At 30.1% G+C, this 72,089-nt stretch overlaps 1 protein-coding gene and 2 long non-coding RNA genes across 3 annotated transcripts in view; all 3 read right to left on the bottom strand.

Moving 5' to 3' along the window:
* LOC146998446 (uncharacterized) overlaps window positions 1-2,585 on the bottom strand; it is a 4,667-nt gene extending 2,082 nt beyond the window's left edge. The window contains exon 1 of the long non-coding RNA XR_015039303.1: window positions 2,443-2,585. This is a non-coding gene — a long non-coding RNA (uncharacterized LOC146998446). The remainder of the gene's footprint in view (window positions 1-2,442) is intronic.
* Window positions 2,586-17,057: 14,472 nt separating this feature from the next.
* On the bottom strand, window positions 17,058-35,413 carry LOC118201828 (uncharacterized). Its single transcript, XM_085809937.1, has 2 exons — window positions 35,049-35,413; window positions 17,058-17,699 (listed from the first exon to the last, which is right to left on the bottom strand). Exons 1-2 carry the CDS (start codon window positions 35,411-35,413, stop codon window positions 17,222-17,224), a joined length of 843 nt encoding a protein of 280 aa, XP_085666063.1. The 3' UTR covers window positions 17,058-17,221.
* Window positions 35,414-42,912: 7,499 nt separating this feature from the next.
* LOC118201827 (uncharacterized) lies at window positions 42,913-67,570 on the bottom strand. The gene is made up of 4 exons (XR_015039429.1): window positions 67,465-67,570; window positions 51,778-51,829; window positions 49,127-49,244; window positions 42,913-43,283 (listed from the first exon to the last, which is right to left on the bottom strand). It is a non-coding gene; the product is annotated as an uncharacterized LOC118201827 (long non-coding RNA).
* Between the last annotated feature and the right edge of the window lie 4,519 nt (window positions 67,571-72,089).

Below are 72,089 nucleotides of genomic sequence, written 5' to 3'. Positions count from 1 at the left end.
CAAAGCATGATTCTCAGTGATAATTAATATCAATGTTTGTATCACCAGAATGCTTGACATAGTCACTTAAAGAGGTATAGTTGCTAAGGAAGGTTTTTCTATACTTCAAACAATGGTTTACATATTTTAAAAAGTATATTTTTCTGACACTGTTATTTAAAAAGTGTATAACTCCTTCTACTCTTAAGCATAAAAATTTGAAATTTTTATGCTTAAGAGTCATTCATTTAGTTGTAACTTACAGGAAGATATCTTAAATGCCTAAAATGTTTTAATTTATGAAAAACAGCAGTTAGAGTATATTGAAGGGTGCTCCCTGTATTATCAAGGGAGCGCAAGTTTGTGCAATTCTCTGATGTTTTCTTAAGTGAAAATAAGTCGATGTGTACATGGATAAAGTCAAGGGAGTGCGCGATGCCAAGTTTGTACAATTCACAGATTTTTTTTAAGTGAAAATAGGTCGATGTGTACATGGATACAGAGTATGTGCAATCTCTTGTTTTCGTGTAGCGGCGGTTTTTGGCACACAAATCGTCGCTACACAAGCCAAAATAACATGGTCAAAGAATTGCACAAACTCGGTATCCATGTACTGCCAAAAATCGCCAAATTTTGCCAAGGGGCACCCATAAATATGCTTTTACCAAAACAAGCTTTAAGGCATACTGTCAATTACATTTTAAATTCCAGTGATTTTTCATCACTAGTTCAAATACTCTAAGCATATGTTTGCATAAGTTACATAACTTTTGCATCAGCAAAATTTATAACTTAGCAAATATGAACTAGGAAAAAAAATATTTGAGCTTACCTTGACCCTTGGATTTACTAAATCTATGACACTTTTAACGCCAAAGAAATTCGATGACCGAAAATACGCGATGATTTATTTAATCTGGTTTTAAAATGGGTCATTTTAAGTTTGGCTATATCAACAACATATTACTCAGTATTGTTGGATAGTGAATTTGTAATTCTTTTTCATTCTTGAAATATATACACATGACAGAATTGGAATAAAAATTTTAGGTTTTTCAGATGAACTCATAGATTGAACTAATTTGTTGAATTTTATCAAGTAGTTCTTAAAAATACAACTAACGATTAATTAAAACCAACTGCAATTCAAATGGATACTCTTTGTCAAAAAGGAGCAGAACTTATTTTAAACATTCAGCAATAAAGAGTTTTCTGAATATATTTTTTAGCGTAACGGCAGTTTCAAACATAATAAAGAGAACAACATTCATTCTAATGAGGATAATTTTGAAAATAATTCACATTAAAATATATCTCAAAGAGATTTTTAAATGAAAAGATGACACAAAAGAATTATTCTCAAAAAATACATGTTATCTCAGATATAGAAGAAATTTGGCATTGAGCTGAGTATTGAAATTAATATATGCAACTGACGTATCATTACTAATATTTCCATGATTTGATATTGAATGCTATAACTATTAAATATTAGCAAATGCATTTTATAATGAACTTTGCACCAAAATTTATAGTAAATTTATATGTAAATTTACATTGTAAGTACTAGAATGACTGTTGTACCATTTTATTAATATTTGACTTTTCAACAAGCATAAAGGAAAAAATAGAATTTTTTTTCTTTAATGTTCCTAGTATGTTACATCATAGTTAAAAATATGTCAAAGTCACGGCATTTCGATTGCCTTTTGTAAATGTTGGTTATAATGTAACTTAATAGATGCTTTATAAGTTGGTAAAGACTGTCCTGGATTAAAACTATCTTTAACACAAAAAATAATATACATTGAATACTTTTACAAATATGTAATTGCTATCCGACTATATAATCTTTTAAGGCGAACTTATCGCATGTATTAATGAAATGATATTCCATTTTTAATGTATGTAAAGTTATTTTGTCGAATTGTTTAAATATATTACATTTATTTTCTTTTTCGTTGAGATTAATAATAACATACATAGTGTAATAATGCTCTGAAAAATATTCTAAAGCAGTTCACGCTGAGATTAATGATAACATGTATGGAATAATAATGTTACATCTGTCAACAAAATGAAAAATATGAATATTCTAACGCGATATGTTTTAAAAGATACATAAATATTTAACATGAGAAATTATTAGACTATAGATAGAACATTAATATTAAGCTTATTTGTTTTTAAACTAACATATTAACAAATTTTTTTCTGTTTATAAATATGAGCAGTTTAACTGCAGACACCTGCAGATGTAACGAATAAAAGTTGTTATTTTACTAAATGGAACACAAGCTCTGTGATTTGAACTCTTAACAATAATTCAACACAGGTTTATTTAGGAGCATTAGAATTATAAGCTAAACATTTAAAGAATTTAATTATAGATAGTGTAAAGAACATAACAAATACATTACATAAAATTAGTAAAATACACGTCAAACACTATTTCGAACTTACCTCGACCATAGCAAGAATAATGGCTAACATGGCGACTATCGTTGAACTCTCCCGCTAAGACGCTGTTTTTCCACCTTCTTCCTGATTGGTTCTTCTCTCTCGGCCGTTTTAAGCCACGTGATCACACGCTACGGACAAAATCCAAGCAAAACTTCTTGAAAACTTCCTGTAGAGTTTACAGTTTCGTTTGGTTCTGTGTTCGTTACAGGTATTTCCTTCGTAATTGTTCGCATTTCTGTAACTATACAAGACTTTTGTCTGTAAACTTCGAGGTTTTTTTTTACAGTGTGACAACTTTCGGCCAGATCCCGGTTTTCGAGATGAAGACCCTCTTATAATATATTTTTTAACAATTCTGGAAATTGTTGATTGATTTACGGAGTATTTTTTTGCTAACTCCATTTGGCTCATTCCAGACTCGTGGAAAGCTACAATTTGAGCCTTGTCTTCAATTGATAATTGCTTTGACATGGATGCACTGAATCATAGAATTTTTTTATGTTTTTTGGCGGGAAAAGGCAATTTTTTTCAATATGCATTTTTTTTGTCCACTTTGATTTTTATAAACCGTTCAATATACTACCTAATTTCTTTATACCTTAAAGTAAATATATTTTTAAATATAAAATGAGAAAAAAAACCAATTTATTTTTTAACCTTTTAAAATTAATAAATATTATCTTGCTAAATGCCATTTTTTTTTATTATGCGTTTTTTTTTGTCCACTAGTGTATGTAAAAGGAAAAGCACTTACTTTAGGAAGATAATAATATAATTTAATAATTTCCACTTAATTTTCAATTTTTAATTCACCTTATTCAGTAGACAAATACTAAAATTATATCAATTTTACTTTTGTCCTGCAATCTATATTAAGGTACGCATCAGTGACCCCTTTATGTTCCTATCTTTTATCAGGATAGTTAAAATAATACAATTTACGTTTAGATAAATGAATATGCCGTGGCGACGCGGTGAGTATACGTAGGTGGTCTTATATTAACTCCAGTACAGCTCTGACAGTTCAAATGCGACTGAAACAAAAGTACGATCGGTAGGGTGTTACTCCTATTTCGCGCTGCCCTTCTCTATCTATCGTTTTTCAGCACATTTGGAAGAAATAAAAATCAGTTTAATATTTTAAGAAGTGTTTTAATTTAAAAATAAGTAAAAACTAATAAAATGAAAAATAAATTTTTACTATATCGCAAATAAAAAATTTCCGCCTCAAAAGGCTTGCGCCCTGGGGCTATAGCCCATTTAGCCCTGTGGTTAGGGCGGCACTGAATATATTTTTACAGTACATTTAAAATAACAAATGCAGATGTTTTCTAAAAAGCGGGACATTTTTAAAAATCGGCGGGACTCAGGAGTCCTCCAAAAAACGGGACTGTCCCGCCAAAATCGGGACGTGTGGTCATTTTAGTATAGGACTGCTATAACATGTAACTGTGCACCTCTCTTTTTGGTTGTAATCGGTCGCACCAAACGTATGTAAATATACCCACTCGGTGAGTTTTTTTTTTTTTGTTGTTCTTATATGTTGGCAAATTGTGCATCGTTTGCTTTAAAAATGATAGCATATTGTTATTTTCCGGTTAAAGTTTTTATGGCTTTAGTTAATCTGCATGCAATAGTTGTACAATTTTCAACAATTTAAATATTGTTATAAATGCAGGTTAGCCTATTTTTTGTTTATCATAGCAGCCATAGTTGTTTACATTTGAAACTTAAAAGAATAGTGAATTAAGTCAGTTTCAGCACCTTTAATATTTTTTTTTGTGTGGAGTGGGACCAAAAGAAAACTTTCAGTTTTTTGTTCGGAATAATTTGCCTTGTTGCCTTCTGGACGAATTGCTTGTTTTTGCGCAGAAACTTAAATTTTAATTGTAAAAAAAAAAAAAAAAAAAAAAAAAAGTGTTTAACTGTATTTGGCGTTTTTCTTATTTTTAATATTTTACAATTTTTAATGAAGATATTTTGAGGTTTTATGCATCTCGAAGTGAGAACTGAATTAATTGAATGAGAAATCTATATCTAATGAAATTCGATGAAATAAATTTAAATGAAATGCAGCAAAAAATGTGTGTAAGTTAATATTTCGTACAAGGAAGTCATGTCGTGTCATATCAGATTTTTAAAAATTTTTTAACGAACACAAGGTTGTTTCTCTCTTTTTTTTAATGATGACAAGTGTGTTCCTCTGCTTTTTTTTAATTGAACACTAGTGTATTTCTCCCCTTTTTTGTAATCTCATGCTTTTAGTAAAACATATTCATACTTTATCAGCAAAATGCAGCTGAGATAGATGCGGCATAAGTGCTCAGATGTTAAAAACCATTTACAGTATATTAGAAGAAAAATTGCATTTCGTTGCAAAAATTCAAACCCGTGAATAAGTTAAATTTAAAATCGTCCAATAAATCTAGCTATGTATGAGAATAAAAGTGAGAATAACTGACCGTCTAACTCAGCTAGATGTATCAGACGAACTGAAGATAGATGGTTGTAATGAAAGGTTTCTGCCAAAAAAATGTTCTTAATAAAGTTAGGGAAAAAAAAAAAAAAAAAAAACATGAAAGCAGTATTTTTAGTGCGGGTAGTAATCACCATCCAAATCTAATTTTTTGCCAAAGTTTTGGAAGTTTTTTAAAGCTTTCGGCCCCAGAAACTTGGTGACCGCAAGACCAAAACAGATCAACCTCACTTCGGATGTCCTGTGCAGAATGGAAGACAGCACCAGCAAGATGTAGCTGCAGGTGTGAAAATAGGTAGAAGTCCAAAGGAGTGATGTCAGGGCTATATGGTGGTCGCGGCAAAAGATTCCCTTTCGAGTCCAGCCAGTGAATGCAGACGAATATGGTCTTGCTTTATCTTGATAGAGCATTACCTTTTTGAGCTCAGTTCGACGTTTTTCCTTGATACGTCAACCTGGACTAGCATCTCGATGTACACCTTACTGTCTAGGACTTTACCTTTTTCCATATACTCTTTGTGGATAATACCACGGCAGTTAGCAGATCTTTTTGTTAGTCAAATTGCGCTTCGCAACGGTGCCGATGGGCTCATCGGGGGCAGATCAACCCCTTTTTAAGTCTGTGTTGCTGAAGTAAATCCATTTTTCGCCACAAGTGATAACACGGTCCAGAATTGGGTCCATGCACTGATAGAGCAGATTATTGAAGGCCCGAACACCTCCATCCTCACCTGCTTCAGGTCAGCTCATGCTGCACCCAGCGACTGAACTTGTGCGTAAAGTTTATGCCAATGCATAGCTAGACTAATAGATGTCGCACTAACGTCTAACGTTTTAGCAAGCTCTCGAGTGGTTGCATACTAATCTTTCACAAGTTCTCCCAAGTGGACCTCATCAACATCAGTAGACGGGTCAGAGCACTCTGCTTATTGAATGTCATAGTCTTTAACTTTCGGTACCTAACCTTCACGGTGTCATATGATACAACAGTTACTAAACTAAAGCTGTTTACATGATTTGGCGACATTCTGTAGCTCAAATGCCAAAAATCGTTTGACAAGATATGATTAAACACTCTAACGCGAACTGTTTGTCCAGACGATATTTGCGGCGGCGGGAAACTTTTGTTAAAACAAGATAACAGTTCAGTTTCTGGTACTATTCGGTTTCGAGAGCCGTAAAAAATCGCCAAACTATTGTTGATGCCAATGCTACCAAAAATAATTGCGGCAAGAAAGGAAGTATAATACTAAATAACTATCTAAGATTGATGTTTTAATTTAATGAAAGGTTAATTTCATATAATACATTTTTATTATTATAATTTATATGAAAAGGCTAAACATGACTGAATGGAAGCATAAGAGTAAATAACTATTTCAGATCATTATTATAATTTATATAAAAATTGCTAAACATAACTGAATGGATGCCTGCATCGCTATTTCGCTACCGACTTATTGCCTAAAGCATAATTTCATCTCGTTGTTTGGCGGCCGAGCGGTAAAGTCGCTGAACACTGGTAGTTCGGTCCGAGGTTCGAATCCCGCGAACGGGCTGGCTGCATGGGCGTTTTCCCCATGTGTTACGTATATACGTTTCCCTTAGAAAGTCCTCCATGAAGGCATCCAGCCCTCGAGGCTTTGTCATAATCACACACACATCTCGTTGGTTGTTCAAACGTAATTTTCTATAATGAATGATGCCTTTTCTTTGAAAATATCCTCGGTAAAGTGCAGAATCGCTCACTTACTTGTTCGCCGCTTTTTACAAGGGTAAAAACAATTGGATTTTTGTCAATTTTCTTTTACTTTTTAAGTGAAAATAGGTCGATGTTTACATAGATAATGTCAAGGGTGAGCGCAGTGCCATTTTTGTGCAATTCTAGAATTTCTCTTAAAGTGAAAATAGGTCGATGTGCACATGGATGCAGAGTATGTGCAGTTCTTAAAAACGCGTCAAGCAGTGGATGATTCTGCACTTTACCCAAAATTTTATTGCCGACTTTTCGTCATGGGCAATTGTTAAATCCATAGGATATCAAAAAAGGATTTAAAAATTAAACTAGTATTTCAATGGCGTCTTAAGAAATATAGAACTATATATAAACTTACACAATCTGAAATCAGCATGCACGTTAAATTTGGCGCGCTGTTAAATGGGCGCGTTTGCGCATACATTTTCGCTGCAATTTTTTTACGGCCCTGAAAACATAATAGTACCCAGTTTCTATATAAAATATGGCTTGAAAGTATTGTGGAAAGAAAGGGCATTCTTTTTCGTGCCAGTCATTTTTTTTTTTTTTTTGATTCTCCCATCTTTAGTGTATGCACATCATTTGGCACTTTGGCAACAGGCAAGCATTTTACTTGGTTCTGATTTTGCGGTGTTACTTATAAACGTGAAACACGGTTCTTCATTTCTACTTTTCAAAAATAAAATATTCCCGGACCAAAAAAGGACCGCATATTTTTAAACTAAAAGTTATGAGATTTGCAAAGTAATGCTGTGTATGAAAGCAGAATAAGGATCTCGGGGAACTAATTGAAAGTTTTGAGTTGGATACTAATAATTAAGAAATAAGGTTAATATGTATAAGGAATAAGTAAAACAAAAATATCATTTTTATGATCGAATTTTCTGTAAATCATTTTCAAGTCACCGCAAACTTTAGTTAGAGTATATTTAAAAATTCTCAAAATACCTGATGCATGAAAATTAGATTTATAATACAGTCCGCTTTCTCGTGTTTTCCTCCTGTTATAGCTCTTTTGGTTTACATCAAATGTGTCGTCGATTTTTATGAAACTATTAAATTTAGAATAAATTTGAAGACCTTAATATTAAAAATATTTATTTCAATTTATTTTCTAACAAAAATACACATACAAATCTGTTGCAATATGTGCATATCCACTACAATAATTAGAGACAAAAGAAAGAGCATTTTTATTTTGATACAGCAATACAAATGTAACTTTCTCAGTTTACAGAGATATAATCTGGCACATCTTAACATTAAATACTTACAAAATGTAAGATTTACACTTTGGGGAAAATCATATTCAAAATCAATAACTTTTCTTGGAAGATATCAATGCAGAATGATTTCGAACTATGTGTAGCCTCATATTAGTCTTTTGAACAAAACCTTTACCACAAATTGGACATTTAAATGGCTTCTCACCAGAATGAAGCAATTTATGATTTATTAACACCTGTTTTTGCGTAAATCTCTCACCACACTCATCACAGGCATAAGGACGCTCCCCTGTATGACTTCTCAAGTGGGTTCGCAACCCACCTCTCTGGTTAAAGGTTTTCAGACACAATGGGCAATTGTTGGATCCACTTACTGAATGAGTCATCAGATGATCTCCTAAACAGCGAACACTTTGAAAACTTACATGACATAATATACATACATATTCCTTGGCTGAGTTTATAGGAGTCTCTTCTATAACAGCAAAACATGTTTTCTGGAAAACTAAGGAAAATTACGTTTAAAACCAACATAAAATTACTTACACAACATGCAAAACTTTTAAAAATCAATCTGAAAGAATACATTTATCAACACCTATAAACATGAAATGTAAAAGATAGTAAATATTACAGAGAGAAAAATGAAATATCAAATTAAAACCTTCAGCATTTCTTCCGAAGATTTTAACCACATACTTTTCATTTACTTCTAACCAGTGAATAAATCATACATTATTTGGATAAAGAAATTAAGAGGAAAGAAGTTTTATACGAAATGAACAAATCATCTGCTGAAGGAAAATGAATATAAAGACAAAACATAATATCAAGAATTAATCTCTTTGCAGACAGGTGAAAAATATAGAATAGAATTTGAAATTTGAATAAGAGCATACTGTTATATAAAAAAAAATTCGACTCTCTTTTCTCTTCTATCAAAATAAAACAATACTATATGATTTAAATGGAAGTTTCTCGAAATTCAAAGAATCATTTTCTGCCGCTCCTAAACATTTTAGAATTACACATTTTCTCCTTCACTAGAAAATTAAGAAAAAAAAAAAAAAAAAAAAAACCTCAGGCTGTACATATTTTTTCTACGCCATTTTTTTTGGGGGGGGGGGTCTTAATACTTAGGTCAGGAAAGGATTTAGTACAGAAACTGTTACTGTTGAGATTTTGCAGATATACTAGTTGAAATACAATTGTACAGTGTTACCATTCTTAAGTAATAACATAAATACAAGGAAACATGTTTAATTTAAATGACGTTCCTCAATTTAAAATTTATCAGAATAATTTACTGCTAAATTCTTTTTTTTTTTAATTATTTAACTCAAAAATAAATTTTCTTTCAAACCTTAGTAAAATGCAAAATAAGAATACAAACACGGAAGAAAAAAAATTTTATTGAAAAATCTGACACATATAAAAGACAAATTCTTTGTGTTTCTTGATATGATTTTATAACCTTGCATAAAATCAAACTCATTTTCCCTTCATGTCCAGCACTTTGAGAAATCCTTCTTTTATTTGTTAAAAGAAATTTATTGTAAGCAAGATATGCTTTTTCTACATATTAAATATTGTAATTAAGTACAAATCAGTATAAAAATGCAAGAAAAATAAATGCACAGAAATACTTTGTTTATTCACTAATGTACTTAGTTGATTTAAACAAAAGTTAACAAATTGGACATATCGAATATTTCAAAAAGTTAAATATTTAGAATATGACATTACATTATATATTCTACTTGTATATGTGAGCTAATGCTAAACAAATACATACACAGAATGCACTGACATGTTTAGTGACATTTACTTTCAAGAAATAAGAAGTGTATATAATGACAAATACCTTAAGGTACCTTTAAAATGTCAAAATATTGGAAGAATATAAACACATTTTAAAGCTGAATTTCCTTATAATTAACTGAATAAGCATAAAAATTTGTATACTTCTTTTCGGTGCCCTTGATAGTATATTTGCTACTTTTATTTTATTTTCCAAATACCAAAAGGTTTAAATAAAATACATTTTTCATCATTCACACATTTTTTAATATGCAGATTTTAAAAATTTTTAGGAGAAAGGCATAATAGTTGCCCATTTTAAAATAATTTTATTTTTATATAATTGGAAAATAATCCCTTCGGGTTTATTTATCTTAACTGAAAAATGAAATTACATCTAAATCATGTAATCCTGCTTAAAATCAATAAATATATACAAACATATGCTAATAAGTTTATTTTTCCTTCATTTGTAACCACATATTTGTGTAACATTGCATACAGAAACATTTGCCAATTTGACGAAAGAGCCATGTGTAATCAAGGTGATGTGATCATGTGAACGTGCCACATCATCATAATAGCTTATTAGGAATTGGAAAACAGGCTTTATTATACCAGATGGAAAACTCTAATGCTAGTTTATTGCAACACTTTATCATTAAAAAATTGCCATTTTTAGTTTTCAGCTCTTGTTGTGAGTGACTGTTTGCTAAATTTACATATTGATAAGTGAAACATTATTGTATACAATCACTACTTGTATCAGTGCAAATGGCAATTTGATATAAAAGATGGAAACTTAATACTTATTCAATATTTCAGTTCATGGTAAATTAGATGAAGTGATCAAATCTAATAATAAAATTATTTTACTATATTCCAGAATGAAATTTCTAAATCTTAAATTAAAAACTAAAGCACATACATGCGTGCACACACTAGGAGTAAAAAAAAAGATATACAAGATTAAAAAAAAAAGATATACAAGCATACAAGATTTATGTAATTTACTATTACATATTAAAGACAAAGTATTTATATAACATATTGGAAGATGAATCAGAAATTTCTAAAAATTCCCTATGAGCAGCAGCTCAATAACGATTAATATGGTTAAATAAGTCATCATTATGAAACAGTCGAAGGGGCACAACTCAGACAAACAGCCGAATGTTAATATATAAAGGAAAATCAAGGAAGTAACTAAACCAATTCAGTAAGCTGTTTTTGTAAACAGTCATATCTGATAATAAGCCAAAAGTCTGTAGTGACACCATAACGAGAGAATAGAAGCAGATAACAGTTGGTTCTAAATTCTTTCCATGGCACAATAAGATACAAAATCACCTTTGAACAAATTTAAAGGTGATATAATTAATAGTATTCATAAAATTTTAAAATATCGTGTATAAGATATATCAGGTATATATAATACACCCTTTAAAAAAGCATGTTTTTCTTTTTTTGTCATGCATTATTAGTTTAATTAACATCAATACCTATATTGATAAATTTAGTTATATTTCAACAGCTCACATGTACAATATTGTTGCTGCATAATTTTGATATAATTCCTCCAAAAGTTTGCATCAAACAAAGCAAATTTTATATGACCTTTACAATTAATTAATACATTTTCAAGTAAATATCCCCACCAAGATTTGTTTTCCTTGAATTTATTTAATTAACCTTTTGCAGTGATTTTGATCAGATTTTAAAATAAAATATTTCAAATTTAAATCACTAAAAACAATCTTTCTGATCCTTGAGCTATTATTATGTTGTATCACTCCCATGAACAAGAAATTCATATTTTACTTAAGCGTTTTTACATGATAAATAATAACACATGAAATCTTCAAATTGTCGTATTCATACGATAAAAACTAAATGCTTTCTTTTATACAAACAGATAATTTTTTAACAAACGTTTTTAAAATGTCTTAAACTCTTGTTTCATTTGTTTAATTTTGAATTTAATAATTTTTTTTTTTCAAAAAAGGTGTTATTTTTATGACCATACTTCTAAAATCAAACATAACAAAATATGTATTAAAAAAGTATAAATCATTAGTTTTATTTTCTGCAGAACATTATATGTAATATCTAATTTTAATAATATTTTTAAATACTAAATTCTAAGAAAACTTACCTCATATTTTTCTGTCTTTATAATTACGTGCAGAATAAACAAGAGACTTTGCTGAATAAACAGCAGCTTCAGAATTGAAAACCAAAACGTCCACATTTTAGCAGCTTTATCAGTTCACAAAGATTGAAAGTTAAATACAGTTATTACAGATTCCACTGGATTCTAAATTTCATTAATTTGATGAAACACTGTCAAAATTATTTGTGAAGTATTTTATATTTTACATTCTGACAAATTTCAGAATAGGAAACATTTTGCATAACATTTAATAATATTAAAAATGTTACAATGTTTTAAATATTGGTGTGAAGAACAATATTAATTAAAAAAAATTAAAATGAAGAGGTGCAATCACTCTTCTCCCATTCTCACTGTTAATATTATTCACAATTAATTCATAGAATGGTTAAAGATACAGAAAATTAAAATTTTAAAAAAGAAGTAAAAGACTTCAACCCTTGATGAAGAGATGGCATAATTCTGACAGTAAAATAACAGAAGATAGTGTAATTTTCAAATATAGAAGGAAAAAAAAAAAAAAAAAAAAAAAAGGAAAAGAGGGTTCAGGCAGGTATCTAAAGCATTTAAAGAGGGCATCATGGCAAAAGCAGTTTAAATTTCTGATTTTACATATGATAATAGGGGATGAGAATTAATTATCCAAACATATTCATACTCAACTAAGGACCATACCTCTTTTTCCAATTTTATAATTGAATACTTGTTTGTCAAGCATTAATTGGGAATGATCAAATGAATTGACCATTTAGACATTTCTTAACAAGAACATTGTCCAGGATGCACTGCAAGGAGTTGATCAAAATTAGCCCTCAAGAAAGGAAGGATAGACAATTTCAAATATCTATTTTTTTTTATGGTAACTAGCACCACCATACCCAACAGATAGGGAGAGATCATGATGTTAATATAATAATAAATTTTGATGAGATTGATGACCAGAGATAACGTTTTCAAGTCAACTATCTATTCTAAAACATTTACTTTAATTATACATAAAATAAATATTTTAATTGAATATTAAATTACATTTTTAGTACAATGAACAAAACATATAGGTAATATAAGTAATGCAAATAACTGTTGATTGTCCAACATTATAGTTTGCAGTTAATATAATTACTTTTCAATTCTTAAACAGGTAATCTCTGTGAATATGTATTTACACACACACAACTTCTTTATCGCTAAAAAAAAAAGGCTGGTATGAAAAATGCAACGACAGAATACAGAATCAGCGATTTAAACAAATCTAGGAAATACCATGAGGACATTAAAACAAAATTATGATTACAGTACGCAGCTAGATCTGCAAGTTTTTTAACAGACAAAAAAGAATTAAAAAATTACTTAACGAATGAATAAATGAAAAAACTTGGCAGCAGATAGGTTGGAAATATTAACAACTGATACTTAACTTTTTTAATACTAAAAAACACATGTAAAATAAACAAATTTCTAAACTTAAGATATCTGGCATCTACAGGTATGTAGCAGTGAAGTGAATGCCAGAGATACTTTCATGATAGTAACATATTAAATTTTTCTTGAAATTATGAACTGCAAAATTTTTTATATAAATATGTAAGTATTCATCAAGTCATCTGAGTTACCTAACAACTCACATATATATATTTAAAGTCCGAATTTCAGAACATATGGAAACTGATCAGTTAAATTAATTTACTCAGAAAAAGTGAATTTTAAAGAAAACTAGTTACTACTTTTGGATTTTTAAGTACCTTTTCTTTATACGAATAATTTCAATTTGTAAATTTCTAATGAAATTAACAAATAATTAAGTTCATTTCATACAAAATAGATTGAAAAATAAATTGTCATAACTAAACAGCCCTTTGCACTAAACTGAGCAGCAATTTAATAAAGAAAAGAGTTCATAACTCTGAAATAAGTGAGAAAATAATGAAGTATCATTTACTGGAACTAAAAATAAGAATATGAAATAAATAAACTGAACCAAGTTCAAACTAAATTTTACATTAAAAAAAAACTGAAACAAGCCTAAATTAAATCTTGCACTGAATAGCATGCAAAAAGCTGAAGATTTCATAGGATGATTCCATAAATTTAATGAATAAATTTTCTGATCTTTTTGAAACAGCCAGGTCTTGTTAAAAAATAAATAAATAAATAAATTGAAATCCCCCCCTTTTTTTAATTCTTGATTAATTCCCCTGTATTTTAATATAATGTGCTCATTTTTCATTTTTATTTTAAAGTATCAAGTTCTGTCTGTGCTGAAAAGATTATACAAATTATTCATTCTAAAGAAGTATGATAGAAATAAGATTTTAATTACTAAAGAAATTAATAATAAATTGCTAGTAAATAAAACAAAAATTAGCAAATAACAAAGAAGTAAATTAAAATGCTGCAAAATATGAAAGAGTTTGAATCGCCTGAACATTTTTACCTCATCACAGAAAAATATATTACCTTTTTATTAGGTTTGGATTAATTTAATATAGAATCAGCAGAAAAGTGAGAGTTAAAAAAATACTGAATTTTACAGCCATGAATCAAGATAATTTTAAACATTATTAGCATCAAACTATGATTACAATTTAGAAAAAAATAATAATTAAAAGCTAAATTAGCAATTTTTACAGCTGGCATACTATATACTTGAGGGCTACTATTCTACTTATATCTATTGGGATGGTAAAAAGGATTCATTTGGATTTTATAAAAATTCTGGAACATCTGCCTCAAGTCTTCCGGAATAATTTACTAACCTGCATAACTCCTGTATATGTAACTCTTATAAACTTACATACTTTTTGTATAATTTGTAAAGAGATTACAGCCTATCATTTTAGGAAGTCGATGAAGTGAGTTGCTTCAATTATGATTTAAGTTTTCTAAAGTTAAAAGAATTACTTCATTATGTAAGCCTTAGTGTACTGTTGTCATATACAAGTTTTAAGGTTTACTGGAAACTTCATAAATGTTTACATGAGGCATTTGGAAAAAGTATTATGTCCCATAAAATTACCAACTATTGATTCAAGTATTTTAGATGAGAAAACTACACTACTCAGAATGACCTTCACCTGAACAGCTATTAGATGTGGGTAATGAAGGATTGTAGCATTTAATGGGATGATTTATGGAACCAGTTTTGTACTTGACAACTTTTAAAACAAAGTCTTAGATATGACTATTTAGTTCATCTGCCATAATTACACAAGATATTTAAAAATTTAGAAGCACTAAAATTTATCATTTTTGTTTTTTCAAATAAAAAAGAAAATCTTGAAGACATATAGACATGAAATGGACGGCTAATTGTATAGAATACAAATGTTTCAGTAATATAAAAAATAACTACTACTTATTTTGGAAAAGTGAAGATCTCCAAAGGCTATAATATTAATCTTAAAATGTTTGCAGTAAACTGCAGTAGAGCAATTTAATCTAAGCCTGTAATTGTAGTAGCTTAACACTTTTCTATGTATGTAATATATATATAGATAGATAGATTTTTAAAGCACGGAAAAATTAAGGTAAAAATATGATGGATTTTTTCATATAATTTTATTCTCTTATTTTAATCAAGTTGTTATAATGTTTATGTATAAGATAAACATGGAAGTAATTACTTACTAAATGTAATTTTACTCAGTATGCTGAAATTAATCTGAAATTATTAAAAATTATATGAAGGAATATATAGAAAGTATAGCTCTACTAACCTGAATTAATTGTAGGGAAGCCATTTTTGATAAACCACAGAAATTATTTTCGATAGTTAAAAAAGAAATAAATATGTATTACACAACTATTTCAATACTTTGGATGTTTATATTAGTTTGCAAGATGTGTAACATGAGCATTTTCTTGCAAATGCCTACAAGCATGTCATGATATAATTTCACATGAATTAACTACAGACGTTATCTCCCAGATAACATTATTTAACAGTTCCCTACTTTTGCATTCATTATTCTGAAATTACTAATTTTCACTTTATTTTTAGAGAATGAACCTAGAAAATGACTTAAAAAAAAAAAAAAAAAAGAGTTGAAAATGATTGTTTTCAAGAAATGATTGGTAACATTAATTCAATGTTACTACTTTTTTTTTTACAGTTTCAAGTAAGTGGGATTTCATCGAAGCAGGCCTTACTGTATGATACAAATAATACACTACGGTATTTTTCTTTTGACAAGTACAAAGTTTCTACAGAAGATTAATCCCTTTATATAGCAGTAAATTTTAGTTGTCAAAATAAGGTTTATTATTTGATTTCCCATGAAACTACTTTTTAAACAATGCATGTTGAATTATTTCTTAATTATTATTATTTAATGAGTATTCTCTTCCCCTTATTCATATTATGTTTGTAACTATAAAATAGTTTAGAAATGCACTATTTATCATGAATAAGTATACAAGATGTTTAAAAAGGGTATTGGCAAGCTTCCTTTAATTTTGCTCCGAATAACAAATTTTCTTAAAATATGTTACAGAAGCTATGGAAATAACAATGTACATGGAAGAGTTTGGTAAATGTAAAATTATTTGCTATACTCACTATGCTATAAAAATTTTTATTAGTCATCATGATTTAATTAGTTAAAATAAAATGTTCCATACCATTAAGAGTTAAATCCATAGATATATGCTTAGCAAATATTTTCTGCAACATAGGTTTGCTACCAATTGAGGGATGAAAAATAGAATATTAATTGCTAAAAGCTAGTTTTAGTGTTCTCCTGATATCTGGTTTCAAAATTTTCCTTGGATTTAAAGTTAAAAAAGAGGCAAAGAAAAATGAATCAATAAATTCCCCTCTTAGAATGTTGCACACAAAAATTTAACTTCTTATTTCTAATACAGTAAAGAATAATAAATACTTTATATATATATATATATATATATATATATAATGAATATTAAAACTGGCATTGTTATCCATCAGGAACCTTCAAAGAAGTTGAATTTATTTTTACAGAATCTTGTCCACTCCAGTGAAAGTTTCCATAAAATTCAGCATCTTATTTAAAAAAATTCAGTAAGTGAAAATATATGTCTAAGATCAAAGTTAAGAAATTAAAGCCCACAGCCATTTGTTTTTAGCACTCTCCATGTTCAAAATCTTATAAAAATTAAGTTGGTGTCTATTGACAAAATTTTGTAAACAATATGAGAAATAAAGACTTATTGATGTAAAAAACTTTTTATCTAATTTTATATGCACAGAAATCACAAAATTATCTTTAAGCAGATCTACATAGTTGCAGCATTCCTTAAATCATTACATGTTGATCACCATGATGCATATCATAAAACACTCAAATGATACTGTTTACAACATAAAATATCTAATCAAACTGGCATACTGAAAAGACTGCCTTTGAATCTGTTTTTGTACGACTACTTTGAAGATACCTAGCTAATTCAGTAGAATGGTTTTTAGCAACATGCAGTCGCATGTTAGTTTTTTGCACAAAACCTTTGCTACAAACAGGACATTTATATGGTTGTTCTCCAGTATGAAGGAATTTATGATTATTCAATACATGCTTATGAGTAAACCTTTCTCCACATTGATCACAGGCATACGGACGCTCCCCTGTATGACTTTTCAAATGGGTTCGCAGTCCACCTTTCTGGTAGAAAGTTTTCTGACACAATGGGCAACTGTTGGATCCACTTACTGAGTGAGTCATCAGATGATCTCCTAAACAGCGAATATTCTGACAAATCAAATGGCACAGAATACATTTATATTCATTCTCTGAGTTCACAGATGTCTCTTTTATAGGAGCACGAAAACCTTTCTGAAAAACTAAGACAAATTATATTTAATACAAATTAATAACATTTACAAATGGCAGAAATTTTTTTCTATGTTCATTCAAATATATACACAAAATTTTACAAAAAAATCAATAAAAAAAGAAATTTTACACTAAATATTAACAATGATACATCAAACTGAGACTCACAAGTCTGCACAGCACAAAAATAGAGTTACCATAAATAAATAGAAAATTTATATAGATAGAAAATTTTATCTTTGAAGTTATACATACATATACAGATTTTATTAAATCAAATACAGGAAGGTTCAATTCTTATAAAAACAAGATGAACTTAACTAAATTTCACCAATCTGCACACAAATATATATTGCACTCTCACTTCAAAACTGAAGCTCAAAAATCATTATCAAAGAAATTAGTCTACTGAAACTGCACAATTTTTCTTGCAAGTTTTTTCAAAATAAAATAACAAACCTCCAAATTACCATGCATTTTTAATATTTTAAGTAAATTTGAAGCTGTGTTTACATTTAAAACCACTTATACAAGTCTCCTTAAATTTTATATTAACTCTAGAGATCATATAACAATAACAGAATTTGGGAAAGACCATAAAATATACATCAACCAATCTTTTTATTTTTTAGTCTTTTAACATATTTTAAATTTTGAAGAAATGCATAAACTTGGAATGAAAACATCATATATCATTTTAGTAAGAAAAAGAAATTGAGAAAAATATGCAGTTACAATAAAAAGAGAAAAATGTGCAGTTACAAAAACAAGGACCTTTTTTTTTTATTCATTTTTTTAAAGAAGTTTTGAAGCCAAATTTCGACAGCAGGCTAAAACTTTTTCTTGATAAAACCAGCTTTTACACAAAAATATAGGGTGTTTCAAAGGTAACTGCATGACTATCTCTTGAAATATAGGTAGATCAGTGATTCCACAACTAACAAAATGAATGAATTAAAGGTATATTACAAGAATTTTGGTCATACGGCCCTTTTTAGCAAAAGCATATATGGATTTTTAATATTTACATATACAATCTATGCAAAAAATTTTCATTGCTACTTATTTTTCTTAAGAGAAAATTATAAGAATAATAATTCTGTGATACACAAAATTACCTTCACATCATTGTCAAAATTATATAAGCTAAACCATTTCTGTTGATGGGGAGGGACAGAAAAATGCCAATTTTACACACTATAAATACAAATTATTATACATTAGACATATTATAAGCAACATATTATATTTACAAACTATTATATATGAAAACTGAACTACAATGGGAATTTTTTCTAAAATTTTAACACTTCCGCAAATACAAATTTGAAATTCACAGTAATATATTTATGTTTAGAAGAGTACCTTACTAAAATGGCAATTAAAAACTTACTTGCCTAACTGTTTTTAGAGAAGCAAATATTTTAATTAATGACATTTTGGGCAATTTTGATCGTAGGATACCCAACTTATATGGGAATGCAACATTTTTCTTAATGATATTTTTATCTGGCTCATATGGGGCTCATATGAGAGTATAAATTTTATTCATAATCTACTTTATTTGATTAATTTCTGAAACTCAACAATTATTCATTATTATATAGTCTACAAATAATTATTCAAGAAATAATTCATTGCATAGTTTTTTGAAATACCCTGTACAATTTAAAATAAAATTCATAATTTTTTATATTTTTAGCAATACCAATTTTGATCATACTCAAAGATCCAGTTTTCTGAAAATTTAGAACACAAGGTGATAAATTCAGTTTTAATGAAAAAATAACTAAAAACCTGAAAGTAAGTGATCAACATGTAGGATGAAAAAGTACAGTCTTCATATATTATATTGCTTCTTTAAGGCTACACATATGCACTGCATAAAGTTACATAAACTGTCTTCCTTTATTTCCTTGAAATATCTGCTGTAATTGCCAAAACCAGAGCATGAAAAAAATTTGGCACTGTGTGATATTTGAATATAACATTTCCTATCAAGAATAAAAAGAGTACAGCAACATACATAGATACAATATTTCACTCCAATAGAAAAAACATTTGATCCATTCAAATAATATGAGATTACAAAGTTTCATCACAAAATCATGCAGAACAGTCAGGTTTCAAAAGAAATCAAAAAAATTTACTGACAATTCTCATATTACTAACTATTCAGGTACGAGATTACATCTCTCTAGGAGAGGTAGTGCATAGGCAGGTAGTTGTGATAGATGATTTTTCAGTGATTGCAGCAAAAAAAAAAAAAAAAAAAAAAAAAATCAGGTACCCTGTTGGAAACTGCATAGTTAATAGTTGCACTTCTTCGACATATATACTAGTTTCAAGATATCTATACAATAAAATATTCCAATGTGTCCCATACAGCAAAACAACAACTATAAAATGGAAGTAACTTGAGTCCACAGTAGAAATTAAGTGAACAGGTTTGTTCACAAGCTATTATGAACTTTAGAGAATTTGTCTATTACTACATACAAACTAACTAATCTAAGTTATCATACAAATTATTAAATGTTTTTACTATACATTTAACTTTTTTCCAAACTACCTTAAGATATTTAAACAATGAGTTAACTAAAATTGCAGCTAAAGAAATTTCATTTCACTATTTCATTCTTCAACAAAAACAATATATATATATATAAATGTACAACTTAATTTTTTTCAAGTGAACACAGTTCAATTATTTCTGTACAATTTACTAAATAAATACTTATGTTTTATTCACTATCAAGAATTTTATTTAGTGTCTCAATGTATGTTAAATAAGTTGCTAATAAATATCTGTGTGCCTAAAAAAAGCATGTCTTTAACATTCATCATATTTTTATTTAATAATACACAGTTTTACTCTATTAGCTTCAGAATCCATCTGCAATATGCTCTTCATTTTTATTTCTTCACAGATGCCCTAATCCACTTACTTATTATCACTAAAGATGAATAATTTCATGAAATTTTTCACAAATGCAACACTGAAAACACTAAAAATCACATACACTTGAAACAGAGGTAGTACTTAAATATAAAGATATATGGAAAATGAACTTAAAAAATTAGAATTTCAGAGAAACTTCAATGATAGATTTAAAAAAATATAGAAAAAAATCCATTTTTTTTTTAAATCTATCATTGAAGCTAAAAAGGAAAATATCTGACATTTAAAACACAAGTACTATGCATTTTACTTGCACAACATCAATTCCCATTGCTAAACTTTATCCTACTGAATAAAGCTGTATTTTTTATTTAGTTTTGGTGCAATCAATTCCCCCCCACCCAAAAAAAAAAAAAAAAAAAAAAAAAAAAGAAACTATAACAGTCTAGAATAATTGTATTCCAAAATTTTTCATTATTAATGTAGAAACAGAACAAAAATCCATTAACCAAAATCTCTGGAACCCAGGTTACCACCTAAATTACTTTGATATCAAAGTTCCTGATAAAGGATAATACATAAGTATCTTAAAAAGAATCACTCAACATTAAGTGGTTTTTCATAAAGTTTACAACTCACCTTAACAGTTCAATCAAGTTTTAAAATTTAACAAGAATATCATGTTTAAGCAAGAATTGGTGTACCTAACTATTTTTGAAATGGTAAGTACATACAAACGTACCATACTAAGGTACAGAAACAATTTTGGTTTAATCATATTAAATTTATGACTTCTTCATCTATTTAAATCTGAGTAATAAAATGTAGCATTTGAGATATAGCAATTTTTATATCTGGCATAGTTTTGTAAAATGCCAACAGTACAGAAATATATTATGATTTGCTTTTTATCTTCTATAAAAATGGGGCAGCTATTTTATCTTCTATATGAATATTATTTTTCACTACTTATACAATTATCTATTGCTCATATTGAATACACAGTAGATGTGACATACACTAATATGTTTAGAAGTACATATTTTATTTTTATGACTAATTATTACATCTCTGCACCTACAAGTCAAAAGAGTTAATTAAATCCCAATGCTGATGATAAATTATTCAAACTTGAGTACATTTTCTTTGGATTTTTCCTTTCTGATGGAAATATTTTCTATTTTATTAATGAGAAATAAATACATAACAAAAAACATTATTTTTATACAGTCAAAAGTCGTTAATCTGGACTCGTCGGGACTTCGGCGATTCCGGATTATCGATTTTTCCGGATTATAGATCATCAGTTTAAATCTCGTAAGATGGCATGCAGAAATTCTAAAATTTAAAATATGAAATCGTAATTTATGAAATAAAGAACAATTATGATCTAAAGGGTATCAAAATTTACAGAAAAAAGCTTAATATTTATTTGTTTAGTTTATTAAACATTTCTTTCAATGTAAGTTGTTTAAGTTGCTTCGTTTTATGTGATAATACTTTCTCTTTAATTCTATAAACAGACATTATTTCTTGTTCAGTTACAAAGTTCCGCTGTTCAAGTCCCGTAATTGCTGTGCCGAGAATACCGACTAACTTGTCAATCGAAATTTTTTCGTTTTCACTAACCTCTCTGTTACCTTCTTCATGTCTTTATCCATTTTTTGCAGCAATTCCACTTTTTGTTTGATGGACATCGAAACATACTTTCGTTTTGTAGATCCTTTGGGAGCTCCAGCATCGGAAATTCTATTTGACATAATCGAAAGTTCAAGTTTACTTTTATAAAATTGCTCTTACAGTCTGCAAAAAATAATAAGCCGGTTCCAATTGATAATTGGACAATTTTAGCTCATACCGTTCGTTATACATAAAACGCTCACGCGAAAACGTATTCTGCGCTTGCGTACACGCATATGTGCCAGTCGTAAAGGTCTTACGCACACGCGTAAACGCCTATTCGCATGTGTCAACGTGGCGCATGCGCAGAAAGTGTTTAGCTTTGAGGTCCGGATTATGGATGTCTGAATTAACGACTTTTGATTGTACTAAACATTTAGTGAATAAAGAATATAAACCAAAAATGAGGTCTTATGGATTTTTCATGACACAGTCACATTACCACCACACTGAATAAATCTTTCCCTGCGCAATAAGTAAAATTAGCCAGACATTTGGAGCACGTCAAAAAAATAAAAGTAAAAATAACTAATGACTGATAAAAATATTAACCACACCAGCAGCAATATAAATAAACATTGTTTGTCAGAATTCTACAACCTGTAATCTGGTTCTAAACATGAATCTGCTAAATAATATTCTTCCAGTACAATGGCTAAATAATATTCTACGATGGTTTTTAAAACCTAGCTTATCCAAATAACTAATAATTTTAATTAAAAAAAAAGTCAAGCTCCAGATTGAATACTGTTTGAGATGAAGTTTTGTGGCTTATATATATTTATTCAAAATAATTGCCATAAAAGCTTAAGCAAAAAAAAAAAAAAAAAAAAAAAAAAAACAAGAAATTAAGGAAACTTTGAGCTTCCACTTTTCAAATGAAAATTCTGAATTACAGTTTTAAAACTCTATGCATAAAAAGTATTATGTCAGGACCTGAAGAGAGAAAGATGTCACTAAATATTTTGAGATAAAAATATTTAAACGGGGAAAAAATATAGAGTATCCATAATCATTTTTTATTAGTGACAACATTTCTTTCCAATAAGGTTAAAAAAATAAGTTATCAGCAAATGAGATTTTTCATGTATACATCTAAATAGAGCTACATTAATATACATTCTGTTTAGAAACTATTATAATTCCAAAGTCTGGCCATATAGAAACCAATGTTTGGAACAGCTATAGGTTATATAAAATTCCAACTTGCACAACTATATTAAAGACCATTCTTTCCAATGATGAATTTCATACTGGAAGACTATATGCTTATCAGTGACTGGATAAGAATAACTACTACAATCTACAGATTGAATATTGATTCATTATGTATATATGCAGTGATAAAAACAATTTCATAGAAGAATCTGCAAAAAATAATTATTTTATCCTTCATAAATTTTACCATTTAAATAAAAGTAATTTAATATCTGAAATTTTCTTTCCCTAATAACACACAAAAGGTAAAAACATCTAAAACCTATTCAAATATCAGAAACATTAAAACAAATCATTTAGAAAATCATTTTTGTTCAAGAACATGAGATGGCAGAGAACTACCATTTTGTGTTTTTTAATCTTGTTGGATGGATAAAAATGATTCAATAACTAACATTCAAGAGAGAAAAAAGTTATCTAAAAGTAAAAATTTACGTTATATTTACATTACAAAAATGTTTGCAGATACAAAAATTACAAGACAGCACATTAATTATATAAAAAATCTCATATTAACTTAATGAGTGTAACTTTTGTTATTTTATAACTAATGTATTTATAAAGGCAATTATTGGGATATGAAGACCTGGTTTATGCATTTTGTACTATAAGGTATTTCTCCCACTTTCCTACCAGTATACCAGAGGTCCATGGTTCCATTCCCGGCGAAGGCAGTTGCTAGTTTTTCATCTTGCCTGCTTCAAAAAAAAAAAAAAAAAAACAACCCTAATGTCTCTACAGTGGCACCCGAACTAAAAGGTGTTGAAGATTCTCCACACCCAGGATTTGGCGATTAGGTTCCCCTAAAAAGCCCAGTCGCCCTTTAAAAGGGGGATTATATAAGGTATTTCTCCCACCTTCCTAGCGTGCCTTCGTGGTGTAGTTGTTCTGCATTCTAGAGGTCCATGGTTCGATTCCTGTCGAAGGCGATTGCTAATTTTTCCTCTCTTATGTCCCCTCCAAAAAAACCTAACGTCTCTACAGTACTTTTAAATATGCATATGGTTAGAAGGCAAATTTCAATAACTTTTATGATATTTGTATTAAAGTTAGCTTAACTTCTTGCTATCAAATAACTCTTTGAGTAAGCAATATAACAATAATTGCATTTGTTTCCTATCTAAACATAAGTTTATTTTTACATTCTGCCAGCTTGAATTAAAAGAAAGAATAAACAATTTTACGAATATGATGATCACCATCAGTGCCACTACAACTGCATTGCATTGCACTATTATTAAACTAATATAATTATTACAGTACTATTATATGTATTGTTATAATTATTGTACACGCATTATTCATCAGAAATCTAAATCATGAAAAAAATATGACTTATGAATGTTCTCAGGGACATAACTTGTTTGTAACCCACGACCTACATCAATAAAATGCATATATATGTGTGTGCATGCATGCACATAAGAGGAGAAGGCTAATCACATTTTAAAATCTTATTAGAATTAAATCTGGTTTCTTTCCCTTTCTGCATCAATATACTAAATACAGCATTTACCCCCTAACTGGGATGTTTTCTGGAAGTTATCCGATTTAATTTTGTATAGCGGTCTGTGTAATTCAGCTTGAATATCATCTACAGAACCAGTGTCTTAGGTTGCAGTAATGAATTTGATTCATAGCTGTGGCAAAGTAACGGGCCACATTAGATAAAGAATCCCAAAGTTTTCCAAACTGAAAGAAGCAAAAAAAGCTGGAAAAGAAGCAAAGATATTGTTGGCAATATTTCTGACATGAAAGCCACTGTTCCTTAAGACTTCAATCCTCATGGCAGATAGTCAATAGATATTTTATTGCTGTAGTTTTAGAAAGCTAGGAGAGAACATTTGTCGCATACGATCACACCCATGCAAGAATGGAAAATGGTTGCCTCATCACAATAACAACCAAGTAAAGTTGAGTTTCTGGAGGAAATGAAGCTCACAGAATCTTTCATTTTTTGCTTTACTTTTTTCTTACTTTTACTTAGCCCTAGAATCTTTTTATTCCCAAAGCTTAAATTTAAAATAGGAAGTTGTCATTTTGACTCCATAGCAGACACAGCCCAAACAGCAGATTAGGCTATGCATACTTCAAATAAAAGGGCATTACAATCATGATGCAAGAACTGGAATCACTGCACAAATACAGAATAAGACTATTTTGAACAGTGTGTAGATCAGATTTAATGCAAGTGATTTTTCAAAATTTTGTTTACATTTGTCAGCATTTACTTTTTTGGGGAGGTGGTTATCAACCTATGGCAAATAATTTATTTTAAGCAATGAAAACATTAGATTTAAATAAACACAGGATTATTATTATTTTTTTTCAATGCTGTTCTTGTGAGAGTATTATAATGCAAGCAGAGAGCGATAAATTCAAAATGTAGACCAGTTTGAAAATAAAAGTTTATCATTTTAAAAATCAACACATTTAGCATACATCTCAAACATTCAAATTTGCCTTTATACATAAGAAATTATTCCCTTCTATTATTTGATATAAAATTTCTGTTTGTCAGAAATTGGAAGGGGAAAAAAAAAAAAAAAAAAAAAAAAACTGTTTCAGAGCCTGCTTTTACACAACAGAAGTTAAATATGTATCTGCATATTTTTAAATTTTAGATGTAAATCCGAAACGTGTATATTTTACATAAAATATGCACTCAAGAATAAGACTTGGAATTTGCGAATAATCCTACAAGATATTATCTACAGAAATGTATTTAGTTTACATTCATGTTATTTTTATACTTAAGCATGCATACACTAATGGGAAAGACCTAATTTGCTACTTGTATAATATTTACTTGCTCTAGCAAAATATTTTGCTTTAAATTTTACACTACTTAACAAGACAGTTAAGCATGGAACTGTTTTGAGCAGCACATTCCAGAAACTCTGATTAGAGTGCATCACAGTTCTTAAATATAAAATGAATGATTTAAAATAATAATAATGATAAATAAATTTTGAGTGACTGCTTTGAAATACAGAGCAAACATACATTAATGGCACAGAACCAGCATCTGAACTTTAATTTATACTACCACTTAGTTTGGATTTAATTCTGGAGTTATACTAAAAATGTGACAAAACATATACAGCATTATTTACGAAAAGATCTTTTTGTTTTTTAGTGTATTCCCAAACAATTTGTTCCCGAAAAAGCCATTTCATAAAGCTGCTTTTATTTCTGCTCAACGTTTTCATTTGGATTGGTGTAAAAGAAAAGACAATAAAAAGAATATTTCACAATGATTAAGTCATAGTTTATGCTTATTTTTCTCATCTGTTACCTGGAGAATATTATTCATTTCCTTTCACAAAGATTTTTAAACTATAGCATAAAGATTTTAACTTAAATAACTGTGGCATCTTTGTTCTCCACAGAACATGAGATCAAATATAAATTAATTTGCATATTTATTAAAAACATTAGTGCCCTTCTTTTCAACACAGCTATTTCAATCCAATCAAATAAATAATTATGCCTATACAGTCAAAAGTTGTTACTCGGACTCGTCGGGACTTCTGCGATTCCGGATTATCGATTTTTCCGGATTATAGATCATCAGTTTAAATCTGGTAAGATGGCATGCAGAAATTACAAAATTAAAAATATGAAACCGTAATTTATGAAATAAAAGAACAATTATGACCTAAAGGGTATCAAAATTTACAAAAAGAAAAAGTTTAATATTTATTTGTTTACTTTATTAAACATTTCTTTCAAGGTAAGTTGTTTAAGTTGCTTCGTTTCATGTGATAATGCTTTCTCTTTAATTCTATTAAACAGACATAATTTCTTGTTTAGTTATAAAGTTCTGCTGTTCAAGTCCTATGATTGCTGTGTCGAGAATACCGACTAATTTGTCAATCAAAATTTTTTCGTTTTCAATAACCTCTGACATTTTCTTCACTATCGGATGCGAATTATAATGACGAGGAACTTGTTTTAAATCATATCAAAGATGGAGTACATCAAGATAAAATACTACATTTAGTAAGGAATTATAAGCCAAATAAAATAAAAACATCTGCTCTGAAGATAAGGATAATGCTGACAGATCAACTTCCAATTTATTGCGCGCCGCGGCGTTCCCCCCGCCGAGCAGCGTGAAATTGATAAACAGATTTCGGAACATACTTTCGCTTTAGATCCTTTACATATTAGCAAATATATATCGGAAATTCTATTTGATATAATCGAAAGTTCAAGCTTACTTTTATAAAATTGCTCTAACAGTCTGCAAAAAATAATAAGCCGGATCCAATTCGAAGATTAAGGAACAACGCAATCTGCAACATTAACTGAATTAGATAATTTTAGCTTAGCTTATACCGTCCGTTATACATTAAACGCACATGCGTAAACGTTTTATGCGCATTTGCACACGCATATTCGCAGCCGTAAAGGTCTTACACGCGCACGTAAAGGCCTATGCGCATGCGCAGAAAGTTTGTAGCTTTGAGGTCTGGATTATAGATCATTCCGGATTATGGGTGTCCGAATTAACGACTTTTGACTGTATTATTAGAAATGCAGAATGTATAAATAAATAATTATGCCTATATTATTACAATTCAGAATGTAATTAGAAATGCTGACACATGAAATGATTACTAGAACACAAAAAAGATAAGGAGGGATTATCATTAAGGATTTCTTTCTTCTTTTTTTGAAAACATAAAAATCTAAAACGACTGATTCAGGTCTTTTAAAATTACAAAATATAATCAAAATTATTTTAAAATTATTTTAAATACATTTTATGCTGGATTAGGTTTATAGCAATTCTAAATTACTCAATCATGCAAATAAAAATTAAGAATCTTTAGGAATATATAAAAAGCAATCACATTAAAAAAAAGGTCTTATAAAATACGTGAGAAATTAAAACTAGAAACTATTCATATAACTAAAAAATATAGATTCTTATTTTATGGAAGCACTGCATAGATTTCTTGTTATCATAATGCTTGCACGTTGCTCTCCCAAAAAAGAAAAACACATACCCGACCCCCCCAAAAAAATAATAACCACATGCCAAGCAAATATACAACTGTGCCAATACAAATGACCAGTAGTAGTAGAAAAACTTGGAATCTTTAAACTTATACCAAAAGCTTAAAAACTGTATTAAACTGAGATTTCTTTTGAAACAAGATATGTTCTGACAGACACAGAAATTCTACATGGCACATAAAAATAAGTTGAGTTGCATAGCAGATTTGCATAGATGTTTTCAGCACTATACATTTAATACGCTAGCATGAGTCACAAAAACATACATTTTCTTAAAAAGATCACAGCTAAGCATTGCAAAAATTTCTTTATCAGCTGAGAGTTTTTAGACTCATTAAGTCTCTTATATCATATACAAGAACTCAAACACTTCCTAATTAATCTAAATGAAAGCAAAACTCTGAGTATTAATCACAAGGGAAAAAAGTATAAAATAAACAACAAGCATTATATATTTCTATAAATGAATCAACACAATTTAAGATAGCTGCTCACAGACATGTTTTTAATATAATAATAATAAAACAATTAAGGGATGAGAAATTCCAACTGGAACAAAAAGGGGAAAAAATCTAAGAGCCACTAAATCAATTAAAACACTGCAGAGTGATATCCACATCAAATTAGAATTTCAGAGATTCAAAAGATTAAAAAATCTTGAAGCAGGATAAGTTTTAGTAAATAGCACACTGCAAAAGTTCTTTGAAATAAAATATAACTGAAATATTATGGAAAGTCAGTTAACAGATAACACACTAGTGTGGAATAACAAGAAATCACTAAGGGTAATTTTAAATGGTGTCACTAAAACCACAACAGTCAAAATCATATGAAGTTAATTAGCAAAGCCACTGACTACTGAGGACGTACCAGAACAATATGAAAATGACTTATGCTTAGGGAATGCACATCAGAAGTGCAGTGTACTACTAGCTCATTTCTAAATGCAAAGAGAAAATACAACTGCTGCATCATACCACATCTTTTGGCTGTAATTCACTGGAATCTCACGTGAACCAACTCGCAGCATACTGTTCCATCAGGACAATGCCAAGTCTCAAGTGGTGTGGGCAACCCAACAGGGTTTTACAGATTTGACACACAACTTTCAACAGCCTCTGGCATAGCCCAATATGATTTTCAATTGCTTAACTGTGTTAGCATTAATGGTACACATTTCATTAATGCTAAGACAGTTATTGAATGCCAACATTAAATAATGCAGCACTGATGGGTTAGGTACCTGAGCGTAACTCAGGTTTATATGAAAAAAATAAACCTGATTGCTATGTATAAGTATTTCATACTATTTTAGTTCTGCAGCCAATAGTAACCAATTTACTGACTACCCTATGTATAATTGTGATTAAATTCTTTGCATTTAGCTTGAATTAATAAGGAACCATTGATACAAAAACATAATTTTAACACATTGCCGACCGCTAATGCTTAAACAGAAAATGAGAATTCTTGTCTCTGACTGCCAAAGTGTTAAGATGAAATATTTGCTTTAATTAACTTAATTGGATTTGTTAGCAATTATTTATTTAAATATTTTCCATTCTTATGGATGTGTTAGAGAATCAAAATACAAACTTCACATTAATAAGCATTTGTTTAACAGCTATTTAATAGTTACAATATAGAAAATATTACTTATAATATAAAATGCGGGCAAAATTTGGTTGCACAGTGTTTTAATCCTACATTTCAGTGAGTCAGTCAATTTACAAATTAGCTTTCACATGTTTTTCATTTTGAAAGCTATAAAATACATGACTATGGCTTTATGCACAAGCACAGACTTGTATGATACACATAAAAAAGAGTTATAATCAGAGATGAAGTGTTTACTTATATAATAAGATTATAAGACATTTTAAAATAAATTTCGTATTTTTTCTGCAATAATGCCAAACAACAGTGGGCATAGGTGTTTTTAGCACAAAGCATTTAGTCAGGTCTAGCTTTGTAATGCAAATTTTAGACTTCAAAACATTTTGAATTTAAACTTATGATCAATTTATGTTAAACTTATAATCCATTATGGGGGGGGGAGAAAAAAAACTATTATTATTACAGATGAGTTTAAAAAAATAATGACTACTCTTGAAACAAGAAAACTATAATAAAATTAAATTGTTTTATGTGTATCCCATAGGTAGCATCAAAATCATGCATTACTTTTACAGTGAGCAGCCACAGAAAGATATAAATGATTATTAAATTTTGCTTATAATAATAACAATCTAACATATAATAAAATAAAAGATCTATTAATGTATATAACAATCATATAAAAGAACATTACGAACCTGTCTTGAGATATGTAATGATCTCAACTGTAACCAAACAGAAATAAAACACCTCAAATATTAGATAAGAACTAATATTACAGGTTGTACCTCTTTTTGAATCTGCTATCATTAGTGTCTGGATTTGCCAATAGAAGTTCTGAATTAAAAATCACTAATAATTCTACTGTTGTTTGTAGCATTCATACTTTGTTTACACTGCAACCCAGGGTTTGAGGTTAACAATCTTTGCAGCTCCTATATTCAGATGTATTATAGTTCTTCAGGATACTAATTAAGAAGCTAAAGGGATTAGAAGGTAATACAAATATTAATAAACATACATGTAAACTATCATGCCTAAAAAGTGGGAACAACCAAAAGGAAAAAAGTGCATATCAATACACTGAAACCATAGAATTCAACTTTCACCTGGGTATAACTTATAAAGGAAAAAAAAAAAAAAAGAGTTTTAAGCTTTTTACTGAAAATGAAAGCTATAAGTTTAGAATAAGAAAATAATTTTTTGAAGAATTTTGCAGTTTGACGATATCCAAGTTCCAGAATACTGGATTTAAGAGGTACAACCTATGCTAAATAAATTAATGCATATTTATATTTCATATTAGATTAATACAGGCATCCCTTGATTAGTGCATAATCAATTTATGTACAATGGTCAATTTAAAAAAAAATTTTAATTCACGACAAATTCACTCATAAAACTAAAAAATTCTTGAAACTTGATGACTAGATATATGCTAAAGTATTTAGAAAATGACTTAGGAACACAAGAAGACTATATCAAACTCACCAATGATGACAATAGCAGTTTTTTTTTTTTTTTTTTTTTTTTTAAGAAATGCTCTATAAATATTTACAAATTAATTGCCATGCATAATTAATATGAATATAAGGGAATATAAATGGGTTGCATTTTGAAAGAATTACTATATTAGAATTATTATATCACCCGGGATTAATAAAAACATTACACATATCAAATCACTAATAAGAATGACGTTCTCGAGCAGAATTACTTTGTTTCATTTCAAAAATAATGTTTTTACTAAAATTTACCAGATCAAGAACAATTTCAAATTATAATTATTAAGCAGCAACATAAAGTAAAATTATAGTGAATCTTCTGCCCCAAACCACTATTACTTGAGAAAATAAAATATATATATATATATATATCAGTATAGCTAATTATAACATTATTCTCTTGACTACATCCTTATCCAACCAAGGCCATCATAAATTTATTAAGGCAACCACCAAAATGACTAATTTTACTATTCAAGTAAAATATATTTTAGGTATTAAGCTATTTAATAGGTAGTTATTAGTTAATAAGACAAGATTCAAAATTAACATATATTCCCATGATACAATTTTCTTATTTTCATAGATTTTACTTGAAGTTGAAAATTTAAAATATAAATTTTAAAACTAGTATATCTCAAAAACTGGGACACTTACATTACACATTTACATAATGGCTACGTTTAACAAAAGAGGACAATATAGAAGATAAAATTTATGCCAATAAAATTATAATGCAGTTATATCTAAGGATGCCTGCATAAGAACTAATATTTCATCATGGGAAAAAAAAATTAAAATATGTTGATGAAGCAAACTTAAAGCAGTTAAAAAATGCTTTTCTTAAATATGCTAAATCAAAAGGTTTCTTAAAACAATTTTTTCTAATGATGATTGTATACAAATGTCAATATGCCAAATAAGCTTTACAACATGATAGGCTTGAAACAGCATTCACTCTTTACCCTTAAAGGGCAATGAAAAACTTCAGTACAAGAGATGAATAGAAAATTTCCAAAAATGGTTACCAATCAGGTTTCAGATTTATGATGAATTTTATTATGTTCTTCAAGACTGCTAGCACTAGTAAAGGTTGCTTGGCATAAACTACAGAAAAATGAGTCTTTTTTGGTATGCTGAATCAGATGGGCCTCAACTTCAGATCTTAGTTCAAAAGATTCAGAGCAAAGGGGGCACTTATTTGAATTCTTACTAAGATGCTGCAAGATATGACGCCTCATGCTCCCTTTTTGTGAATAACACCTTTGACATACTGGGCACTTGTGAGGTCTTTCTCCTGTGTGATGTAACATATGGAGTTGAACACTTCCTTTCTGAGTGAACCCTTTATCGCAAATGGGACATTTGTACGGTCTTTCAATGGAGTGAGTAAGCATATGCTGCCTAAGTACAGCTGGAAGAAATGTTGTATATGGACACAGATTGCACTTGTATGGATGATGAGTACTGTTTAGCTCCTTGTCGCCAATCAATTCTTGTTTTAGACCAGAGTAAATGGCCAAAAGGTCCCAATCGCAAGTGCGATTACGTCGCTCTCCTAGGAAAAAGGCAGTAAAAGAATTAACAAAAAAAAATACATATTTTGTAGTTTGATAAAATTCCACTGAATTTCGATCTATAAAATTTATTATTATATTTATTTCATAAATAACAACTTTAGTTCTACTTTATATATATTTTTTAATTTTCAAAGAAAATATGCAAATACAAATTTAAAAATAGAAATAAATAGTCGAGAAAAAGAATTAATATTTAAACACTAATTAGCACATATTAATATAAAATATATAATAACTAAATACATTAAAATTAATTGTATTATAAACTGGGTATATCAAATGAACTATAATTTTTTTAAAGAAAAATAAGTAATAGCACATAACAATACCTATTTCAGTTATGTTTAAAGTGGTCATATAATTTTAAAATACATTTAAAACTAAACTATAAATCAAATTTAACATGTAAAATAATATTTTTAACTATTGCAACATAAATAAAAATTACTTCTAATTAATATTTTACAAAAAGTATAAAATCTGACACATCATCAATGCACAGCATACTAAAAAGGCACTATAAAATGAAAACACACAAGAACTGTACTATAAAAATTTAATGAATGAAAATTAATATTATACAGAAAAATGAAAGTATTTTAAAATTACTTAAAAAACAGTAAATAAAATCATCATAATGTTCTCCTTTGGTATACTTTTTTTCCAACTTTACAAATATGTACATAAAAAAATATTCAAGTAACTTTATTCTTTCTTTTTTATAAACTTTTTATAAACTTCAGGAAGACCAATTATTATTTCCATCATAAGTTACAATATATAAATAAATATGGATACATATTTAAAAATTATGTGACAGATATATATATTACTTCTTAATATTCATTGTAGTATTTTAACAACATAAGTATAATTCTTTACGGTAAACCTTGAGTTTTACAATCTGCCAAATTCTTAATTTCAATGAAAATGAATTTTTGGACTAAATTAAATTTTTAATTTAATGCTGTTATAAAAAGGCAAAAATGTTCTGCCTAATAGGCTGGGATATAAAAAGTTATTAATTTACAAATTTTGTATATCAAATTCTTTTGAAAAGAAAGTCTTATTTCAAACCCAAGTGTTCCAAGTCCGGCTATGCTTTCACAATCACATTAAACTTAAAAAGTTGAATAGTATGTACACATTACTACAGTTCCTGACTCCTTGCCTCCCTCTTTCTCAAAATAAATAAATAATAAAATAAAACAAAATAAAATCAGTTTTTACGCTGAGTAAAGTAACATATTCAGCTCCCTAAAAGCATCTTCTACTTTTTAAAATGCTTTTAACATGCTGAATGCAATACTACAGAAACTATTTCAAAAATATTTTTAATAAATATTTACTTTCTTAGCAACTTTTTAATATGTTATTATATAATACTAACTATTCTAGTTTTGAGAGCAATCTACATTTTGTATGCCATATAAAAACAAGAAAAAAATATTACCAAAATTATGATGATGTATTTCAAACACAATACATTGCAAACATTTCATAACAAGTTACACTAACATAAGCCTGCTACATGTAAGCACTTCAATTAATAATAATAATAAAAATAAGAATACAGATATATATAATAAAAGTCATCAGTTTCTAAGATGCAAGAAATTTATAACAATCATAAATACCATATAAAATATGAAAGAATGATATATATATACACACATGTGCATATAACATAAAAAACAATAAATTCTTAAAAATTCCACTGAGCAATGAAAATTTAGAAAGAAAAGTGAAATGCTACTGCTGTGAAATCAAAATGTCATTTCAATCAACCAAAAACATCACATTTTGACCAACATAGTAAAATTTTTCTACAGAATTACACAGCACTCATAGAAGATAGATGCATATTCAAGTGCTCCATCAACTGTACCTCATTGTAATACTTAATTTTACATACTGGACAGTCACTTTTACTTTCTGAAAAATGTTTTGTAACATGTCTGAACATATTTCCTTTTTGGGTAAAACCTTGATTACATACAGGACATCTAAATGGGCGTTCTCCAGTATGCACCCGAATATGGGCTCGAAGAGTACTCGATGAACGTGCAGTATATTCACAATGGTGACACTTGTATTTTCGATGCTTATTTCCATCTTTATGTAACACAGCAGAAATCTGCTGACAAGCAGTAGTTGAAATTCGGTAAATCACTATAAAGATGAAATAATTCTTTGAACACATTTTATCACATGAATGAAAGAGCAAAAAGAAAGACTTGAGAAATTATTTGCCTAAATAAATAAGTGGAAAAAACAATAAATAATAATGAATTAAATTATGGTTTATAAAACAAATACCAAATAAAAAATATTATAGCCAAATTTATATTGAAATAATGCAAAGATATTATGCAGGAACACTTAGTAACTTTGAAAAGCAGTCGCACTGTTTATAATCAATTTATCCAAATATAATCTGAAATATATTTAAATGTATGACTGTGCTATTATTATGATTTTAATATGTACAAGTAACTTTGTCTTTAATGCTTGTTAAATAATATATGGCAAAAAAGTACATCTAAAATCCCCATATCAATAAATACACAGTCTAAAAATTCTAAAAAATTCAATTCAATAGACACTAAGAAACATGTTGTTGAGAACAATTATGAATATACTTATTTAAATGCAAATTATCTTTATTATCTAATTCAGCTACACAAATTATTTGGCAATGTTAAATATTTGCCTAGACAATTCTATATCTTCCAGTCTACTGTGTAGATTGACAAATTTAATTTGCATTTTTCATTTACAGAAGCATGACTATATTTGATTAGTATATAGCATTGTTATAGGTATTGACACAAAATCAGAATTTCTATGAAACAGCCTCACTTTTTAAAAAAATTTTATGTATTTATTTAATTATTTTAGATTTCAATTCTACAGCTTAAATTATGCCAAAGTGCCAAGTTTCATATGAATCGCATGAGTAATTTGAAAAAAAAATTAGCTCCAAAAATTGTAGATCTATGTTAATTGAATATGGTATACACATATTTATTAATATCTCTTTTTTTACTAAACTTAATCGATTCCTTCTTTCACAATTCGAAATGTAGGCTCAAACCAAATAAAATTCACAGATATTTTCTGATTGGTTTTTAAAATTTATATTTTGTAGCAATTTTTATAATTTTTTGAAAAAATATTTGAATTATAGCCTACAAAATTTTTACTATCATCTTAGAGTAGATGTATTTCTAGACATATCTGAAAAAAATTAAAAGAGTTTTTATTCAAAATTTCCCAAGATATATGTAACTTTATATACTGGCACATTTTGAAATTGATTTGAAATTGGGGGGGGGGGTGAGGAAGAAACATAAATACAGTTAGACTAGAAGAGAAACACGCTAATGTGACAATCAAAATCGTAAAAACAACCTTGTATTTAGCGTAAGTATAATGAAACACTCAATCGATTTCGAGGGCAGCTAAAGGTCCCTCCTCATCAGGAGAAAGAAATACGTAGAAAGAAGAAAATAAAGGAGAAGGAGTCTCAGAAACACGTGGTCATTATCAGCACTGCACGTGGTTATAACTGGATTTTTAATCAGAGTTGCACTGGCCGCCTACTTTTACTGAGCCAGGCTATCTGATCAAGCATAAAGGACAAGAAAAATTAGCGAAGTTAAAATAGGCCCCTCGCTCCCTATTTTAACTTCCTAATTTTTCTTGTCCTTTATGCTTGATCAGATAGCCTGGCTCAGTAAAAGTAGGCGGCCAGTGCAACTCTGATTAAAAATCCAGTTATAACCACATGCAGTGCTGATAAGGACCACGTGTTTCTGAGACTCCTTCTCCTTTATTTTCTTCTTTCTAGGTATTTCTTTCTCCTGATGAGGAGGGACGTTTAGCTGCCCTCAAAATCGATTGAGTGTTTCATTATACTTACGCTAAATACAAGGTTGATTTTACGATTTTGATAAATACAGTTGTTGCACAAAATATCTCTACTCACAAAAACAGAATATAAGAGGTGGAAATTAAGTGACACATAGAGTTTAAACATCAAAATAAATACATTCATAAGCTATAACTACAATAAGCATTCAATAAAAATAGAAACGTTTTAGAAAACTTATCTTACTTTATCAGCCAAAATTTGAATGATGCGACACCTCCTCTTGTTCTCCTCCCTTCACTATTCGAAATTCTTACACAAGATTCTTATACTCAAGAATGACATTATAATTCTTTGAATATTATTATCATCATTGATTAAAGAAATCTCGTCGGGAGCCATTACACTGATTCTCGGACTCAACAGATAAACAACTGGAGCAGCGAAGAACTGAAAATGCGCGAATGGAAGATCCCGAGTTGAGGCTACTATTGAAAAAGATGAGTTAGAATGGCAACAGTCTGATGATGAAAAGATATTCGACTTGGATGGAGTTCTCTGCCACAAATGGGAAGCTTACGACAGAAAGAACCTCAAATGGCAGCTCTTACTGAGATATTGAATGTCTACTGTTCTGTCAAGAGCTTCATAACAGCTCTGCTGGAGGTCATTTCGGTATAATGAAGACGTTCCACAAAGTTTGTGCACGTTTCTTCTGTGACAAAGCCAAAGCAGATACACAAAAGTGATGCAAATCATGTGATGCCCGTAGAGCTCAAAGGGGATCACAAACACATACATGAATAAGATTACAGCACTACAGCATGAAAGCACCATTCTAAAGGATTGCTTTGGGCATTCTAGGACCTTTAGCTCATACAATTATGGGTAGCAAATATATCTTGCTTATCATGGACTACTTTAGTAAATGGCCAGAAGCTTATGCCATCCCTAATAAAGATGCTTCAAGTTTTAATGGACTACAGAAGTTTTAATGGAGAACCAAATTTCTCGATGTGGAGTGTCTCCCATTATTCATTCTAACCAGGGATCATATTTTCCATATTTAAAAGATTTTCTAGAATTCTTAGAATGGACTAGACACAAACCACTCCATTATATCCACAGTCAAATGGCATGGGGAAGAGATTCAATTAATCTTAGGCAATCTCTCTCTATTTGCATCCTAGAACCAGCAGGGACTGGCATCAAAAACTGCCATCATATCATTCATGCTAGAGTACAGAAGTGCCATTCACGACAGCACTGGCTTTTCCTCATTGTAAATGATTTTTGGAAAAAATCTTCATCTGCCATGAGACCTTCTCTTCAGACAACTGCCAGACACGCCTTCTTTGCCTCAGCAATACCTGGATGATCTGCACGCATGTTTAGATGACATTCATCAGTTCACCAGGGAAAGGACCAACACAGCCACCGAAAGGATAAGACAAGATATGATCCTAGGTTAGCAGAAAGGGAATTCAGGGAAGAGGATTGAGACTGGCTCTACAACCCAAAGCATCATCATAGCATACAGATATCATGGGAAGGACCCTACTGTGTGATCAAGAAACCAAATGACATAGTGGTGCATGCACACAGAATTCCTTCTTCTAAACCATAGTGCACTACAATAGACTTCCGCAGTACACTACAAAAGACTTATACCTTATTACATTAATGAGAATAAGTTGCCCATAATCTTGGGGATTGCACTGCCTGAGCTGCACAATCCTTATGGAGGGGATGATGCTGTAACTATTTTAATCCTTGTTGATTGTATTTTTTGATCTTCTGTACTGTTATCATATTTTGCATTGTTTTATTCATTTGTTGTTTTTAGATGATAATTTTATGATTTATTTTGTGTTTAATCTAATTTATAGTCACATGTCTGAAGTGTTTATTTGTTGTATAAACTATAGATCTTTTAGTTTTGAGTGCAACTTCTTTGGAACTGTACAAATAGCTCAATTAGAACTTGAGATAAATGCAATTTTGTACTTATGGGGCCTTGGCAACAAAAGCTGGCAATTTCTGGAAGAATTGCGAATACACATTTTTGAAGTTCTAAAACCCCTTTTCTATACACGAGTCAAAGAACTAGGAGATTCAGTTGTAAATCAGATGTGACTTAGCAGTTAGCTGAACTACAAGTGAGGAGTTACCTTAAGAGTGATTCGAGAATGCAGTTTATTTTGTGTGACACGGAAGAATTTCTAAATATCTACATTTTCCTTGAATTCTTTTCAGTAATTATTGTGCTGTGTGTGCTATTTACAAATCTTATTTTTCTAATGAATTGCTCACTTCATCCTGCCCATCTGGACTTACTATTTAAAGAAACATCAACAATTCTGTAGTTTGCAAAAATTCTATCATTTTGGTTAAACAAACCACATGGGGAAACATTAAACTGATTCTCAGGCTAAATAGATAAATAGGGATACATACATATTTTTGGTAATAGATCATATTAACTTAAATAACATCAAAGGTGAATAACATAAAAGGCTAATGAGAAATGAAATAAGAAAAAAAAAAAAAAAAAAAAAAATTCTTGAAAAATGCGACACAACACTAGAAATTCTAAAAATCATCGAACTGCATAAAGATGCTTCATAATATGGTCATAAAATAGAAATAATGCATAATTTAGGTGGCAATCAATGTATTGATTGATTAAGCACGAACCAAATTTATGCCCCATATAAAATGCAGTCAGGATACAAAACCTTCAAAACAGCAATATATTTTACACCAGGCACATTTACCCAATTGAGTCTTGGTTAATATTCTAAATATTAATTAATCAGTAATAAATGTTTTCTTACATAAACATATACAGCTAACTAATAAGCAATCATTATGTACATAAACTTCAAAATGTAGCTTGTAAATATGGTAAAACACTGAAAAACATTTTTGAATGCTAAAAAAACTATGCAGATAGCTTCTGAATGCTCTACCTACCATAATCAGTGAAGCTAACACATCATTAAGAAACTTATATTCAGCAATGAAAATTTTTTCTGATTTTTCTGGATTTTCTTTATTTATGGATAGACAAATATTTTGCATGTGAGCGAGTTCAATTGATTATACAAATTCAGTAGCTAATTTTAACTGGCATTGCTCTTTTTTTTTTTTTTTAAATGTATAAAATGAAAGATACTTTTCCAAATCAATTTGACATTCAGGTTTGAAATATCTTCCCTTATGTGTATGCAATCCACACCATAACATCAAAATTAAAAATGCTCAAAAGGGAGGGGTGCAATAAACCTTCATTTCAAAATAATTTTAATTAAAAAAATAAACCAAAGGATGAAAAATCGAAGAAGAAAATCCAACTAAAATTACCATCTAAATGGAATATAATTCAGTACTCAATAAAAAATTAAAGATAAAATTTGACAAAGTTGTTTTGAAGAATTATGAAGACTCTCAGGTCTACATACTTACAAATAATAATAAAAAAATTTTTATGTAGCATAAAAAAATTAAATCATCACTATAATTTCTCATTTCAATAAAATTACATTTATCATGTACTACAGAAAAGTTGGCAACATAATTGATTAATTTTAATAAACTATTTACTAAAACATCTCCTCAACTGCACAGTAGCAAAAACTTTTGCCTTTTGTACACAGAAGTTAAAATTTTATCAAACTTAATAAATAATGCAGTTCATTGTAAAAACAAACTGCATTATTTATTAAAAACAGAAATTATAAATATATTACTTCTTATAAGAATTCAAATATTAAATAATATTAGTTATAAACTACAATTTGAAAAATGCTTGAAATTACTTTTAATTTACCGAAACTATCACAATCCTAGAAAAGTTCACTGCTGAATTTGAAAACCCTATATCCTTCTATAAAGCTTAATTCTTTCATTTCAGTGTAAGAAAAAACTTTGCTTTTAGTGATATGAAAAAAAAAAAAAAAAAAAAAAAAAAAAAAAAAAAAAAACTACTATCACTTTGTTCAATTAATGAAAATTAGAACTAATAATTTCCACCACAGAAATACCATTGAAAAAGACATCAGCTAATATTCTTCAAAAATACTGCATTTAAAAATTGCAATTACATACATATCTGTCTTGCTTACAATGCACACTAAAAATATATAACTTGAATTCAAGTTCAGTTATATTATCATAGCTAATATAGTCTCTGTTCAATGATTAAAAAAATAATGGTGTTACAGGCACTAAACTACATAGATTTTGGCCTGAAGTAGGAGCTTTTGCAGATGATCTGTCTGCAAAAGTTCCTACTTCACTGTAATTTTTATGCATTTTAGTGTCTGTAACAACATTAGTTTATTTATCATTTAACACTGCCATTTAATCTTCTAGATCTTCACTGAAGTTTAAAAATTATATAATATTAACTCTCTGAGCAGCATGAGAATTTAAATCTGTCATGACGACTTGTATTTTAACAGCATTTATTGGTTACATTTGTATAATTACTTACTTTAGTCTCTATTTTCATAGATATACATTCATATAAAATTTATGTTATTAAAGAAAGTAATAAAGCAAAATATCTTAAATTATAAACTAATATTTGCCAAGTAAGGAAAAATCTGGTGACCGGATAAAGCCATTTATGGCACTCAGAGGAGTTAAAGGTAACTGGAATTTTAAAAAAAAATTATATAATTGTTCAAGACAAAACCAAATATAAAAACATTTTCTGCATTACTTATAATATAATACTAGCAGCTGATTTCCATACCTCACGAGCCAATTCAATTTGTGTCTTGGGGTTGTACAGTTATATTACATTTAACAAGTATTTAGGATTACGTCCTAGAATAACAGTGGTTATTTAAATACATGTGCATTAATTTTAAATAACCTTTGAAAAAAACAAAATTGGAAGTTTTATATACATAAATTCAGAAATTCTGTCAATAATAATAAACTTTGATACCATATGCATTGACTCCGGGGGGGGGGGGAATAAAAGAAAACTTCACAGCTCATATGTATTTTGCAGACCATCACTAATTTATATTATCTCAGACACATTTTTAATGCTGCCATTTATATTCATTTACCAGTCACCTTAACATTTCAATTCATTTTAGTTTTTGCACCAATCAGATTTTATCCTAATTTCTCCCGATTTTATCCTAATTTCTTTAACATCAATTAATAAAACAGAAGTTAAATAAAATACATACAGATATTTATTTAATACAAAAACTTAACATGTAATAATGTAATATGTAAATATTTCTAGATTTTTTTAATTAAAACTGCATTTAAAATATGTATACTTTTATTATTATTTAATGATTTATTTTGAATAGATATAATATTCAGTTTCAACCGCAATTTTTTTGACACAGTAATTATGAATGAAACATCTAAACTTAGTTTTTTTTTTTTTTTTGCTGAATGATTGTTAACTGTGGATACATTAATCATACTTATCTTACAAATGCAACATCAATTACCTAACCCGACTGGAATTAGGATGAATTCAAACAATCAATTTTCCTTTTTAGAAAATGAGTATAGCAAGCAAATATCATTTTTCTTTGATATTACATTACAAGTTTCACTAGAACAAAAACTGTTAAGTAAAATTTAGCAAAATGAGTTAGTGAGGAGAATTACTCTTTACTGCAGGATCATTTTTCTACGAAGAAAAAAAAAATCTCTCGATGCAAAATTTTATTCCAACATAAGTTAATTTTATAATCAGAAAATTAAATCGGTGCTTTTTATAAATGGTCTAAAATGAAATTTCAGTAAAGAACAGCAACAAAATAAACATCTGGAAAGAATTACGATTTTTAAAACGTGCAACTGCACTAATCTATTTTATTCACCAAAATACATAAACACTTTGGAAACATGAGACAGAAGCTTAAGTTTAAATAAATTATATTACCCGAGTTTCTTCACACATTCATTCACACAAATAAATAACAACACTACTAAATTTATATACAATGTCTCATTGCATGTCTTCTCATAGATGATTTTTGGGCAAAACGTCTCCCACAATATGGACAGCTATGAGGTCGCTCTCCAGTATGGGTCAACATATGATCACGTAAGCGTCCTTTCACTGATGTACTATATGAACAATAGGGACAATGTACAAATTGCTTTGTTCCTCTTACTTTCACTGCATCAACAACTAACATGAATTCATTACCTAAAATAATGAAATAATGTTACATTTTTATATCAAAAAACTATAATCCAAAATAATCAAACAACTTCTAAAGTTAATATTATTGTTAGTTATTAACAAATAGTACGCAGCCTTAATCAATAAATAATTTTCAACTTGGAATCAATAGACTTTAAATAATGCCATAAACTATACATATAAAACTAAGGATTATACTCTCACCATAAAATAAAATATGTAAATATTGTAAAATCTTAATTATTTCATATTCCCTTCTTTATAAAACAGCAGGAAAACATAATTCACTCTAAAATGATCATCATTATTATTATTTCCTTTATGTCCATCATTAATATTGTATTATATAAAGGATAAAGTAATAAAATAGCATATTATTAAGAGTATAATTAAACAGCAACAAATATTTTAGTAATAATGATAATACATTGTTATTAATAAAATGTACATTTAAATTAATTTATACTATTAACACTAAAAAAAAACTGCGATTAATTGAATAATGTAGTGAGAAATAAATCAGATAAGTTAGTACTTTTTTGGCATAGTAACTTATTGAACTTTATAAGCTACGTAGTATCACTTCCTGTAATATTCACCACAACATATTATTTCTCTATTGCACAATATTTATATAATGATATACTTAAGTTATATCATCATCAAGCCACAAAACTGCAACTACTAAAATACAGCTGCAAAACAAATCCCATTACTTTGCATTCTTATTGCTGACATAAGACACTGTACATGATGAAGTTGTAAGCAGTTATACTACATATATTTGATAGTGTATATGACAATGTAACTATATTTTAAAAAATACCTTTCAGTAACATGGGCATAAAAAAGTAAAATTGCAAACTGATTTCAATATCCATTAATTATGTCAATCTTTCAATACATATAGTTTGTAATACCATATAACTATTCTATTACAATAACTATTCTAATTGGTTATTTTGCATTATCATACTCCTATACACACTCATATATGCAGGACAACTGACACTATATTATACACTTCAAGCTCGTTATAATGATCTGTTCTGTCATCAGGAAAAAGGATGCTAGAAGAATTACACAGATCATGGCAAAGAACGGAAGCTAGCTGCTTAAGAGCTAGCTTCTGTTGTTAAGAGTTCTGCAAAGAACATTTTAAGGGAAACTGGTTGATATTCAAACACACAAGTAAAACTATGAGAAAAACTATATATAGTAGCCTATATTCAGTAGGATTTGAGCCTGGGTCAAACTGTCAGTGGTTTTCATCACTCAATTGCTGATGGCCTGGACGCTATAAGGAATAGTTATGATAAAAATGAATTTAATATTAGGTAGAGACTTTTTGTAGTGGTTGTTGCCAATGGAATAGTACTATAATGAGCATATACAATATATACACATGTATACATATTAGCATTATAACATATACATATAATTTAGTACTTAGATATATATAATCCTGTAAACCATGAGACTGTCATCAAGCACTGATTATAGATATGTATGACTTAACAGCACAGCACACTCGTAACATCTGTGCTTTCTTTTAGCATAAGCCTTGATAGATTCTTGATAAGCCACCTTTTGTTTTCATAAACAAGGATATATATAAATTAACTATTATTGCTGTATTTTTCCTTGCATTTTGAAAGAAATGATTAAAATTTGGCACCTGCCTCTGATAGAACATTAATTTTTTTTTTTTTTTTTTTTTTTTTTTTTTTTTTTTTTTTAAGTTATGGGATCATAACATGCAAAAATAAAATTTATTCATGGAAATGATATTATCAGTTGAATATGGCCAACAAAATGTTAACAGACTGGAACAATTTCCTGTGGGAAGTTTGTACTCAAAGTGTTTTAAACGCTGCTTGTGGTAAAATCATAGGACCTAACAAAATAGTATAAATCAACGACAGCCCTTTTTATAAAGCCCAAAAAATGAATCAGGTCAAATGCTGATTGTTTACTAAATAAAGAGACATCAGCTCCTTCAGAATTCCACATGAATTATTGGTGCAATTTCCATGTTTTGATTGTAGTCAGCTTTCATGGTTGCCAGGATAACATGCAAGTACCCATAATTTTATACATAAAATATAAACATGAATTTCATTTGAAAGATAAGGTAATAAATAAATCTAATTTTTTATTAATCTTTTAATGAGTAATTAGCCTTTTATAGCAAGTTTTTGAACAAATATTTTTTTCATTCATTTAATTCCCTAAAAAATCACAGCCATTTATTTTTAACAATGGCTTTCCCATTTACATAAAAAATGCAAAGCTACTCTTTTATTTTTCAATACTGTTTCAGGTTAACAAATTAAAAAAAAAAAAAAAAAAAAAAAAAAAAAAGAATTTTAATCCTGTGCTTTTAAAACTAAGAATAATTTATAAACATATGAAAATGTCATATTTAATGTATATTTGAAAAGAAGAATAAATTTCAAATCTTAAAACCTAAAATTCATGAACACCAAGCACTTTATTTTGATTTAAACCGATCATATGAAATACTTAACATATTACATACATTTTTGAGTACATTTCTACAATATAATAAATAACTATGTATTTTCCAACATAAATAAATACAAGCTAATCAGGGAATAAAAGATATAAATTAACTAGAGGACAACTAAATATGAGAATCCTTCATATTTACCTGATGTAAGAAAATATATATGTAGAAGTTAAAATATAACTTTGTATAATTTAAATACGCATATACTACATGAAGGTTTTAAGATAATTACACCAAAAATGTCAAAGAATCAGTTTTATTTTTAAGGAAAAACAAGTACAATTATATATCTTTTAAAAAGCAATTTTAAAATTCATAAAATATAATATATAAGAATATGTTTTCATAAATAACAATAAATTACTAATTATTTATTAATATTATAAGCTAATAGCAGTTTTTCAAAATACTTCAACTGAGCAGAAATACAAGTATATTCATAAACCGAATATGTAAGAATGCAATAAATTTCAATTTTATACACATTTTTTAAATATAAAATGAATATTATAGCACCAATTTCATGAGAAAGCATACAAAATAATGAAAAGCACCAACAAAACTTACATTTACACAAATTAAAAAATAATAGAAAATTCAGAGTTCAGAACTAGCATACTTTATTTTTGCTGGATTCAATAAAAAACGCAACATAAATTGAAGTCATATCCATACAGATATTAAAATGAATTTTAATCACAAATACTTTATTTTCACAACATATACTTAGACTCGGATAAAAGAACATATTTTACAAATTTTTACATACCTAGAATTTACAGAATGGTTTAATTTCAGAAAGCATCAATGTTAAAATATTCAAGAAGTGACATTTTATTTGCACTCGCATTAATATACCTATATGCATGCGCTTACATATCAACATAATGAAATCTTCAATTTAGGGAAAAAATAAGCTTAAAAATATTTTCTTAATAGGTATCAAACATATACATATTGATTCAATCCTCAGCTAGGAATTAATTTTACTCAAATTTTAACACATATTAACAAATTAGAACATTGTTTCACTTTCTACAAATGGAAAATATACTTTAAACATGTTGGCAACTGACGTCGATTCCCCTAGCGCATGCGCATGATAAGCAAGTTCTCTGCTGCGTAATACTTATACTTAGTAGGCAGTTAGCCAAAGTCAATGGTGAGTAATGCATGTAAGCGAGAAGGGCTAAGCACTGTGTAATATCATGTTTCTACTCTGCTGTTCAACGTCTTCGTAGTTTAAATAAATGTTTGTTATGTACATAGAAGCCGTCATTTTATTCTTCAAAACACATGCAGCACAATTGAATATATCTAGCAAAAAGTGAGCCCAAAATGCTCATTAAAATACATTTTAATTAAAAAATTTTAATTTAAACATAAAAAATAAAATAACATTAAAATTAAAAAAAAAATTAATAAAAATGTAATTCTATTTGAAATATCTATAATTTATCTCAATGGCTGATTTCAGAATTTTCTTTATGTTCAGTAACTTACTGAAATTACATTAGCCCTTATTTTTTGCCTGTAATAAGTATTATTTTTAAAGACAACAACAAAAAAGAATCTGAAAGTTTTCAGATTTTATATTACGCACAAATGGGCACTTTTTTCATTTACAGGCACAAAAATACTTAAAAACAACATATCTTTAGAATTTTCAATAGACAGTCTCGCATGCTGGAGATAAAAATGTTTTATTCCCTACAGTGTGGCCATCGCTAGCTTTGAAATCATTGAGTTTTTTAATCAAAAAAATTTTTAAAAGGTTTACAAAATATGAAATAGATAGTAAAATAAATTCGAATTTCCAAGTGCTCATAATCGGGTGCTACGTTAATCAAAATTTGATGGCTCTAAATACCATTGTTTTTTCACAGTACAAGAAACAAACATATGTGCATGCAGATTCTTTAATATTTAATTTCTTTAAATATAATACAGGGCAGTAATATTTGGTGGCAACAATTTGAAAAGTGATTGAGGCTTTTATGCAAAATCTGTTTTGAGACTAATAGCCCTCCTTGGCTAGCAAATGGAGAGAATGAGGTAAATTTATGAACCTCACAAGATTGATGATTTTTTCACTATTAATTGAATACACATTCACCAAAAATAAAAATAAAAAAATATTAAATATTTTCCATTTTTGATTAAGCCTTCGGCAATTGCAAGATTAAGCAATTCTTTCTTCCCAAACATGTGTGATATCTGTCAGTCGTAAATTTGTAATGCGAGCTGTGCACATTTGCATGCACTGCAGGGCATAACTCGAATGTGAGTTAATCATGAATTTTTTTGATTGTGAATCAAACCAAAACTAAAAATGTTTTTTGCTCCCCCCTCCTCGCACACAAATGAAAAAAAGCAATTAAAGAGATAATTATGCTTATTAAGTAACATTAGCTGATAAGTTCAGAACAAGAACATTAATGATGAAATTTTAAATCAAAGAGAAGATCATGCTGTTGATCAAAACAACATTTACATAAATACTACTTGGTTTAATAATAACATTACATAAATAATACTTTAGTTTCGCTTAAGGAGAAAAATATGCAAAATTTTGACGAGAAAATCCTTAAATTTTAAAACAAATTACTACAAAGCAAATGCTTGGAAAAATTTTTTAAAAAAAAAATTTTGGATATATTTTTATCCTTTTTATCTTAACTTTCATTTCGTGTCAAAAAAAAAAAAAAAAAAAAAAAAAAAAAAACACTTTAGTTTTATTTAAAAGGCAAAAAGAAATAAACAGAAGGTATCATGAATTTTAATAAAGGACATGCTGTTTAAAACTGAAATCAGGTAAAAAAAATTAATAATGTTTAGGAATTAAGTAAGTTTGCTATATTATTTGTGTATTAACTTCACTGAATATTGCACAGCATATAAAAAAAATGACAAGCACATTATAGAGAAAGGTAAAATCTTGAAATGACAGCCGAATGGAGCGATGAAGTTGATTAGATTTCATTAATTTCATTAGCACATGAAGACCATATGAACGAACAACAATAAATGAACTAGCAACCATTATTGCCACGCACAATCAAGTGAAAGTTTCTTTTTTGGACCCTCGCAATATAAAACAGAAATATGAGCTTTGCAAAAACGATAAAAATTGGAACTCTGTCAGCTTTAAGGATTGGAGTTGAAATCTTTAAAATTAACGACTGTTACTGTAGTCCCAATTCAGTTTTGTTTGATTTACAAAACTGTATTATAATAAACATCTAAATACAATCAGTTTGTCAATTATATTATTCAAATATACATTTATCTTAGAGCCAAGAAAGGTTCTTACTCTAGTACAAATGATGCCGATACCGGCACAATTAACATTGCAAAGATTTCATTGATAAAATTTTGACTATTGCTGATGTTTATACATGGCTTTATTTTATGTACAGATCATTTTCTAGCTGAAAGGGAAAATAAACAATAATCAATTCCAATATTTCATAGTATGGACATGCTAATGATCATTCTAAGGCTAAAATTTTTTAAATTTTATTAAATAAAATTTCAGAAAAATTACTCTTCACTTAAAAAGCTCACAAATTCAGACTTACTGTAAGAACCACACCTTTCACATTTATGTTTGAAAATATTATAATTTCGCAACACAATTTAGCTGATTTCACATTTTTCAATACACTTTCTTTTAGGAGAAAACTCCTTTTATTAGCAGACATAGCCTTTTTGATTGAAACAAACTAAAAAATGTTAGTTTAATTCTATTGCATCCATTCAAAATTTTATAATTTTGCAATTTATATCACTCTGAAGAATAGGAAATATCCATGGACAATTCTACCTATATTTTCTTCTCTTATTTAGAATTTCCAAGTTTATGCACTTTTACCCATTTGTGATATTAGCAGATTAATCACTATCTCTGAGTGGCAAGCTTTGTTTTTTGAAGAAATTTTTGCAATTTACTAATAGACTAAAATTTATTTTATTACTGTACTTTGTAGGTATTTTCTTTTTCTAATTTAAATGAATATTCCTTCTAGATCATCGCCGAAGTTTGAAATCTCTAAGCTTGTTCTAATAAAAGTGAGAATTTTCATCATGAATAGATACTAGAGCACACTGAAGTTGCTAAATTTAACCTTACATATCCCTCCCTTTTTTTCCCCAGAGAAAGTTCAAAAGCTACATGTCTACTTAATTATATTTTTTAAAAGCATCTCAATTTCATTTTCAGCCACGCTTCAGATTTCTAGAAAAGTTTCTTAGTCTTATAGATAGAATAAATTGTCATATGGAACTCTGAAAGAACAAGCCAGCCTTAAATTAAATACATAGTACAATGTACATCTTGAAGGAAAAAAGTGTCCATAGCATAATGAGAAATAATAGCAAATAGTACTAAATTTTTGGTACTTTTCCGTTTTGCCGGCGCAAGCGATAAAGTCGCCAATAATGGTACAACCGATGCCAAACGGAATATTCTTGCTGGTAACCTTTTACGCCACATTTTCAAAACAAGTTGCAGCTTTTTCTTATCAGATTGTTTCTTTCAATACTGGCATATAATTACATAGAATTTTTATCAGATAGTTCAGTTTTATGTTTAAGGCCATTTTCGCTAATTAAGTCAATTAGGATGCAATCACAGCGCTTACCCGAAGCCGAAAATATAGAAAAGATAAAGTCGAGGGTTAAATTCATCAATTCTAATGAAATGCATTAGCGAAGTAAAGTACTGCACTTTTACATAATTTATGAGTAAGCTATTCGTACGAATTGAAATACTTCTTGCATTTAAACTTGTGTTCCAAATTAAGATTTAACTAAAAATTAATGTAGATAATTACTGAAAGCATTACATTTTTGTAGTTTACGTGAGATGAGAATGCTTGGGGTCACGTGATATGAATCAGGATGTTGAACCATGAAAGCATAGTAAATCCTTAAATTAATGTCTTTTTACAAATTTATTGTCTTTATTTATTGGCTTTTTATAAAATTTTAAGCGATATTAAAATGTTTATGCCTTCAAAAAAAGAATTCTTAGAACTAAAATTTTTTAAATATTTTTTATGTGTATACTGTATGATGCCGCCAATAAAGTCTGCTTGGCGAGATTTGCGCCGGCGAAACGGAAAAGTACCAAATTTTTTAGTAAACAATGAATACATCTACTTGAAGCTGTCAAGTGACAATATTCAATTTACTCATTCTCTTGCAATGTGAGGAGCAACGAGAGAAAGAAGACATTTTTGGACATCTTTTGTTGACTAATGCAATACATTCCAGAGGTGATTGCAATTGCATTTCAAAAATCCTGAAAACTACTACTATGTATGACACATATACATGTGTAACACATACATATACATTAAATGTGATGCAGAAGTAAGCAAGTGCAAACAACTGCAAAATTAGCACCAAAAACATAACCAAATTTTTTTTTTTTTTAAAAAAAGCTTTAAATCACTTTTTTGAGCAGACTGAGTTTAAAAACCAAATTGCCAATACAAACAATCCAACTCATATATTACTTATATATGTACATTTTATATACACCTCTTTTAGAGTAAATTTAATTCCTTTCATAATGGATAATAATAACCTTTCCTAGAATTCCCAATATTTTCAGCCTCCACAAGAATAAAAATTTATCAGGAAGCTGATTTAAAGTATCATGGGCATTAATCTTCAAAATGTGCTCAAATGTTTAACAATAGGTAGTTTGATGTAATACAGCACAAAAAGATAAAAGACTGAGCTTCCATGAGTTACTAGACAATAAGTCTGACTTCTTGCTTGAACTTGACATGGACTAAAAGTTTTGAATTTATGTATTGGTTGGTTTTGAGAATATAAGAAAATCCAAAGTTTAAGCTATATCCAGACCAAAATCAACCCTGACATTCATTAGCAAACATTGTTTTCTTATGGTGGCAAACAGGCAAAAACAAAAAAGAATGTGGCAATACATACATTGTTGCCATCAAGCTGGGTTCAAGTGGATGGTCCAGTTTTCATAGAAATTCTGAAATTATGATGAAATAAAATAAATTTGAAAAAATATTTTATAAGTAGTATACTTTAAAGGATAATAAATATGACTTCACTTATCCCAAGGTCACTCATAACAAAAAATGCATTTTTAAATTTCTAACCTGAAAGTATTATTCTAAAGTGAATGTGACAATTTCAGCTTTTAAGTATTCTAATTATTCACAGAAAGTCCACAAGTTCTGGATAGGTATATACTATATACAGTCAAAAGTCGTTAATCCGGACTCGTCGGGACTTCGGTGATTCCGGATTATAGATCCTCAGTTTAAACCTGGTAAGATGGCATGCAGAAATTATAAAATTAAACATATGAAACCATAATTTATGAAATAAAGAACGATTATGATCTAAAAGGTATCAAAATTTACAAAAAAAAAGCTTAATATTTATTTGTTTACTTTATTAAACATTTCTTTCAAGGTAAGTTCTTTACGTTGCTTCGTTTTTTATGTGATAATACATTCTCTTTAATTCTATCAACAGACATAATTTCTTGTTCATTTACAAAGTTCCGCTGTTCAAGTCCTATAATTGCCGTGTCCAGAATACTGACTGATTTGTCAATCGAAATTTTTTCGTTTTCAATAAACTCTGTTACTTTCTTTGCTATCGGAAGCGAATTATAATGATGAGGAATTTGATTTAAATCATATCAAAGGCGGAATATATCGAGATGAAATACTACATTTAATAAGGCATTATAAGCCAAATAAAATAAAAACATCTGCCCTGAAGATAAGAATAGTGCTGACAGATCAACTTCCAATTCATTAAGCGCCCTGGCGTTAAAAATAAACAAAGTTTAGATAAACAAACATTAAAGTTTAGATAAACAAAGAATATGCCTTTATCCATTTTTTGCAGCAATTCCACTTTTTGTTTAATGGACTTCGAAACATACTTTTGCTCTGTAGATCCTTTACATATTAGTAAATATATATCAGAAATTCTATTTGACATAATTGAAAGTTCAAGCTTACTTTTATAAAATTGTTCTAACAGTCTGCAAAAAATAATAAGCCGAATCCAATTCGAAGATTAAGGAACAACGCAATCTGCAACATTAACTGAATTAGATAATTTTAGCTTAGCTTATACTGTTCATTATACATTAAACCCACATTTGTAAACGTATTTTGCGCATGCACACACGCATATTCGCAGCCGTAAAGGTCTTACAAACTTTCTGCGCATGCGCAGAAAGTTTGTAGCTTTGAGGTCCGGATTATAGATCATTCTGGATTATGGGTGTCCAAATTAACGGCTTTTGACTGTATATTATACACAATAAATTAAACAAAATAAATAACTGAAGATGTAAAATTCATAATTTTAGTCTTATTTCTAAAATTGGTTTCAACCTGTTGTTTTACTTAGATAATTATAGTTTTTTACTGATGAATTTTTTTCCAAAAGCAGACAAAGCAGTTTATTATTTTTAAAATTAATTTAATGTTTTAAATACATAAAATTATCTAATAAAAATATAATAATTATAAATAAATATAATAATTAAAAATATTTATTTTCTACTCGCTTTTAAAGAAAAACATAAATCTTTCATTTTTCTAAAGATCTTTACTTTTAAATGTCTGCGTGACCAATTTTGAAAAGGTAGCAACACTGAGTGCACAGCTCATTTTGTTTTAGATTCCTGACTCTACAATCAATGATTCAATATACAATTTGAAATTAAACTCTGTTAATGATTTTACTACATGAATGAGTTAAAAAATATTTCTCCCAGTTTAAAATTTATAGGCATGCATTGGGATATGGCCCTGGAAATGAACTGTTTTTATATCTTTCTTTAATTATCCTTTTTGTTATTTCTGTTTTCTAAATGCAGTAATTTTCTTTTTATGAGCTGACAGCCACAATTTCTAAAATGTGCATAAGCACTAGATTCATACTTGTGCAGATTTTCAGTCTCCTACTGTAGGTGCAAAAATTTTATTTAAAAGAAAATATCAAAACAAATAAAAGTTATAAAATGTATATTGTGAACATGCTTGCATATAAGACAAATATATAAGACAATATAACATGGTATACTTTGATTTTCATCAGTTTAAAATGCCTTTAATGCTTTCAACCCTTAATCTCTTTTCATATACTATATCATTAGAACTTTGCCTAAATTGATTCCATATATTAATAACAGATAACTGTCTTCAATTATTTTTTATTGTTTCCTATAAACAGCAATATTTTAAAATATATTTTATTTTTGTATTGTTTGCTAAACTATTTTCATTTTTCTTGTTCTTTTATCAGCATTCAATTATATTCTTGCTTGGACTTTGCATAAACTATAAGTTTTAAATTTGTGTATTGGTTTTGAGAATGCAAGAAAATCCAAAATTTAGTTTTTTTTCCAGACCACAATAATCCCTGACATTCATGAGCACACACTGTTTTTTATGGTGGCAAAGAGGCAAAAACAAAAAAGATGTGGCAACAGTACCAATCCAAATCGCCCACAAACAAATTAAAATTGACCGCACTTTTTTACAGCCACATGTCCTGTATTGATAATATATACCGCATATATGCGAGTATAAGTCGACACACCCCCTTCGACATAAAAAATTTGTAGAAAATAAGAAACTCGCGTACAAGTCGACCCCCCACTTCCGAAATCGATCGAGAAACTTCGGAAAAAGTTTTTTAAGTACTACATTTATTCAAAATCATTTGAGAAAAAAAAGTAAATATACGATAAAAAGAACCTTGGTAAATAAAGAAAATCAAAATCCTTCAACGTCCGAATCGAAACTTACTCTAGTTAAAGTACTGTTGCGTGCGTACGGGTTCGTTATGAAATGAATGCACAAGTCCGATGAAAAATGAACAAAAATTTATTATTATCACAACAAAAATGCTTAAATTTTCTCAAATTATTATGCAGTATTACAATATCTCACAGTAATTATCTTTTAACTACTCAAATGTCCAATAGAACGTAATTCAAAACAGCTAAAGAACGCTAATCCGCGAATTCGCTACAATCAACAACAGTAGTTTTCTAAACAACAAACTAAGCAACTGCTACTAACTGAGATGTTTTCCTCCTTTTATAAGATTTTAAAATCACGCGCTAGAATTTTCCAGCACTTTCTCGAAATCAAAAAGAGATATTTATTTATTTAATGCACACGCTCTTGTATTTTTAATTTTTCCGGCTTAGCTTTCTTTTAATATTCGTCACGCACTGCACTGCGCGAGAAATAAAACCATTTAATTTATAATTGAACTAACATTAGCTTTTTAAATACCAAATTCGTAACACTGCCCCCTTCCCAAGGACTGCACGTCCCGGGCAGTACAATCCCTGGACAGGAAGCTAAACTTACAACTGTGGCATAAATGCATTAATAAAGCATTACATTACAATAATAAACAACATGAACAATAAATGCAATAAATAAAACAAATCAAATACAAAATGCAAATCAAATACTAAATACAAATCAAATACACATTTAAAAACATAAAGGACCATGGTCTGATACTATTTACAATTATTTACATTATGTACTATGGCCATAGTAATGAGCTAATCTGTCATAAGAGTTCGAAGACTCACGGATCCGAACCACGACGTCATTCGTGTTCAGCACTGTATATGGACCATCCGAAGGTGACTGTAATTTAGGACTCGGTCCTTTTCGTTGAATCGGGTTCCACAACCACACCTTGTCTCCTTTGTTGGATCTATGTCTAGTAGCTCGCGTGTCGTGTCTGGTCTTCACTTTCTCCGTCGCCAAGTTGACTCGCTTTCGTGCAGAACGGTGCATCCCCTCAAATCGGGCCTGGACATTTTGGATATGTTCCTCAGGCGATGAAGGCGCATCCGTAGGGCGACCAAACAGGCGGTCACAAGGTAGACGAAGGTCTCGACCGAAGAGCTTCTGAGATGGAGAATAGCTGGTAGTCTTGCGTTTCTTTTCGACCCTAGCATGAATTCGGCGGCTTCCCGAGCTGGGTCTTTCGGACAAGGCGTCGGCATTTCCAAGTGAGGATCTCTTCTTAGGATGGATAGTCATGTCACCAGATGCTGAAAGCAGTTTGTTGTTTTTGAAGTCTAAGGAAAAATTGTATTTCCTTAAAAAGTCCAATCCGAGTATGCATGGATCTGTGATATCAGCCACATATGCCGTGTGATGGTAGGCGGCACTTCCAAACGTGATGTTCACGTTTAACTTCCCAGTTATGTCGATCTTGTCACCAGACGCAGTCTGAAGGGTAACACAGGATGGCGTCCAAATAAGTTTATCTTTAAGCTGTTCAGCTAAATCTTTCCTAATGATGGTAACATTAGCTCCTGTGTCAATGATCATATTGCAAGGAACTCCATCGATATTTCCATTGATGGACAGTCCGTTATTGTTGCCACTCACTATAGAGATCTTAAGCGCTTTAAAACAGGGTTTCTCATTATCTGGCAACCTCCGTTCCTTGATATGGTCACTAATTTGTTTACTGCGTTGTTGCTGGGAAATGGTCTTATTTCTCGGGATGTTCTGCAATTTCTTCGTATGTGGCCTTCAACTCCGCAGTTCTAGCATTTTAGAATTAGTTTCTTTTCACTTATGTTCCGTCTCAAGCCACTGACTTGTCTGGTAAAATCATCTGCTTTATATTCCGTACCCTGGGGTGTTCTGCAATTCCGTCTTAGGTGACCTTCACTACCACATCTCCAACACCTTAGAGCCACTTTCTTCTCCCTCCTACTCCGTATCAAATCGTCGACTTGTCTGGCTAAATCATCTAAACGAGCCATCAGTTGATCCACTGGCTCATGGACTCGCACAGCTCTAACTGGGTAGCGATCTCTACTAGTTGCTTGCTGGGCTGCCTCGAACTTCATGGCGTACAGCAGAGCGCTTTTTATGTCCTTTACATCTGCCATTCGAAGAGCTTTCTGTATTTCAGGATCCCGGATGCCGTCGATGAAATATTGCAGCGACAGGATTTCTCGTTTCTGTCGGGCACTCCGAAAAGGCGTGATGTGACAGCCTTTCAACATCCGTGGCGAGCTCCTGAAGTGTTTCGGTAGGCTTCTGTTGACGAGATTTTAATTGGAGCCTGCTGTAGTCTTTTAAACACTTCTCCCCAAAGCGCAACTCCAAGGCGCCGGACAGAGCTTCGAAATCTAACCTTTTGTTTTCGGGAAGAGTCTGAAGGATATCTGCTGCGTCTGCTCTCAGAGAAGCGGCGAGATGACAGGCCTTAGCTTGGGAATCCCATCCATTCGCATCTGCCACGATAGAAAATTGTGTCTTATACACTTGCCAGGAGGTCTTCCCATCATATGTAGATAGTTTCAGAACGGAACGAGCAGGCATCGATAAAAATTTGAAACCTTCAGAATTGTTTCCTACCATCGCTATGCACTTCTTTAGGCTGCCAACTTCTTTGACGACGGCAGCAGAAACCCTATCATCAATTTGTTGTTTGACGGCAGAAACTCTTTCTTCAATTTGTTGTTGGAAGGCCGAAACTCTTCCTTCGACTCGTTGCTCCACAGCCGACACTCACCTTTCCATATCTTCTATTTCACCTTTGACAGAAGAAACCTTTTCTTCAATTTGCCCGACTTTATTTTCGACAGCTCCTATTTTGTCTTCTATAGCCTCAAATTTACTTTCTACTACACAGGTTATTTCTCTTTTCATTTCGTCTTGACCTGCTTCAATCTTTTCTTGTACAGCTTTTATGTCTTCTTTAAAAGTTACTTGACCAGCTTCCAACTTTTCGTGAACGGCTTCCATTTCCTTTTTAATGGATCTCATCTCTCCTTTAACGGAATCTTGGCCCAATTTCATTTCTTCCTTAACGGATTCCTGGCCCAATTTCATTTCTTCCTTAACGGAGTTGACGGCCCCTTCCATCTTTTCTTGGAAAGCAGCAAATGCAGTCATCATTTGCTTGAATTGTTCTTCCATCGCTCTTGTTATTGGCATTCAAACCCCACCGCTGCCACCAAAAATTGTTGCGTGCATACGGGTTCGTTATGAAATGAATGCACAAGTCCGATGAAAAATGAACAAAAATTTATTATTATCACAACAAAAATGCTTAAATTTTCTCAAATTATCATGCAGTATTACAATATCTCACAGTAGTTATCTTTTAACTACTCAAATGTCCAATAGAACGTAATTCAAAACAGCTAAAGAACGCTAATCCGCGAATTCGCTACAATCAACAACAGTAGTTTCTAAACAACAACAAACTAAGCAACTGCTACTAACTGAGATGTTTTCCTCCTTTTATAAGATTTTAAAATCACGCGCTAGAATTTTCCAGCACTTTCTTGAAATCAAAAAGAGATAATTTTTAATAAATAAAATTTAATGCACGCGCTCTTGTATTTTTAATTTTTCCGGCTTAGCTTTCTTATAATATTCGTCACGCGCTGCACTGCGCGAGAAATAAAACCATTTAATTTATAAATGAACTAACATTAGCTTTTTAAATACCAAATTCGTAACAGTACGAAACTCTGTGATTAGTTCCTCACATAATTTAAGTCATGAAATTACTTCAAGTAAGTGACTTATTTGATAAGTCATCCAATTTGAGTGCGGGAAGAAAACAACTGCATTATATAAAGAAATTTTTGAACTTCCGATTCTTTTAATTTTTTATGGCCCCGCGTATAAGTCGACCCCGCACTTTGAAGTCTCTTTTTTGTCCAAAATATCTCGACTTATACGCGAGTATATGTGGTAAACTTTTTTATAAAATTAAACAGAGCCTAAACAAAGCAAATAACAATTGCTAGTGTTACTCAAATGAAGTCTAAAGGCATCGTAGAAGGCTACTTATACTATACAGATGACGAAGATAATGAAATAGAAACAAAACTCTTAAATGTTCTATATGTTTCTAACCTCGAAGGAGGATTAATATCCATACAAAAAAGTCACAAACAAGGGATTTACAGTTGAATTTAAAGAAGATATTTGCAAAATAAAAAAATAAAAAATAAAAAACACACACAGAAGATAATCTCACGTAAGACAAACAAACCAGAGGGGGGGGGGGAACCAAACAGCAATTGCAAAATGAAGTGACAACAGCATAGATCTTTGACATAGAAAACTACAACAAAAAAATAATAAAGGAATAAAGAGGCTGAAGAATGATGACCTTCCAACTGCAATAAGAAGCTGACAGAGAAACTGAAAAAGAATGTATATGTTGCATCAAAAGCAAAATATCCCCAAGCTAAACAATTACAGAGCAAAATCAATTCTGGATTTGATACATTCAGACATTATGGAAACTGATCTTCACATCACTAAGGAGGAAAGAAATACAGTCAAAAGTCTTTAATCCAGACGTCCATAATCCAGAATGATCTATAATCCGGACCTCAAAGCTACAAACTTTCTGCGCATGCGTCAACGCATAATGCGTTAACACATGCACGTAATACTTTTACGCATGAGCGTTTAATGTATAACGGACGGTATAAGCTAAGCTAAAATTATCTAATTCAGTTAATGTTGCAGATTGCATTGTTCCTTAATCTTCTAATTGGATCTGGCTTATTATTTTTTGCATACTGTTAGAGCAATTTTATAAAAGTAAGCTTGAACTTTCAATTACTTCAAACAGAATTTCCGATTTTGGAGCTGCCAAAGGATCTACAAAGCGAAAGCATGTTTGTATGTCCATCAAACAAAAAGTGGAATTGCTGCAAAAAATGGATAAAGGCATATCCTTTGTTTCTCTAACCATTCCGAAATCTGTTTATCAATTTCACGCTGCTCTAGGGGGGAAGACGTCGTGGCGCACAATGAACTGGAAGTTGATCTGTCAGCACTATCCTTATCTTCACGGCAGATGGTTTAATTTTATTCGGCTTATAATTCCTTACTAAATGTTATATTTCATCTCGATGTACTCCGTCTTTGATACGATTTAAATCGAATTCCCCGTCATTATAAATATCACGAATACACATCAAATAGTTTTCTGGTTGAAATTTTCTAATTTTGACTATGCTTTACGCATGTGCACGTTGAAAGAAATGTTTAATAAAGTAAACAAATAAATATTAAGTTTTTTTTTTGTAAATTTTGATGCCCTTAAGATCATAATTGCTCTTTAGTTCATAAATTACGGTTTCATATTTTTAATTTTATAATTTCTGCATGCCATCTTACCAGATTTAAACTGATGATCTATAATCCGGAAAAATCAATAATCTGGAATCGGCGAAGTCCCCACAAGCCCGGATTAAAGACTTTTGACTGTACTTCATAACGTTCATCAACAAATATTTGAGATAAACTAGTCTACTTGCTAACTACAAAAGATGAAGCTCTCTCCAAGTTAAAGCAATTTATAACCATGACAAAGAACAAAGTTTGAAAGAAGCCAAAGTCTTAATCGAACAGGCAATGAAGGAGACTATATAAACAAAGAAATTTAAGAAAAGAAGAGAGAACTGAATATCAAACCTCCATAGCATATTAACCATTAGCAGAAGAAAGAAAAATCCATACATAATGAAAATGACAAAATGTGAGAGAATTTTGAGGTGAAGCCATAACGATAGTGGCCCATCTGCAGAATAGACTACCATCAAGATCAATTAAAAAAAACTTCGTATGAGCTCTGGAATAGTAAACCGAACGTAAGCCAAATCAGGGTTTTCGGCAGCACAGTTTATTGCCTATTTCCAAAGCAGAAAAAAAATAAACTGGATGAAAGAGTAGAAAAAAGGAATTCTCGGTTGGATACAGTGACCATGTTAAAGAATATAGAATTTATATGCCCCATATAAACAACACTGTCATCAAAAGAAATGTAATACAGTCAAAAGTCGTTAATTCGGACACCCATAATCCGGACCTCAAAGCTACAAACTTTCTGCGCACGTGCGTAAGACCTTTACGGCTGCGAATGTTTGTGCGCATGCGCAAAATACGTTTACGAGTGTGCGTTTAATGTATAACGGACGGTTTAAGCTAAGCTAAAATTATCTAATTATCTAGTTCAGTTAATGTTGCAGATTGCATTGTTCCTTAATCTTCGAATTGGATCCGGCTTATTATTTTTTGCAAACTGTTAGAGCAGTTTTATGAAAGTAAGCTTGAACTTTCGATTATGTCAAATAGAATTTCTGATATATATTTACTAATATGTAAAGGATTTATAAAGCAAAAGTATATTTCGAAGTTCATTAAACGAAAAGTGGAATTGCTGCAAAAAATGGATAAAGGCATATCCTTTGTTTATCTAAACTTTAACGTTTGTTTATCTAAACTTTGTTTATCTTTAACGCCGCGGTGGGCGCGCTATCAATTGGAAGTTGATCTGTCAGCACTATCCTTATCTTCAGGACAGATGTTTTTATTTTATTTGGCTTATAATGCCTTACTAAATGTAGTATTTCATCTCGATGTACTCCATCTTTCATATGATTTAATTCAAATTCCTCGTCGTTATAATTCGCTTCCGATAGCGAAGAAAGTGACAGAGGTTATTGAAAACGAAAAATTTTCGATTGACAAATTAGTCGGTAGACACAGCAATTATAGGACTTGAATAGCGGAACTTTGTAACTGAACAAGAAATTATGTCTGTTTATAGAATTAAAAAGAATGTATTATCACGTAAAAAACAAAGCAACTTAAACAACTTACATTGAAAGAAATGTTTAATAAAGTAAACAAATAAATATTAAGCTTTTTTTTGTAAATTTTGATACCCTTTAGATCATAATTGATCTTTATTTCATAAATTATGGTTTCATATTTTTAATGGTTGATCTTTACAATATGGTAACTGGTAGTTTGGCGACATTTTGGAGGCGATAAAGGTTACTACCTGGGACTTTGGTAATAATGTGAGCAGTACTCAGTTCCAATTACGCATTATTTTGCGTGAGGGAAATGAGAGATCATGGGATATGTCATGTGATATTAATGGACGAATTACGGTTCTTTAATCGGAAAAGGGGGGAAATCGGGAAAAAATGTGGAAATTTTGTATTTAGCTTTATTCTGTGTTGTGTGAAACAGTGTTGTGTAATTTTTGGATCTCATGGCCCTAAGTAAAGTGAATTCGAGATGAGTATTTAGGCATTGTGATAAAGAGAAGTTTACTAATTCAGAAGTCAAACAACAAAAATCAGCGTTATACCTACAAAATTTTCACAGGACTAGTTTCGATGGTTTTACCGAACCATCATCTTCAGCTGCAAAACCGCAAATGAACAAGATAGGAAATAATGATTAGATAAGATAAGAAAGCCTGAACAAGAATAAGCAAGTGGCGCCATCTGTTGGCGAAACCAGAACTAAAACATAATTTCTCTAAAAGACGAAGGCAAATTTGGATTGGAATTAGGATCGTTAACTAAAACAGAAAGATTTTTATGAATGTGAAATGCCTCTAGAAAATCTATAATGTTATATTTCATCTCGATGTTTAATATTTTCTAGAGGCATTTCACATTCATAAAAATCTTTCTGTTCTAGTTAACGATCCTAATTCCAATCCAAATTTGCCTTCGGCTTTTAGAGAAAATATGTTTTAGTTCTGGTTTCGCCAACAGATGGCGCCACTTGCTTATTCTTGTTCAGGCTTTCTTATCTTATCTAATCATTATTTCCTATCTTGTTCATTTGCGGTTTTGCAGCTGAAGATGATGGTTCGGTAAAACCATCGAAACTAGTCCTGTGAAAATTTTGTAGGTATAACGCTGATTTTTGTTGTTTGACTTCTGAATTAGTGTTTATTCGGCGTGTTATTGTGTCTTAAAAGAGAAGTTTGCTTTTTATTTAGCGGAGGAAGTATGGAGGAAAAATTCGCAGAAAAAATCTTTCAATAATTTTATTGAATGAATTAGAAAAGTGTATCCGCCACGTAATCAAGATTCTGAAGAAGACTAGGTAAGTTAGTATTTTTAATTATTTGAGGATATTATTTTTATGCATTGTTCTAAATGTAAGGTGGAAAGGAATTTGGTATTATTGGGAAAATTGTTATTAGCAATGATTTAGTTTAAAGTAATTAGGATTGTAAGGTAATTTTTATTAATTTAATGTATGTGCTCATGTATATTTTAAGTAGTGTTTTTGAATTTAATTATATTTTAATGAAATGATAGTTATTTTGTGAATTTTATGTTTGTAGGAATTTGGTATACGTTTAAGTTGAAATAAATGTGCATGGAAATAATTTAAATATTTGATACTAAGTATTTGTAATACTTGCGGTATGAATTCGTTGGTGACGTGTATAATGTAATAGATGATTTAGAGGTAAAAGTTTTTGGATATTTTATATGTGGAAATGTTCATATTTGTAAAGGGTAAATATTTTTTCGCGATCAGGTAATTCCATATATGTTCTTTTTACCGGGTTTAAAGATTGAGAAAATTGTCATGTATTTTCGTGAAATTTTTCTAATTTATGAGAAAAAAGCAGTGTACATGGATATAGTGAAGAGTGTGCACAATGCCATTTTTGCGCAATTCTGGGATGTTTTTTTAAGTAAAAATAAGTCGGCGTGTACATGGTTTATGTGTATGTGTTATTTTGAAAAACGCGTAAGGAGTATGGTATTGTGCACTTTTCCCCCAATTTTGCAGTGAATATTTGTCATGATTAAGCAGTTTTGTTTGATAAAATTTCTAGCATAAGTGTAATTCGGGTAGTAGATTGTTGGAAGAAGTGTTTAGTAGATAAGAAGAAAAGAAACATGTCTTTACTTCGTGAAGACAAAATGGCGGCGGGGAAAAAAAAATAGAGGGTTGCTGTAGGAGAGTTGGTTGCCAAATTTTCGCCAAAAAATTGCCAAGTTACCATAATGTAAAGATCAACCTTTTTAATTTTATAATTTCTGCATGCCATCTTACCAGATTTAAACCGATGATCTATAATCCGGAATCGACGAAGTCCCGACGAGTCCGGATTAACGACTTTTGACTGTATTTGATGAAAATAAAAAGGAAGCAATAGGTTGTTAATTAACAGATCAGAATGAGGAAATGCCACATATAAACAAAGCTGTCATCGAAAGAAGCATCATATTCAATGAAAATAAAAAGGAAGCAATAGCTTATCAATTAACTGATCAGAATGAGGAAAATGCAATGGCCTTTTAAAGAAAATGAATCAAGAGAATCATGTCTAGATGCTTCAACAGAATTAGGAACTGAAACACAAGAAATTCCCCTACTGCTAAGAAGATCCCAAAGACAATTAAGGGGACCCCATCAAAAAGATTGTCCTGCATGGCAAAGAATGAAAAAATTAAAATTTCTAGAATGTGGCAAGAACTGCAAACCTTTCCAACCAAAGAAAAGGAATTGTGGTTGAAATCTACAAATAAAGAAATGGAATCATTAAAGAGAAATAAAACATAGGAACTACTTGATCTTCCAGAAGGAAAGAAAGCAAATGGAAATAAATGGACATTCAAAACAAAATCCTTCGCTTCAGGAAATGTTATTCGATATACATCTTGTCTAGTAGCTAAAGGATATTATCAGAAATGTGTGCATGACTATGATGAAACATTTGCACAGTCACAATTAGAAATATATTGTGCATGTAAACCATTTTGACATTAAAAACAACTTTTCTACATGCAGACCTGAAAGAAGAAACATACATGAAGAAACCAGAAGGTTACGTCTCATTAAGAGAAGTAAACAAAGTCTGTAAATTAAACAAAAGTATTTGACTAAAATAAGCAATCAGAAAATGGAATCATGAAATAGCTTAAATCCTGTGCACAGAAATATATACAGTACAAAGTCCATAATCCAGACCTCAAAGCCACAAACTTACATATGCGCTTTTCATGCGCGCGTCCACTATGCATGCGCATAAAGCGTTTACCCACGCGCACTTCCGATAGTGAAGAAAATGATAGAGAGGTTATTGAAAACTAAAAAATTTCAATTCATAAGTTAGTCGGTATTCTCAAGACAGCAATTACAGGACTTGAACAGTGGAACTTTGTACCTGAACAAGAAATTATGTCTGTTTATAGAATTAAAGAAAAATTATTAGCACAAAAAAAACGAAGCAACTTAAACAAGTTACATTGAAAGAAATGTTTAATATTTTAAACAAAAAAATATTAAGCTTTTTTTTTTTTTTTTTTTTTTTTTGTAAATTTTTAAAACCCTTTAGATCATAATTGCTCTTTATATCATAAATTACGGTTTCATATTTTTAATTATATAATTTCTGCATGCCATCTTACCAAATTTAAATTGATGATCTATAATCCGAAAAAAACCCTAATACAGAATCGCCGAAGTCCCAATGAGTCCGGATTACGGACTTATTATTCTTAATAATATATTATTAAGAATAATAAGTCCTGGAATCCTTCTGGAAGATCAAGTAGTTGATCTGGAAGATCAAGTAGTACTGCAGTTCCAAACAAAGTGAAGAACTAAGCGATTGTTGAGATCCAGACACTACTATTAATTCTCAATGGGATTACCAAGAGATGCAGCATTAATGATGAAATTATGAGATGTTCCACACAGCAACAGAGTTCAACAGGTTCCGAATCAATAGATACTACCACTTGCAATGAAGGAGGCCTTAGTTAAATTTGATAGTATTTTTCTGATTATCATGTTTTTCTTATAATTTTTTTTTTCTTTTAATTTTAAAGTTTTTGAAGCTTGAGGGCATCACTTTTGAGGTTTGCCCACAGCAGCAAAAATGCTAGAGCCGGGCATCTCAGCAGTTTTACCATGCAGCTGCTGATGGGCCTCGGCTGGTATAAAGAATAGTGCATACATTGTTTATGTACATACATGCAGCTCATAGGAAATTTTAACCTCATAGCATAGCCCTTCAGTTTTGTACACCTGGTCATATTAATGCAAGCTTCTGATGTCAATAAAGTGAAATTTTCGTAAAATAGCAGTTTCAGAGACATCTTTCCCAGAAAAATACCAGAAAACTGATAATTAAATATGATTAATTGTAACTTGATTTTGCTGTATATAATCTTCAATCTTACCAGATATGCCAGATTTAAAGAATCCCATAATATACTTTCTTTAAAGAAAACTGGCAAAATCAATAACTCGGCATTAAATTAAACTAAAATGTAAAGTTGCAAGCACTTCATCACCAATTCAGGAAATCTTATGAGCCAAAATGCATATGTAGCTGTTAAAATCAATTGAGATGTAACATGTAGGGAGGTATAACAACACAAGGCAAGATAGCTTGATTCAATTAGTGATTCAATCTTGGAAGCACCTAAAATATTTTCAATACAGTGATATGTTAAAAATGCTTTTTTTTCCAACTTACTAATATTTTAAGAATAATCTAATTGAAATACCTTAATAAAATCTAATATCAAAAACCATTTTAAAACATATTATATTATATTATCATATTTACAGAAAAGCTCATATATTTCAAAAATACATTCTGATGACATAACATCTAAACACATTTTATGAGGAAGAAGTGTTTCTGTTTTATTCTTCATAAAACAATTTCATTAATAATTATTATTACATATAACACTTACGGCTCTTGCATTTTTAAACATATACAGTTAACTGAATAAGATTAAGCATGTTTTATATAAAAACTGATAATTAAATGACAGTTTACTTTTATGCCTTGGTAAGACAGTTCTTTCATCAATGGAAGCAACATTTAAACTTTATATTACATATCCCATATCTAAATGCAATACATATTTCATATAAAAGCAATAAACATAAAAGAACAAAGCCTGATATCAAAAAATCTCATTCGCATGAATAATTACAAAATATTATTTTCTGCTTAATAACAGCACTAAAAACATACAGTACACTGCTCATGAACAGTTTTTTTGTAATATAGCATTCATGTACGGAATTAATTCACTGACGAAACCTACCACACTTTAAAAAAAATGCAAAACAACTGGCAAGACAATTTTACATATTCTTGGAAACTTATTGCCTTAATTCTATGAATCTTTGCTTCCATAAATAATTAATTAACAGATAAATACATGCGTATAATAAACAATTAACTAAGTTTACCGGTTTCAGAAAATCTAATCTTGCAAATATGTTAATTAATGGAATGCCAAATTACGAAAATTACTTTGACGAAAAAGCAGTAGGAGATCACGATATACTTCAAACAGCAGATTTTACAGAATAACAATACTTATTCCTTCTGATTAAAATATGCCACCCAAAAGTACAGTGGAAGTGATTAGCAACGTTTCAGAAAATTCCACTGATTTAAAAATGTTCACCTCTTAAGAAAGCCCATTCACAAAAAGACCATTCAAATCAGCTTACTCTGATTGTGTGAACATCATGTACAATTCAAACTATTTTATTACAAGCTTTACGTTATGAAGTATAAATATAATATGCAAAATAGTTTTTCACATTACATACAGTGCCATAATATCAAAACAAAAAGAAAATAATAGTTATTATGAGTATAACTCGATTTAACTTTAATGGCTTTAACGAGCAATTCGTAATTCAGAACTTTGATATTATAGACATTATTGATATTCATTTCATATTAAAAACACGGGTTTTCTAACTATAAATAAGCTTAAATACGTTGTACTTCGATAAAACTGATAATTCCTCCAAAAAAACAAAAACTTTTCAAACTGTCAAGTCTGCAAATATGCCGAATGCCGATGCCAGAAAATTTTCAATAACTGATCGCTTAATCTAATAAAATTTATGCATTTAGTAATGATCGAGAGATGGCGCTGGCTGCATAGTCTCCTGCGAGTTTTTTTTTTTTTTTTTTTTTTTTTTCAAATTGACCAAAAAAGAAAGATATTCAAACTATACATCATTTCAAAAATATGAAATAAAATATAGGGAAATTACATTCTGATAATTACAGGTTACAGTCTAGCACTTGAAGAATTTACCATTAAAGTTAAAAAAAAAAAAAAAAAAAAAAGAAAGTAAGTTACATACAGAGATCGTATTTTATTCTCGAGTATCAAGATGTAGAAACATCTTTTTACTCGACTTCTGATAAGGAACGGGTGGGGGAGAAAGAGTAGGGTGAAAGGAGTGTGTCTAATAATTTTGTGCATCTTTCAAATCAGATAATGGTGGTTCAGTGAGTTCACTAATTTTAACAATATTTTAATTACTATATACAGAGCGTATTCTTAGGCCGCCGCCTGCAACATCAACAAACTTTATTCTTTTACAACTAAGCGAGCAACAGCGCCCTCTAGCCTTTTTCTTCAAATTACACAACACTCCCCACCTGAACTCGGTGGAGAGTTCATCTTTTAATAATATATTCTAGAATATTCAATTAATATTTCGACAATAAATCCTGGAGAAATGGTTAAATATAACAAACATGCATACATAATTATAAGCACATAAAATTTTACAAAACATTAAATGATACCTATCAGCAAGGTCAGGAGAATCAAACCTAAAAATACAAAATACAAACATTAGTTAAGTTCCATATTATATAACAATTGTATAGGCTTTTTTAAGGTACCAGTAGGTGTTTTAATTATGCAAGATCTTATTTTACCATCTCTGCCTGGCATTAATTCCAAAATTTTACCTATTGTCCAGAGATTTCTGGGATGTTTGTCGTCATGAATCAAGACAATGTCGTTGATTTTAAACTGAGATGCGTTAGAGTGTGGAGAACAAATATTGGCAGATCTCAGATTAAAAAGATACTCTGATCTCCAATGCTTCCAAAAATGATTTAAAATATCTTGATGGTATTTATATCGTTTAATAATTGAATTTCTTGATCCAATCAAATTATTTGATGTTATTTTATTAGCAGGCAGAGATATCAATCGTCTACCAACCAGAAAATGAGAGGGTGTTAGTGGAGAAGGTTCATTGGGATCGGTAAACACGTAGGTAATTGGTCTACAATTAATCATTGCCTCGATTTCAATGAGCACTGTTTCAAGCTCTTTCACAGTAAGGGATGATCGACCAATAATTTTTCGCAAGCTGGATTTTATGGTTCGTACCATACGCTCCCAAAACCCTCCCCACCATGGACCCCTCTCAATAATAAATTTCCAATTTATGCCTCTAGCAGAAAATAATTCTTTCACAGATGACTCACTCAAAGTTTTAAAAATATGTTTTAGTTCTTTATCAGCTCTTTTAAAAGTCTTGGCATTATCGGAGTACACGGTGGTACACAGTCCTCGGTGAGCTAAAAATCTTCGGAAAGCTAGCAAAAACCTTTCAGTGCTGAGATCAGTTACTATCTCTATATGTAAGGCACGAGTGACCGCACACGTTAACAACAGCATGTAAACTTTACCTTGCCTGTCTATCGTACAAAATGGACCGGCGAAGTCCAACCCGGTCACAGCAAATGGAGGTGACTCTTGAATTCTGTCTGGAGGAAGTGGAGCGATATCCTGTACCCCAGGACGAGCACTATATCGTTTGCATATCACACATTTGCTGATGATAGTCTTAACACGCTGTCTTCCCTTAATGATCCAATATTTGTCTCTGATCTGAGTTAGTGTCGAATTAACTTCAGCATGGAATACCCTTTCATGGGAGTCCATGATGATCAACTCGGTAAACTTGCATTTTGAGGGTAATAGAATAGGATGTTTTAAATTCTCGTGACAGTCTGCAAATTGAATGCGACCTTTCAACCTAAGATTTCCCTCCTCATCAAGCCTTGGATTAAGGGAGTAGATGGAAGAATCGAGAATTGATTTTTTATTTAATAACTTAATTATTTCCGCTTGATACGATTCTCGTTACGTAATTTTTACCCAATAATGTTCAGCTGCTTTAATCTCAAAAGCACTTAAAGGTCCATTCCCTGTAGACCTTTTCCGAAGCCTCCCAAGAAATCTAAATACATAGGCAGTAATTCGAAGTAATTTTCCTAAAGAACTGAATTTTTCTATATGCAATATTGGGGATTCATTGTTAATTACAGGTGCAGTCAAAATAATACTTTTTCTTAACTCCAACGATTCTGAATTTGGTTTTAATTTCTTTAGTTTTGGAAAGTTTTCAGTAGGAAAACGTAACCAGTGTGGCCCATGCCACCACAGATCATTCTTAACTAGTGACTGAGCACTAATTCCTCGAGTTAGTAAATCGGAAGGATTTTGTTTTCCTTCGCAGTGGTTCCACAATTTTTTGTTGCATATACTCTGTATTTCCGTAACACGATTGGCGATAAATGGTTTCCAATTATTTGGCGAACCTTTACTCCAAGCAATGGCGATTTCGGAATCACTCCAAAAATAAACATCCTCAATTAAATCACCAAACAATTTTTTCAAATATTTATACATTCCAGCAGCCACGAGTGCTGCCATTAACTCTAAACGAGGAAGAGTGATTGCTCTTAAAGGTGCAACCCTGCATTTTGACATGATAAAGGAAGTTTTAATTTTAGAATCACTCGTACAATATCTGAAATGGGCGATGGCCCCATATGCTTTAGGACTAGCGTCCGAAAATAGGTGAAGGCTTATATTCATTGGATCGTCATCAAAGAAATTTCGCTGTATCGATATTTCAGTTAAATCATTAAGTTCCTCCCGCCAAATGTTGAATTTGTCCTTAATCTTTGCAGGAAGTACCTCATCCCAGTCAGAACCGGAACACCAGATTTCTTGCATAATAATTTTCGCCCGAATAACAAAGGGTGCAATAAATCCAAATGGATCGTATATTTGGGCGATGCTTTGCAAAAGTTTCCTTTTTGTAGCAAAATCGTTTCCAGTAGAAAAGTCAATTAAATTTTTTAAATTTAACTTTATATCGTCTTCAATGGAATTCCAAATCATGCCTAAGAAATTCGATTCACTAGTTAATTTGTTGTCTGATTCCTTAATCCCATCTGAGACCCATAAATCGTTTAATGCTTTAGAATTAGTTCTTGATTTTCTGAAATTCATCCCAGCATCCTTAAATATGTTAACCGCATCTACAGATAACCGATATGCATCTTCAACCGTTCCTGCTCCAAAATATAGGTCGTCGACATAGACAGAAGAATTTAACATTTGGAAACTGTCCTGCATTTTATCTTTATATTTTCGAATGTGATATTTTATAGTGGCGGCCAAAATGAAAGGAGATATAGTTAAACCGAAAGCTACGCGACACATTTGCATAATCTTAAAGGAGTCGTTATTTTCATTAAACCAAAGAAATTTTAGAAATTTTCTATCACCTTCAGCAATTCCTATCATCAAAAAGGCTTTTTCAACGTCTCCACAAACGCTATCTTAAACTTTTACATAATTTAACATAATGTCTAGTATATTTGGATTTAGATTAGGTCCCGATTCAAGGCAGTCATTTAACGAATTCGTGTCCTCTGTCCTTGAGCTAGCATCGTACACAATTCTTACCTTAGTAGTTTCACTAGGTCGTATCACTGCTCGGTGAGGCATAAAATATCCCAAATTTGTATCATTATTCGGAAATTCCTCCACAATTCCTTCTAATATCTGGTTCTCAATTATATTTTTATATTCCTGAAAAATCTCCGGAGTTTTACTTGGTTTATTGTGAAGGTTTGCGAATCGTTTCTTAGCTACCTCAAAATTATTTCCTAGATTATTCGGACTGTATTTCCAGATTAAATTTGCCTCATATCTTCCGTTTTTAAACTGCAAATTTCTTTCAAACTGGTCTACTATTTCGCAGTCAATATCGGAATAATCGTCAGAATCATTAATTCCCATATGTTCTAATTCCCAAACACCTCTTAAATCTTTCAACACAACAGTGTTTGTCATTACCGCTAAATTTTCAGAACAATTTTTGTTTGTTTTATTTTTCTCGATTCCTGCGGCAATCCAAAAAATACAGAACTGACTGCGTACAGTCGGTCACAAAAGTATTCGAACACCGGTACCCTATCAGAAAATGACAAGATGGCGTTTTTTTTCTCTTTCTATCTATGTGTCGTGTTATTCCATCCTAGGTTTTCTTCTCCCCCCCATCTTGCAAATACTGGAAAAAATTGGTTACGATCTCTTTTTGTATCGGGAGATGCCATTTTGAGAAAAAGCTGACGACCCTATCTTGGAGAATGAACATGACCGCTCTACACACCCTTTTACTCTCTCTCTCTCTCTCTCTTTGAATTGGGAAGCCATTTTGGGAAAAAGCAGACAAACCTATCTTGGAGAATGGAAATGAACGCCTCTCCCTCTCTCTTTGAAATGGGAAGCCATT

This window comes from Stegodyphus dumicola, chromosome 2, assembly GCF_044657685.1.
Source record: "Stegodyphus dumicola isolate Sdum_Otavi_A_Nest chromosome 2, ASM4465768v1".
In the NCBI taxonomy this organism is placed as follows: Eukaryota; Metazoa; Arthropoda; class Arachnida; order Araneae; family Eresidae; genus Stegodyphus; species Stegodyphus dumicola.
This window is presented reverse-complemented; position numbering and strand designations above follow the sequence as displayed.

Excerpts from the sequence above, each read along its gene's own strand:
- LOC118201828 (XM_085809937.1), bottom strand. The coding sequence starts at position 35,413 with ATGTGTTCAAAGAATTATTTCATCTTTATAGTGATTTACCGAATTTCA. Across the intron at positions 17,700-35,048 it reads CTATCTTCTATGAGTGCTGT|ATTTGTCTTAGTTTTTCAGA; the intron begins GTAATTCTGTAG and ends GTATTAAATATA.